At 51.8% G+C, this 56,812-nt stretch overlaps 4 protein-coding genes across 5 annotated transcripts; all 4 read left to right on the forward strand.

The window, feature by feature from the left end:
- The first annotated feature begins 6,239 nt into the window (after positions 1-6,239).
- Positions 6,240-8,028, forward strand: LOC100903926 (E3 ubiquitin-protein ligase LRSAM1). Of its 2 annotated transcripts, none has more exons than XM_018638216.1 (2): positions 6,240-6,447; positions 6,517-8,028. In XM_018638216.1, exon 2 carries the CDS (start codon positions 6,572-6,574, stop codon positions 7,559-7,561), a length of 990 nt encoding a protein of 329 aa, XP_018493732.1. In that variant the 5' UTR covers positions 6,240-6,447; positions 6,517-6,571; the 3' UTR covers positions 7,562-8,028. The 2 variants fall into 2 exon arrangements, with proteins under 2 accessions (XP_018493732.1, XP_018493733.1); XM_018638217.1 differs by having other exon boundaries at positions 6,373-6,386.
- A 2,982-nt stretch (positions 8,029-11,010) lies between these two features.
- gogo (thrombospondin-1 like protein golden goal) lies at positions 11,011-38,810 on the forward strand. Its single transcript, XM_003740094.2, has 10 exons — positions 11,011-11,173; positions 23,767-24,021; positions 32,692-32,953; positions 35,901-36,069; positions 36,209-36,338; positions 36,438-36,689; positions 36,916-37,115; positions 37,257-37,844; positions 37,991-38,312; positions 38,435-38,810. Exons 2-10 carry the CDS (start codon positions 23,796-23,798, stop codon positions 38,650-38,652), a joined length of 2,367 nt encoding a protein of 788 aa, XP_003740142.1. The 5' UTR covers positions 11,011-11,173; positions 23,767-23,795; the 3' UTR covers positions 38,653-38,810.
- A 7,993-nt stretch (positions 38,811-46,803) lies between these two features.
- On the forward strand, positions 46,804-49,329 carry LOC100904074 (uncharacterized). The gene is made up of 5 exons (XM_003740066.2): positions 46,804-47,074; positions 47,634-47,799; positions 47,904-48,000; positions 48,757-48,927; positions 49,078-49,329. Exons 1-5 carry the CDS (start codon positions 46,851-46,853, stop codon positions 49,128-49,130), a joined length of 711 nt encoding a protein of 236 aa, XP_003740114.1. The 5' UTR covers positions 46,804-46,850; the 3' UTR covers positions 49,131-49,329.
- Positions 49,330-49,995: 666 nt separating this feature from the next.
- On the forward strand, positions 49,996-53,340 carry LOC100908542 (carboxypeptidase B). Its single transcript, XM_003740095.1, has 9 exons — positions 49,996-50,135; positions 50,280-50,516; positions 50,787-50,886; positions 51,232-51,333; positions 51,445-51,657; positions 51,759-51,855; positions 51,933-52,078; positions 52,831-52,972; positions 53,114-53,340. The coding sequence occupies exons 1-9, from the start codon at positions 49,996-49,998 to the stop codon at positions 53,338-53,340; spliced, it is 1,404 nt and encodes a 467-aa protein (XP_003740143.1).
- The last annotated feature ends 3,472 nt before the right edge of the window (positions 53,341-56,812 follow it).

Here is a 56,812-nt window from a genome sequence, read left to right on the forward strand (position 1 = left end):
CAACTCGATGCCGCCTGGCCCGATGCCGGACAACTCGATGCCGACAACTCGATGCAAAAATAACCCGATGCCGAGAAAACTCGATGTCCGGACAACCCGATGTCAGAAAATTCTCTCGCGAGAAGATTCTCTCACTGAGAAAATTCGGTCCTATTATGGATTGAATGGAGTCGTTCGCAAGACGAAGCGGAAAAATGTGCGGCATTTGTGCATGTTCACCACGGATCGAACGAGTCCACGATGCGTCACACATTGCTGACGGACGATTAACTCGATTCGAGAGTGGCACACAAGACTTTTCGGTCGCGGTCCGAGTAAATTTGAAAGCAGTCATCTTTTCCGGATACCCCATCAAACCAGTATGGCGTCGACCTCAAACGAAATTGTTTCGCCGCGGGGTGGGCCCAAACTAGTCCACGACGGTTATGTATACGTCAGGGAGAAGACGAGCAAAGACGGGTCCACTCGGTTCTGGAGGTGTCAACAAGTGGGTGCTTGCAAAGCTCGTTTGCACAGCTGTATCGACAGTAATGAAGTCCTCAAAGTTATCGGAACCCACAGCGACGAACCTAACCCAGGAGCAATCGAGATGGCTAGCCGGAGATGATCCTTGAAGCGTCGGCGTCGTGCGGTAGAAAGCCAGAGAACAGCACTGCAGCTCATTGAAGATGCTTTCGAAGGATCTTCTCTAGCCGCCAAGTTAGTCGCTCCGAATCCTGAATCCTAGGCTCGGAGTGAATCGAGTCCGAAAAGCCGAGAGAAGACCTTCGGCGATCCCTACTAGTCGGGCGACTATTACCATTCCTTTTGAATACACTGTCTACCAAAGTATCCTAATCAACGCCTTCAGCGAAGCTTTCCCAGCCGCTGCGATTCACGGGTGCTTGTTCCACCTTGTAAAGGATTTGAAGAAAAAGCTCATGGAACTCAATCTGATGAGCCGCTATCGCACCGACGGAAACTTCTCGCTCTCGTCGAGCATGATCGCTGGTCTTGCCTTCGTTCCCCCGAGCTCCATGGACAACGTGAATGCCGAGGTGGCAGTCTTTCCACCCGAGGAGTCAATGCCAGACCTAAAATGTTTTGAAGACACCTATGTTGGTTCGTCACGGTATATGCTTCCGGACGGGAGCGTTGTACGTCAAGAACCATTGTTCCCCGTCCGCATGTGGTCGGCTTACGAACGCACGATCAACAACGACTCCCGGACGAACAACTATGCCGAGGCTGCGCATAAGAGGCTCCAACCCGAGTTTGGTGTAGACCACCCGTCGCTGTGGAGGTTAATCGATGGGTTGAAAAAGATACAGCACCATCGGGTTATTCTTCTCGCCCGATACGTCAGCGGCCTTCAACCGAGAGCAAAGCGCTAGAAATATCTCAAAATCGATGAAAGACTCCGCGAACTTGTGAACCTATTCGGCGCTCGTACAGCCGTGGAATTCCTACGAGGCGTTACCAACAATTTTCTTATGGAGATATGACCCTCATTGTGATCTGTCAAGTACCTATAGCCGCCAGGCTCACGGTCGAGCTGAATTAAAATGACATCGGAATATCATGGGACGTCTTTTCTCGTTTTCTTTCGATTCCTACTCCGAACCCTGATCACCGTGTTGTTAGTTCAGCATCAGAGCCATGTTTTTCAGCGTGCGTTTCGAGCATATATTATCTAACCACCATAGACTTGTGGCATGATCGCATGCACGGTCGGTGCACTCATCGAATTGACCGGCATCGAATCGTCTGGCATCGAATAATTCGGGCATCGAGTCGGTCGGCATCGAATAATTCAGGCATCGAGCCGTCCTGGGATCGAGTTGTCTCGGCATCGAGTTGATCGGCATCGGGCTGGTCGGCATCGACTTGTCATGTACCGCTCGGACGCTCATCGATGACAGCAGATAAGACTCGCGGAAAGAGTTTGGAATAAATTCCTGCCGCACGGTAGGCCCCACTTCCCAACTCCATCACCACCCCAAGATGAAGGATTCGCCTAGTCAAGACCTTTCCGCGACCTCGGAGTCTCGATTTCTCGACATCTTTATCCCCGAGGCCGACTTCCTTAGTTAGCTTGTCTACAGGCGCGGTTCTACGAATCCGCAAATCCCAGGTACCGGCTCTGTTTCCTGGAGCGTGTCGATACTGACCGGCAGCAGCAGCTCTCAGCAACTCTGGAAGACGACGACCAACAACAACTCTCCCGAATGTTGTTATTGTTCTATCAGCTGCTGGAATTCAAACCGCGATCCGAATCGAGGTACGCGTTACTTTCTCAGAGGAGCGACGCCAGGTCTCGAGACCTGATTCCGCAGAGACATTGACTGATGGGAGAGTTCGATGCTTGCCTGTGATATGCAACGATATGATCCGATCAAGAGGCTCACGAAATTGACGCTCGGTCGGGTACTACTATCGAAGCGAGAACGGGATCTCCTGTTCCGACAAGTCGAGTATAGTTTGTTTCAAGGACTCCCCCCGCTTCGATTACTAAAGGTATTTCAGGGTCGATCTTGAGTCTAATCGTCCTTCCGCCCGGGAGGAATGTCGCTCTAAGAGCGCAATTGGAGAACGGTTTGTCAAGCCAATCAGCGAGTACGGACCGACGTCTCCTCGGTGTGCTCTGACGTCAAGAATTCATCAAAGCCGTAGAGTCAGTGACTCGAGAACCGCAAGTTCTCGAGAGCTCCACCCCTCACCTTATTCCGCAGGAATTACTGTCAGACATGATGTTCTCAGGCTTGTCATATTGAACAGAGAGCTCGCGAGCGAATCTTCGATCCGTGTTCTCCCAGTGTTCTCCGGGAGCCGCGTCTCGGTGGGCGATTTCTCGTTCAAAGTCTCCTGACCAACGGATGCTCTCTGTACCACGAGTCCGTAACTCCAATCTCTGATCGGAGGCGCACTATATTTGGATCCCGTGTTGAGCTCTATGCTCCGAGCGTAGGGACGATGAGCGAGGTCGTTGATTCGAAAACCTTGGATGACATTGATGCAAGACATGAGCATCCCGGGATTCTCATCGGGGGCCAATGCTTGTTCCACGGAGCGGATTGATTCGCAAGCTTCGCTTAAAAACTCGTCATTTGAATGTCGTCACTCACGTGTCGTGAGTCTCGACACGTCCATCGCGATGGGTCGTCTATGACTCTTCTTCCCGGAATCCGCGCAATTATTAACGGTGCTCGAACCGATCCTCGATGCAGCTCCTAATACTAATCTGTTCTTACAGCGCAATAAAATGCTAAAATTCACCCTCTACTTCGGTCTGGGAGTATACACCGGAATCTACGCAGCCCAAGTGAGTTACCTTCCTATCGATGTCTCGATTTTCGGAGCTGATCAGTATTTTCTGTAAAAATTGCTCTTCTGACTGATGATAGAGAGAGTGTCTTCGCGAAATCGCATCGAGAGAAAACGGAGAGGCAGGGGCCTCGAATGTATATTGGATGAGAGTGCGTGTGGTCCCTCGCAGCAGCCGTGTGGCATATCTGCGGCATTCTCTCGAGGCCCCACCGAGCGCCTCGAGCCGGAGGACGGTTCATGGGCATATTATCTGTCCAGGATGGCCTGGAACATATGATGGCACAACCTCTCCGTCGATAACGATTATTATCAGTCAGGTTCCCTCAAGCTAGCCTTATTTATTGCCAGAACTACCACCTGCCACCAGTTGATGAGCCCGAGAAACTGTGGGAGAAATTGAAAGACTTCGCCGAGAAGTACAGGAAACAATAACGTCGTACTCATCGTACTCAGCGGCAGTGTATCCTAGTGAAAATCCTGTGATCAGAGAGCCAACCCTCGACAAGGTAGTGCTATGCTCTCAATATGAATAATATCGTCCTGTCTGATCTTCCCGAACCACCATGGCGATTAGGATGCTCCTAATCGAGACCTTCGTCGTCATTGTATTCTAGAACTGTAGGTCCCGGATTTAGTAGCTATGTTAGAAGCCTCTGATCGATCGACCGATCCAGCCCTCTGGAAATGACTTCTTTAGCTTACCAGCTCTTGATGCACCATTCCCCCCTATAATGTCTCAATAAACGTGAAGCCAATGGAAAAATCGAAACCGAGACCCCTCCTCTTGTTTTTGTACCGCCTCAAATCACTTTCTTCCTTGGGAGCAAATGTTCCCATCCCTGTTGGCAATCTGTCCGTAGATATCCGGAGAAGGAATGCTCAGGAATACAGGTCTTCGTTTCCCGCAGTCAGCCGACCGCCCATGTCTCGACTCAGACTACTCACGCCAAGAAGGAATCTCGGCTACGATTCTCTAAACAGGTTGGAAGGATTCATCTTCAACTCAGGAAGATTCGATCGTTCCCATCTCCGGGGAAGAACCCTCCGGAAGGATCCCGCGTCTAGTCCGATCTTATACGTTGCGGCTCGGTCTCTAATCACTCACTCGGCCCGCTAGGGATCCCTTACATATTTTTCTCATTCGTGCTTTTAGGGGAGAATCGTGATCGTGATATAGTGTGTTGATATGATGCTTCAATGAGCGATTTTCGTCCATGCGAACAAGACGACGATTTTCATCCGGAACGCTAGGAAAGCTCGATATCTATTCCATCCTTCTTCTTTGGAGGTTCCAGATACGCCGATACTGTTCTTCTCGACCTTATTCTGAGACTGTGCAAAAGACACTCGGTCCAGCGGTTTGAAAACGCATCGAGGAGGAACAGAGTTACAAACTTTTTGCTAGTTAGATCCGCAGCGTGGGAGCCGGAGGCAGCGACGATGTGGATGTCCGTAGGAGGAGTCCTCCTGGATTCTGGATGCTCGTCTGAGATCAGATATTTATGAAGTGAAGGGAATTTCGGTCGGTTTCTCCAGAGATAACGATGAGTCCTCGTCCTCGAAGAGTTCGATGAGATGAGTCGGCACCTTTAGGACGGATCTCAAATCTCAACAGACTAAAGAAGTAATACCAGTATAGGATATTACTCCTCAAGTGAGGTCAGTCTTTAATGAACGTGCTCACATACATGATTGGGGAGGGTCAGTACGGTCCTACACATCGGATAGTGTGAAAAGCAATCATCTATAGATAGAACGCGAGTAGAGCAAGTTATACGTGCAGCGCCACGTGCGAGTCGTAATTCACGGTCTCGCTCAACCACTCAATGATGTGAAGCACGCGATAGGAAAACACGAAAGATAGCCCGTAAATTGTAACTTCTATCATGAGGGAACTTTTGAAACTTCGCTTTCGAAACTTCCCCTCGCCGGGGACACTAGAAGTCCGAATCTTGCCCGGAATCGCTCGAGTGGAACTTTCATTTCTTCCGAATGCCTTTCATGCAACATTCGGATGTTCGATGTCCAAGTATGACTATACGGCTCCCATGTCCTCTCGAGTTTGATCTAGCGTGCCGCAGTCTGACAGAGCAAATCTCGCGGCGCCCCGAGCGTCGCTGAGATCCTGAGGGAGCCAGATTCATTACTGTCCTTAATCCGCAGAATATTTTCCAAAATGATTGAGGCTCTACTTCCGATTCGAACAGGACTTAATTGATATAAATCGAGCTGATGATCGCTGAAGTCATAATACTCAGGTGGAAAGTCGAACGAATTTATCCCTCATCTGGGTTCAAATCATCCCGATCGTCTGAACCTAACAATCCTTCCAGGGAAGGATTGGCACACCCCCCTAACTCTCGCAGGAACTCTTCCACGCCCGGAGTCACAATCCCCCTGAAGACGATTCGCGGAACCTTCACATGCCTCGAGCTCAGATCCGATCGTCCGCTCGGACGAATCCTCAACAGGCGCGCTGGGGGTGGCATCCTCGATGATAATATTTTCCGGCCCGTTCGGAGTCGGGGCCTGGATTTCCTCATTCGCATTTCCGTTGCGACGATAGAAGTTGTTGAGGTCTTCGGAGGATCTCGTCGGGGGAGCGAGGAAATCGGCTGCACATGGCGGATTCAAACCGTGGGCGTCTGAGGAATAAACGCCTTCTCTGTTCTCTCCGGAAAGATCGAGATAGGAACGCACATGCTGGCATCCCACCTGAACTTTGGCGATTCGCATTCGATTCTCACGACTCATGAGCCTCCATGCTCAATAAATGGAAGTCCGACGATTATCCAGAAGAGCTCCAACCGTCGGGACTAAAAACTGTCCCGGATTCCGTAGAGTTCGGGGTGAGTCGGACTCAGAGATCAAAGAGCCTCATAGGAACCGCCCGATTCGGTACTGTGAAACCGTCGGCGTCGGCACAGATCAGTGTCATCATTCATATCGATACGAGCCCAAGTATGAAGTCGAGAAACGCTAACTTTCGAGACTGTCGGTCGGCAAATGATCGAGGGCTTGCTGAATGAGGCTCGCCCTCTGCTCATTTTCTCGGAATCAGTGTCAGCATCGAGTCTGTGGTACTCCAGCTCCAGCGGGTTCGAAGGGGGAATTCTGGTTATGAAGACTTTGCTGAGGGATGTACGTAAGTTTCCTTCGCCGAAGTCGTATCTCATATTGATTTGCTCACATATCCGATCGCTCTTGCAGGCGAACCCTCCGGAGAAGTCTGCAGCAGACGAATATTCGATCCGTATCCGTGTAGATGTTTCCGTTCAAGAGCAACAAGGCAAACTCCGCGGCTATGTCGGCGTCGTCGACAAAAGATCAAGCCTTTCTTCAACGTCGATTGTATTTAGCTGAGAACACACCTGAGCCCATTTTCGATCTTTCCGAATGCGGTTTGGAGCAGTTGCCGCCGGGAGTTCTGGCGAAATGTCGTGTTTTCCGCAAGACTTCGTTGCTCCTCCAACACAATTCCTTAAAGTCCTTGCCGGATCTGAGGGATCTCACTCTGTTGACGGTGTTGAACGTGTCATCAAATCTGCTCAAGACGCTGCCGGATTCTATCGGTTGTTTAGTGAAGCTCGAAATCCTCGACCTGCATTCCAATCAGCTGACCAAACTCCCGTCGACGATGTCGAAGCTCAAGTCACTCCGAGTTCTCGATATTTCCAACAACGAGTTGAGTCGCCTACCGCCAGGCGTCCGTTCCTTGGGCTGTGAAATTAGAGCCGAAGGCTGTCCCCTTCTAGAACCATTGGACTACAAAGAGAAAAACAGAGATTCTCCCCCGGCGTCTCCAGAGCACCCTGGTGCGACAGCTGAAGCCGAGCCCGATCTCGGCAATGTGTGGGAGCGCCGAGAGAGAATGCTCAAGGAGCTCCGGCAAGAGATGCTCGATGTGGAAGAGCGCCTGTACGAGCTCACCGTTAATGAGTACGAAAAGCGTGATAAACGTCAAAACGACAATATGATGAACATTGCTCAGGAGCGTGTCGAACTGGCAGCGAACTTGAATGAGTTGATACTGAAGAAAGAGATCGAGCTGAGCGAATTCCGTTCGGCGGGAGTGTCCACGCATTTCGAAGATTCCGGAATAGCGGACAGAGACTGCGTTGTGTGTCTGGGTGATGGTCTGCAGCTGATAGTTCTGTTGCCCTGCGGCCACGTTTGTGTGTGTCGGTATTGCGCTGAGAAGCTCACCGTATGTCCTCTCTGTCGGCAAGAACTGCGCACTGAAATCGCAAATTGACACCGCTTACTGAACATACATACGTATAAATGCAGACGCCGCTTCGATGCGGAAGACCGAATCCGCCCGACGGCGAGTCAAGATAAACACTGTTAAACATCCACTCGCACAAAAAGACTTGCAGGTCCATATTTTGGAGACTCTCAGGAGCATCGGTTGCTGTCGTTGTCCGCTCTCCAGGATTTCCTGATTCCGAGGCTCATCAGCCTCCCAAGCTCTCCAATCCATCAGCATCATGGCGAATTCGATGGAGGAGCTGATTATCTCGAGTTTCCTTCAAGCTCGCCACAAATGAGAGAAAATATGCTTAAATTGTGCGTTTTGCTGCTGAATTTCTTGTTCGAGAACATTTCTTGTTCTTCGTTGGATTTCTCGTGAGTTTCCCCTACGGCGCTCTGAGACCCTGGAACGATTCCTCTCGGGACGGCAACTCATGTGACGAGAATCTCTCGGATAATCTTCTCGGACATGCCAAGCAATAAGTGATCGGAGCCTGTCCTAGGTAAAAGGTCTCGCAATTACTTTCCGTACAGACTGTCGAGGATTCCACATGTATTTTCAACTTCAGAAAAATTGATTCAAATAAACTTAACTTTCGGGATGAGTGTGCTTGTAGTTCTTGCGTCTCAGGAAATAAGGTTGCCGACTACTCGCGCATTGACCAAAATTTGCGCTCAGGAGGACTTTGGCACCGCGCGAAACTCGAGTATTGTCGAGGAGTTCGTGTCATGCCGAATGGGCTGGATCACTCGGGCTTCCGACCTGAACTCCGAAAGATCCGGGAATTCGGGGATAGATCCGGAGACAAGATCTCTTTCAGCCGGCCGGGAACGGATGAGATGATGAGAAGTATTCACGAGACATTTTCTCGAAAACTTTCCCAGAATGTAGTCGAGCTCACTCGGCTGCCTTGAATTACATTCTGAAGATGTGAGAGCATCAAGGCGAGTCGCTCCGTGGCCGATTTGCACAGTTCCCACGAAAACTCAACCCTCCTCAAATCAGGTAGGGAAGAGCATTGGAGAATAGCAAAGGCTGGAAATTTATCGTTACCAGGTCTGGAAAAGCGCGTAGAAAGCTTAGGAATATAAATGTTGATGTGATCTCTTCGCCAAAAGCCTCCCCGCTTAAACCTCGGGGCTCGAGACCCTCGAGCCTTCCGGAGAGTTGGCGCTCGCTCCTCAGGATTATGTTGTGTCTCGGAGCTTGGGATCTCCGCCCCAAGCAGGTTGCTGCATGGCAAGCGCTCATCATCGATTGAGGAGGCAGTCGTCAGTTCGAGCTTCTCTGATGGAAAAACTCAGATTGAAGCTTCAGCGGGACTCGCGCAACTGATCCATTCGGCTCGTGAGCCCTTGATGTTCAGCAGTTCGACCGACGGATGAGCTCAGGAGGGGAAGAAGCGAAATCCCGAGAAGCTCGCATCGAAATGGTCAGGCTGGGCTGTCAGTCTGCTTGATTGAGGTCTGCCGGCCATGGGGCTCGGGAGAGAAGTCAACCAAAAATACCCCGATCCAGTGAATACACTTTGAGCTCGCGACACGCGTCACGATTTCTCGACGTCGCTCACGTACTCGGCTCCATACTAGGAGTTGGAAGTGTCCAAGCCCCGCGTCGCAGCTGGAAACCTGCGATGGGCCGAGCATGCTTGCAGGGCCCAGGTCACGACCGAGTGGCCAGCAGTGGCCGTCCATCATACTCCGTGACTCCACTCCGCGGACGAGAGGCGACATCGTCTGATCAACTTCCGTGAGGAAGATTGAATCCTGGCTGTTCGCAAAACATGCAAGGCCTCGCCTCGATGAAGCTCTCCGGAGTCTCGGTGAGTCGGAGTCCTTAGCACTCGATGAGGCTGATGTGCTTCAGATTGAGGATTAATTTGTCATGAATAACATTCAGGATGAGCCGTGCGACATCCATCCCCGAAGAATCCGATGATTCCGGACAACCAGCCCCGAACGAGGGGTGGGGTTTCCAACCCAATCACCGAACGCTTCGGCTCAGACTGAAAACTGGCGGTATCAATGACTTCCACTCTCAGGACTTCATTCACGCCCATTGCCAACGTTTGCGGGTCACAGATGCAAACTACCTGGATGGATTCACTTCCTGAATGCATATCCGGAACAAAAAGCTCATTAGAGGGATCCCTGGATTTCGGCCGTGCGATCCCTCGCGGTAGATACTAAGGGAAACCGATATTCCTGAGCGCTCGACTTCCGGTCCGAATCAGATTCTCATGAAGCAGCGAATCAGGCTCATCGATTACAACCATAACGCGCTGTCGGCACCTGCGCGTGCTCAGGGCTCAAATTTGACGATTTGATGAGGGCATTGGGCACGACGCTGTCCCGGTAAACTCAGGAGGGCCTTGTCGGGAAACGCCATTCTCTGTTGTACAAGAACTCGCAAGTCCCGGATGATCGTCAGATGCCGGCATGAGATTCGATCCCAGCGCGTATGTCGAGAACTGAGTATGTTTCCGATGAATATCGGTCCAATCTTCCATCGAGCGTAGGTTATGCGGCCCATTCTATCCGGCGAGCGAGGGCAAGTTTGACCTTGGGAAGATCCGAAATCCGTTGTCAATGCGAGAATGGAGAAAAACGCCAACCCTTAATCGAGATCGACGGAGATCATTTAATACGTGTCCTGCAGAGAGACTGTTCTGGACTGCGCTATCCATTCTTACTCTGGAACGCAGAACCCCTGGTACCCTCGAAATCTCGAATCCCGATTAATATGACAGGGAATCGGAGGGTCACAAGTGCCGCCGTAGGGGGTGTTGTTCTCCCCGACAGACGAACGATAAGCTCCGTACTCCGTACCAGCGCACATTAATGCGGATTGGTGGCAATGAGATGGTTTTGAGGCCACGAGTTTCGACCATAATACTATGCGGAACTTAACGCAGCTGGGAATGTCGAGACGGGACGCGCCGTTCGAGAGCCTTCATATGATGAGGACGAGGTCAAACAATTGAACATAAGACGGAGTTCCGCATGAGACACAGATTTGCAGTTTGTGCTCGTTGGCGATGATTTTTCCCAGGGAGTCATTGATTTTCTCCGGAGAATATTCAGACTCCCCAAATGGCAACAGCAATTAGAGAGCAATCTAGCCGATCGCACTTGGGCAAGCCTTGCTAATCCCATGCGACGCCATTCGAAAGAGCTGTCGGTAAGTGTACCTTCAACTTCCCATGTCCCCGAGTCGTCGACCAATGCGATGCCTGCCGCTCCCCCCTCAGCTATCCCTGAAATCCTCCCCTATCGTCTCCCCTATTCCGACTGCGAGTCGCTTGCTTCTCTCCATGTCTGTTGGCTGGCTGGCTTGCTTTCATCCACCCCTGGGTCCAAGTGACTGTTTCTGCTGCGGTGTCCTCACCCACTGAGTCCCTCCCTCCTTGGAGAGAGACCCTGAGTCAGAGGGTACGCGGCGCGATCAAAGCGAGCAGAGTCCCCCATCGAGCGTTGTGCTAACGGTGGCGACTGGATAATATCGGAGAGCAACAACGGAACAAAAAGTTATGAACACTGTCAAAGTATTGTTTCACGATGAAGTTTCGACTCGAGGAGGCTCACCGGCCGGGAGACGCTACAGTATTTAACTGTGAGTACGATACATGATTAGCTCGATGAGCGGCTGATCACAATTAAGCTGTGTCGGTGATTCTGCTTGTTTGTTTGTTTCTCGGAGAACCGGCGCTTTCTGTGTTGTCCTTCTGATGGAACTTTTCGAGAACTGGCCTGTGCGGTCGGAGTAACGACCGACCGGTCAAGCTCTCGGTGTGTCTCTCCGATGGAGAAAGCATAAAAAGTTCACTTCGTTCGCCGCAATCGAAAAAAAGCAAAGTGGCTGATTGTCGAAGCAAGTTCGAGACCGTTTGCGAGCGCTTCAGACCGAATAGATATCATCGCAGCAGAACTTCGAACTCCAAGTAGGACCCCAGGCGAAAATGGAATTAAACGAATCAAATGACGAGCTCGATCATCCGGATAGTCGCACTCTACCCATGCAAGCGATAAATCGCAGCGTGACCAAAAGCACGACTGAGGTATTGCGCGTCAAGGCTGGATCAATGACACGGGATGAACACCCAGAACAGTCGGGCAGTCGCGTACGGTACGGCTCGCAGAATGATGAACCCTTGTTTGCGTAAATCCGTTCCGGGCCTTGCAAGGATCACAAGAGCGGAGCTTCGAACTTCGGCAGTCGTTCGCGGGTGCACGCGCACGTTTCATGCCATTTCGCGGGCTCCCCGGCACATCGTCGAGAGCTCCACGACGGGAGCCGTTCAAAGCTCTCGGCAAATATTTGGGGCCGACGTAGCTTCTATTTGGGGCTTCGACGCCGACGCTGCATCGAGAGGCGCAATACGGGATGTGGCTCGATTCGGGCTCATTGGTGACATTGGGGGCGCGTGCGTACTTCGAGCGCTTTTTTCTGGGCCGTCATGGTCGGAATCGATTGAGTTAAGGAATTCTGTGAGGACCAAGTTCTCGATCAGCTATACCTCTCGAGCAAGAATGTCAGGCGGCGGACGGCTCCTGAAAGTGGCAGACTACGAGATCAAGTGGCCGAGAAAAACTCTCGATCATGAGAGGGTGGAAGTTGGCTCTTGCTTGTAGGTAATTTCGTTCGATTCTCCTCGTCACCACGTACTCTCCGTCGAGTAGTTCCGCTTTCTGCGGTACTCTTGGGTGTTTCCATCCTAATTGACACTTCCGTTTCGACCATGTCTCCTCGACGGTCAGTCGCTCTGGCGGTCCAATGGCCCCGCTCCGGGAGTTTGCACCCCTTTTCTACTCGTTCCGAGGGTCCTGAATGCCTAAGCCTCAGAACGACTCGATGAGTTGTACATCCCACCTGTCCTCGGACCGATATGATTCGCTTTTCCGAGAGCTTCAGATCTATCAAGCCTGTCGACTGCTCCGACTCCGATTCGGACTCCTTTACGCATGCGGCATCGGTACAGTCTTCTCGGCTCTTTCTGGTCAAGTCTGATAGTCGCTATTCCGAATGAGAGCATTTTCGAGTTGGGTTTTTGAACGATGGACCAGGGGCTAGGGAGCTTAAGGAGGCAGCGTGGTGCTCGGCTCCCTGATCGACGAACCCCGACAACAGCCAAATACACCGCAGACAAAAGCTCCCGAGAATCCTTAGAGAAGCTCCACAAATGGTTTCTAGTGTGAGTCGCGCCCTGCATTGAACGGCTGTCCCATCGACGAAGGGACCGATCTCGGCGGCTTGAGCGAATACCGAAGTCATGCAGGCAGTGGAGTAAGTCGGGTCCTGATCTGAATCCGATATTCTCCGCGCGTATTTATGAAGAATGGGGAAGGGAGAACTCACCCCTTGGAATTCCCCCAACTAATGGAAAACTGCAATGCAATCTCACGCCGTGGTATGTATGTAGATCTCGGTCAGGGATCGCGTTCTGATGCATTCCGGCTGATCAGCGCTCCGCCAAACCCAGGATCTGAAGGAGTTGGAAGAAGGGAAATATTTCCGATGAGTTCCGTTCTCCTCCGACGGATAGGGGAGATCACGCGGTCCTCGTCCGACCTGCCCTTTCCGGTGGATCTGAGGAACTTGACGTCGCCGTTCACTCAATAGGCGCGGATCTCGGTGCCTGTCACTGATTCCTAGGGGCCATGATTTTGTCGAAGGAATGCCAGCGACCGTTTGCTCTTGGCAGAGATCATGTGTGGCTTGCCGTCAGTCAGGATAGAGTTCATTGCGCGGAAACTCTGGCTGAAGAACTCACGGACACCCCGACGGAAACCCTGGACAGAAACCCGGATGCGGGCTCGACAGCAATCCTTGCGGGGTCCTGGTGGAAACTTTGGGAGACCCTCGCGTAAAGACCATTTGCAGCTAGAGCGATTCCGTTCTCGAAGTGTCGAGCACGATATGGACACGGAGCGCTATGGATTCAAGCATCCCGTCGATCTTCCAGGGGCTGCTACGAAATGTGATGCGACCTGTTGGCGACGAGTCCTATCAAGGAGAGAATCCTCCAGCCCGGAACTCCGATATACATAGATCAAGACTCCAGCATGACTTGATGGAATAGTTGGTCTGGTCGAGGCGGCTCCAGGCGTCATTGCCATTCAATCGCCCCGATCCCTCGATATGGAGGAACTTGATATGGAAGATATGGCGGTAGATGCCAGTGGGCTGGGGGTTGACACTTGCCACGCCTTTCGCTGCCGACTCCAACAGAATAAGGACGGAGCGTACCTATAGCGGAAAATTCTGGGTTCTTGAGACCTGCTCTGCTCCCTTCCCATAATCATTCTTCTCATCAAGCTTTTGATTCAAGAATTTGAGAGTTGCGACTAAGCGTCGTTCTAATAAGTTGCGTGGGACCCACTTAGTGCCTTGCGTCTTGCTGTTTTGCGAGCATCGGCGTGGAAGATTTCCGGGGCGGGCGGGACGCTCTTCCCGCAGAGCTCCATCTCGATTTCCGTTAACGATGAGCTCGGCGCTCGAGATCAAAAAGCACTCGCGAAACCCGCGCTCGCGGCTAGTGGGTTCCTTGAGCGGAATCTCCAACCTAGAATCCTTACCCCAGGAGCCCCAAGCGTCGAGAATCCTTGATGCAAACGGAAATGGCGTCCCGAGAAGCGTTCTGAGACCGACGGAAACTGGAAAGAACGGCGTCGATCTCGCGAAAGTCATTAGGAGACCGTCGTCGCACGGGCGGTGATTTTCGAGGGAGTAGAGAGACGGGATTTTATTGTGTAAGTGATAAGAGTCTTCTCGCGGACGAATAGATGAATAAACCGTGTTCGGCTTTGAACCATCGATCAGCACGAGAATGAGTTGATGATGAAAGTCACGAGCGAATTACAGTATCGCCGAGTGGTAAGAGAAATTCAGAGAGCCCAGCAAATGCGCTGTCGCTCCGTTATCCCTCGTTTGGCTCGTCAGTTGCGGAGCGATTTTTTCCGGAAAATCGGAACAATGTCGAAAGATACCGTCGAGTCATTTTCGCGGAGAACTCCGCGCGAGGAAGGCCGTGGAATTTTTGCATGACCCGATCGACCTGTTGAGGTCGTAATCGATGGAGTCGGACGGCTCGTCTCTCTGCCCGGATACGCATCGGCTCCGATCGGAAATTTCCGTATCCATTCATCTGAGCTGACGGCTGAACGAATCGAGCTCGCAGGGAAAGGTTCTCGGGAATCATACTGCGCCTCATTATCTTGGAACAATCATAAAACTTCTGGTTGAGGGTCTGATGCTCTTTTGTGGACGATTTCATCGAAACGAAGTTATCCTCGGGGTCTGATCCGACACAGGGACGCCGTATAAGGAGCCATAGTGAAGAGAAGCATTTCAACCACGAGCGTATGTTCCGAAACATCTCTTCACCAGAACGGCCGTGAGGAGGATGACAGGGATCGTCTAGCGAGATGATTTTATGAGTTTTCTGCGTTGCGAAACGAAGGCGCAGTGTTGACTCCGTTGTCGGGCCTTAATTAACGTGGCTTGAGAAGCACTACTAATCGTTCCCGACCGGGGGGCTCCGAAGAGCAGCACAAGCGGAAAACGATCTTGAGCGATATCAGTCGCCTCCACGTTGAATGGGGCACGAGTGCTCACAGGGACCGTCACTCATTCGGACCTCCTCTCGGTTAGTATTCTGCTCGGAAGATAGTTTCCCCCATGAAATGGAACATTTTTGACGCCGAGCATAAGCGGATGATTTATGGGGCGCTGCAAGGCGTTTGCAGCAAGACCTGCGTTAGACAAAACCTGACAAGAAATAATGATTCCTACCCTGTCTGCGGAGTTTCTGAAAAAATCGACTATCGCAACTTTGGCAGGATTCGGGTAGGAAAGAGCGAAGACTGGATGGGATCTCGTACCAGAAGAAGTTCTCCGATATCGGGCCGAGAGTTCTCGAACAATCTACCATTTTGTTTTAGCAGGACTGGGACCGAGCGTACGCGCTATCCATCCCGAGATTTCGACTTGAACTATCCTCTACGTGTCCGGGAGACACGATGGACCTCGAGGAGGGAGACCGTCAGAGTCTGAGCACTAGTAGAGAATTTACTGTCTAAAGGAGCCCCGGACTTTCAACGGGGGAAAGTCACTCGATGAGTCGCTCTGGGACGTCACTCATGTCGGGCGCGAATGACGATTTGTTCTTCATAGAGCTCGTCCCGTTGAATTTTATCTAAAGAGTTCGCTGATCGGCCAGGGAAGCCTGTTTGAGTGAGGGTGCTCGGTGAATCCTCTACGGAGCCGGAGTGAGCGATTGAGACGTCGGCGTTGCCACTATTGGTCACGCGCGAACACAATCATTCAATTAGAAGCAATTACAGATGAGATGTATCAGCGTGTCTGAGAAGAGATCCACCAAAAGCGCCGTCATCATGCGGCCAATCGCGAACAGAGACCAGGCCGTCCCATAAATTATTATCGTCGTTGCAGCCTCCTCGATAGCATAGCCGCGAACCGCAAGAATGAGGTAGAGCAATCCATCGGTCTGTAGGTGGGTTGCTCGGTCCATCCGTCTATCCATAGGTCAACCCGCACTTGCGCTCAGTGAAGAACGTACGCCTTCCGTCCACATCCCAACGTGAATCGGCTCAGCGGCACCGAATCAAGGCTCAACTGGCTTGGATCGAAGGCGAACTCTCGCGGGACTTCATCACCGTCCGCTCGAGTGGGAACTCGCCCACTTACCACTGCAGCGGCTTTGCGGATCGTGTTTCCGGCTGGCCTTTTTTCAAGCTATTGTCTCCACGGAGCAGGGAACGGAAAGAAAATACAAATCTCAAGGTTGATCAATCGTTATCGATTCCCATGGAGCGAGTTTCGGCGCCAAATTCAACTCACGAGAGCGGTGTGATTCCTCCCTTCTGATTCTCCGATGCCGTCGAACTTGCTTGCGCAATGGGTTGGGACCTCCTCGTTCGTCGTCTCCGGCGAAACTTTTGCCGGGAGAAGCGTGCGATGATATGAAGGAACAGAGAGTCCCGAGAACTTGCGTTGACCCCTCACTCACTCAGAGGCATGTTTGTTGCTGGTTGAGCGGTTCCCGTTGCTGAAGGCAGAAATGTTCACACCCTCGCACGCCAGCCGACGATCGCTTACTTTCGAGACGGCTGAACGGCCGGCTGACTGGCCACCTTTTCGCATCGTTGAAGATAACGCGCGGGGAACCTGCGATTACTTGTCGTGGTCTCCGTCGTTACCGTAGGTGCTGTTGCTGTCTTATGCAACGAAGACATGTCCGGAGGGAGTGCAGCTCGCCATCCCTATTACGCAAGACGACGCACCGCTAGTAGAGGAAAGCGCAATGGTCACATATCCTAGGCCGTCAGAAATTGCTCGAGGAAGGTACATGGATCACTTCGCAGAAACTGCGGTGGTCTCGCTGTCTTGGAACCTGTCCATGATTCTCATCTTTCGGGCGAGGATAAAATCGAGGCAGGGGTGAACAGGCAGGGAACAATGAAAAGCCACGCGTCAGTGGAATACGTTAGTGTCGACAAAACAAAAGTCGAAACTTCTCTAGAGGGTCTGTGCTCCATGAGAACGTAGATCGACTGCATATGAGGTCAATGGACCGGTGAGCTCCAGAGCTGCGCTCAAAACAGCCAGATAATAGCTTTTTTTGTGACATTGACGCACAGATAAAATAGCCTCACTCCTCCCATCGCAAAGGAATTGTTCACTGCACAGTCCGGAGGCTCCTCGGTCGGCAATGGTTCGACGACGTCGGCGGCGGCGGGAGGAGGACCGCGGATCGGTCTGCCGGCAGCGCTTGAACTGAAATATGTAATAAGTGACCTTCAACTCTGGCCTCGAGTGTGCCCGATAAGCGATGACTGGTCCTCACGCTTCATGCGCGGAGGGTCGGTAGCCGCCACATTTGAAGTATGGAACTGGAGTTCCATATGTTTTCTAATAGGTAATGTACTGCTGTCTACACACGTAATGGCCTAGGCCAGCTACACAGCTGACAGGTTGATGGTGGATTCAGACACGTTCACGCGTAGGCCATAATCGCCGCAAGCGTCGTTGCTCGCAGAACCGGCCGCAGCTGTCCATCATGAAAAGCACGTCGTTCGGTATCGGTTCCGGGAGCAAAGTAGCCTCGCTCATCCTTCCTCCGCACGTCGGGAACGACGCTCCCCTTTCCCGTTTTCTTCTCTTCTCTTATCAGTTGGTTTATTTTTGTTGCCGGGCCGGGACACCGTTACAGGCTTCCGTAGGTCCGAGCAGAACAGTGTTGAAAAGTCAGCTCTTGTAACAGTAGCTGGTTGGTCTCGGCTCTGACTCGCTTGGAGGTCTGGACCTCAATACTTGGTAGAGAGCAGCGCTACCGATGCTGAACCGAGATCCGAGCCGAGGCTTTCCTGATTTCGCGGCCTCGACCGGGAATGGTCCGGCCCCTAGCTGACATCCAGATCATTCCGGTGACGATTCTTTGATGTAGCTTACTCATTTGAATTGTACATGTGCGTCAAACACGATGTTCCCTCTAGCGGGTCGACCTAGAGATGCTCTCATGTCGATATGCCCATTAGGTAGTCACTCAGTTTCTAGGAGAGATCCGGCAACGTTACCCCACCCCCCCTCCACCTCTCTTACAAGGGGGGTCAAAGTCATGGATTAGTACTCCATGCGAGAAAGTGGCTTTGCAGGTTTTACGGAGGTTTCAGCCCATTGATCCCCTTCTCTGCGAGCCTTTCCGCGACTCAAAAGCTTTTGAGCGAGGAATATAATTGGAAAATCTGCTCTGGTCCACGTCGTGCATAGCCAGCCTTCTCGGACTTTGCATAAACGCCGCCGCGCCGTTTTTCCCAACCGATATCTTCTCTCTCTCCTTTCGGCTTTGAAAACAGAAAGTACGAGGCCTTTGAAGTGTCGGACACAGTCAACTATGTTGCTCGCGAACCGTCTGTTGGATGGATCTGTGGCTCGAAAGCCCCATTCGGTACTCGATCAGTGTCGTGCTCAGAATGGAGGTCCGACGGTTTTCGTTGGATATTCATGCAGATGAAGCGACTGGAGCAGAGCGTATTAACGCTTGCCTTGCTGAATTCTCATCGCGAGGGAGCTAAACAGCCTGCACAGCACGCAGTGTTTGGTGCAATCGCCGCACGTCTGTCGGCGCTACGCGTCATCATGAGCCTCTCGGAATCTCAGACTAAGAATCATCATTGAGAACACTGGGGACAATTCTGTTGGGTCGTCATGGAAACGAGCTAAACAGAAGGATGTTTGGTCCGTGCATTCCGCTCGAAGCCTAACCCTCCATTAGTCAAGAATACTCCCGAGATATCAAACCTTCACGTCGACATCATTCCGACGAAACTTCGTCGAGATTTTTCGCATAATTAAGCGAGAATCGGCGTCTAGTTCCGAAGAAACTTGCCGAGGCAATCTAGCGGAACGCGGAGGGGACTCCCCCAAAAAGTTTGCGATGTTGCTTTCCATGGAACGGACCTGTACGCAGGTTCAGACGCACACTTCACCTATTCAGCAAGATCTCCAGCGAGGAACGCGCTGAGAACCGCAGCGGAACTCTGAAACTCTTGAATTCAGTGAGAAGTCGACACCGCATCCGAGCAAAAGCCCCCAGGATCGCGAGCAGAGCTCTCATAGTATGCTATGGGAGAGCTTGGTGAATACGATCGCACATAACTTCTATTCATCAGGAACGTAACTCAGAGAATTAGCGAGGGAATTTCGGGTGAATCCGCTCATACGCTCCTTCTCGTGATAGGTAAACCTACTAACAGCCCTCCAATGTCGAGCAGCGGCGCTGAAAACGAAGGTTCCTTATTCATCGCCATTTACGGTCTCCATGCATCAAATTCAATGAACCGGGACCCATGGGGTCCTACGATCCGATTTTCCAAGATCGGAGGTGACTCGCGAGGTCCGCAGATCCGCGAAATTTGGAAATCATAATCCAAAAAAATCAGCGCACAATCCATAAAAACTTCTGCCACGCTCACTTTTTTTTAGCCGAGCATCGGCAATGAGCCTCTCGAAGATCAGCTGTCCTGGGCGTGCTGGGAACATGAGAAGGACGGAAATCGAGAATGGCAAACAATGATGTCGAGGACTGTACATGAACGACCTCGCACGAAGCGGAACTCTTTTGTTCGTACGCTTTTGCTCGTCCTCTCAGATATACGATGATGGACCCTTATCGGTGATACGATCGAGCGGCACCGGAGGATGCAACATATCATACGAAGTGTTTCAAAATGATCCACCAGGGCTCGGAGAAGGTGGTGCCGATTGACACTAGGCGCCGCCATGAGTTGAAAGGGACGATGCCACCTCCTCCTACTCGTTTACATGCAGCTCTGCTAGCTCGCGTTCACATGTAAATTTATTCTCCTGCTGGATGTGTTAGTGTGACTGTATGTTTGTATTAGTCTGCATACCTTCGCGCGAGCTCGGGTGAAGACACCCGAATGAGTCGCCTCGAGACATGCAGCACGTCTACTTATCCGGCTCACAATTACGTGTCCGTGTATCCATTTCACGCATGCCTTCAGCGCGCGTATGTCTCAAGGGATAGCGGCACGGCCAGACTTCGGGTAGCTTGGGCTGCTTCTACTGTAGACGCAACTTGATTCCGCGGGAACCTTGTGCGTTGACGGAGCTCCTAATCCGATTGTTCACGAGGAGATTCATTTTTCTTCGAGAATCGATGAGCTCCGCTCCAGAGGCGCTGGCTTTCAGAGGCTCCGTCGCAGGTTCACTCATTACTCGATGTAGACGTGCGGAAGTTCCTCCGGGTGCAAGGAAATGACCGAGTGAGACGGAGCCGCCACGTCGACAGAATGAGCAAGCCAACGTGCACCTCACTCCCCAAATTTACGGCGTGATGTATCGGTCGCTGGAGATTCGCCACTTTGGAACTCTTCAACCTAATAGTTCCTCGTTTTTAAATTTATGCATCGAGATAGGCTACGGTGCGCGCTCCAACACAACGGAATACGGTGCCGAGGTAGATAATTGAGCTAACGTGCCCGCGTGACGCCACTATTACGTATTCTGTGACTGATAGTGCCGTACACGGTATCGGTTGGTTGGAAACAGATCGCCGTCAGAGTCAAGGTCGAGGTTGTCGAAAGTCATCGACCGAGTTGAAGGTTGTCACCGTACGCAAATGGCGAAACGATTGAATGTACGTAGGTACGTAGAAGCACTGCTGCCGAATTCCCTCGCCGCAGCAGTAGACGTAATTCGTTGATTTGTTTTAATTATGACGACCGCTCGAAAATTCCCGGATCGGACGCGCGTGAAGCAAATTCGTCTATCCATCCTACCCACTTAATAGCAGCAACAAAGAGGAGGCGTGACCTGAAACGAGAAACCGGGCGCCAGCGCGTGACATACTGGCTGTTCTTTTATTTAGCGAGAGCAGCAGAATGAGCCCCGCGCTCATATCTCGCATCGTTCGGATCCGATTTACGGATCCCTGGAACATGAATTCTCTGGATGACGAGACGGAAAAAAATCTAGCGGAGCGCTCGGCCCAGTTCCAGTCAGACTGTAAGGTACTCGATCCTCTCCGACGGACAATGCTTGATGATGGGTCACATTATTCTCGTTCTTGATTCGGAGGCGCCCGCAGGGCTTCGTGGAACCGCGGGCAAGGCTTCCGAGAAGCTGCTCAGGACATTACCGGAATTTCCGAGCGTCCTCTTGCCACACATTCATCCGGCGGTATCGGTCGATCGCTCACTCTCTCGCTGCGATGGCGGAAAAGCGGAGCGACACTCTCCTCCGTCTCGCTCTTACTTAGATTTTCCCCCAATTTCCTCCCGTACTCGAGAAGAGTTGACTCACTCGACGATGATAAACTGGAATCCAAGAGCGAGGGAGACAACGACCGAGGGAAAAGGCGCTTCAGATGTTCTTATGCGGGAAAGACAAGAAGGGCCAAGAATATTCGACGCGCATCGTTCTCCGCTCGCACGCACTGCGAATCCAAGCTCGAGATATGCGGACCTTGAAATGGAGTTCGTGACCTTCGACAATGTTGCTCAAGCCTGTTCATTACGAGCAAGAGCACCGAGAAGACAACCGAGGATGAAGCTCAGAGCCTTTGGCGACGCTTTGACGGGTCGCGTTCCCGAAAGCGTAACGCCGTGCGTGTCGGTTGCGGTTGCGGCAGCAGCCATAGCGGCGGCAGCTGTCATTGGTCTGGACTCAGGGGACGGACTCCCGTAAGGATTCTCGGAAGTCGAGCTCGCGCCCGTGGACCTTGGTCAGAATCGGTGGTCGCGGTCGGTTGACAATTAGTGGAAATGGTCCAACGAGGCTCAGGTCCCGAACTTAGTTTACTTCACTATTCGCCCCTGCCCAATACCTCCCCTTCTCCTGATGACCATCCATCCCGTCTCTTATCATCGTCTTTCTTGTACGCTTGCGAGCGGCATTGATCAGGCTGCGGAGAGATGGCGTGCCGGGAGCCATTTGCTCGAACGGGGACAAAAATGGGTCCTTCCTCGTAATCGCAACGAGCGCAAGTGGACGCGCTTCTTCTACACCACTTCTAAGCCACGCCAGCATCCGCGAGAGACGCCGCAGCGGTAAAAACCGAGCTCCATGAACTCTGTCCGCCAAACCTACTTATGTGTTTGTTCTCGCTCTGTTTTATACAGGGGTTCAGGTCGAATCCTTTCGCTTCGACGCTGTGGATTCCCGAAACTTGTTCCTCGATCCGAAACGGAGGCGAAATAGAAACTCCTGGTCCGGAAAACCAGGGATCCGAACGAGGTCTGAGCTCATGCTACTGGATGCGGAGGAGCGCGTTTCGCGGACGATGAGAAAACCAGTTTTCTGACCCTGTCACTGCGAACGAAACGCTTCGACTTATGCTTGTCGAGGGATTTTAAGCCAGAGCTTGCGTTTTCTCGTCCTCATCGGCCTGTTCCCTTCGTTGTTCCAACGCCAGAAGATGTTCACTGGCTGCGTGCTCCTTCGCCCACCTCCGGTCCGCTCGCGCGCCTGTTCGACTGCAAACTCGTCCGTCCGTCCGTCCGTCCGTCCGTCCGTCCGTCCGTCCGTCCGTCCGTCCGTCCGTCCGTCCGTCCGTCCGCCTGCTTGCCTGTCTGCCCATCCGTCGACATCGAGGAGCTTAACGGGAGGGTTTTGAGAGAAAACGGGGATTTTTTTCCCCAAAGATCCTTCGTGTAGGAGAGTGCCGGGACTTGCGAGTCGAGGGAGCGAACAACGAGCGAGCGATGATATATGATTTGTATGCGGAAAGAAAAAGCTGCTACCGCCCGTTTGAAATATGCTTTGCAATAGCGCCTCCCTACCTGCCGGCTCGCCAGCGGCCGGTCGTCGCACCGCTACGATGGAACGTAGCTGGGAGAAGCATAGAATTCCCCTGGATTGATTGGTCCGGGCTGATGTCCCAGTTGCGGTGTTGCGTGCCCTACATGCGGACGCTGGGGGCATTGATGGTCCCGGTCGTCGATGAGGACAGACGGTCTTCGGGCAATTAGAACATTCTCAATTAGACCGTCGCGTCGGTGCGCGATTTGAGATATGCCGGCTCCGGGTGCGGGCTGACATTTGGACGAACGAGAGAGCAGATGGAGAACATCGGCCATCATGAACACTGCAAATGATCGGAAGTTTTGGAGACCACCCCGAAACCCGCTGATTTTTCCACAATCCAATTCGTGCACCGTCTCGATGTATGTACGTACGTGTGCAGAAATCGACTCGATTGGAATTTGTGCGATGCGAAACTAACTCGAAGTGACTGTACCAGCTAACTCGCGAGCGAGCCAATTGATACTCCATCGCATACGGAGCCGAAACGTGATCCGTATACGCTTTCGAAGGATATTAATCATGCACGGAGAGACGGCACAATCGACTAACGATCGTTGATAACGAAACGCTTTCTCCGTCGACAGAGTTGTACTCAGTACAAAGAGGGAATCACTGAGCAGTCTCGATTCCCCACGACGATGTCCTGGGTGTGTACGCAATTGCTTAGCAGCTCCGCTATTCCAGCAGACGTTCATCAGCACGCGAAGCATTTTACCGAGAGCTTTATTTGCTGAGAGCTGGAAGCTTCCCCATGGATATCTCAATCGGGAAGGTGCTCCCAGCCGAGCAAACCAATCTCCCGGAAAAGAGGAGAAGCAGACGATCGTCATGTACTTAATTCACTTAATCCCTTCCAGATTCTCCCCGTTGACAACCTGACATCGACATGGACATCGGATTCAAGGTGCTACTGCTGTGCGGGGCTGTGAGCTGTTCTTTCCGGACGGCCCCTCCCGACATAAACCCCTCAGCACTAGCCGATGATGATTCCCTGGATTTCTACATAACTGGACCCGAACGATACGTGGCTTTATCTACTGACATGACCGTCTTCTTCACCGTTCCTCACAACAACACCGACGCACTATTGGCTCGGGTCGTGGACAAGAGTGGTAAGAGACTCCTTCGTTGCGACTCCGCATACTGCTTGAGAAGCATGCATGCATACCCGCATTCATATACGAGCACGTATACGGTCGATCTTGGAAGCATCCGTTCACGAACGCAACGTATTGCAACAGCTAGGTTCGCGGAATTATCCTGCTAGGACTGAATTATCATGGGAGTCGCGAATTCGCGGGACAGAAAGGGGATGTCCATTTTCTTCTAGCACAGAGTAAGCCTGAGGAGATACGAGACCCGGTCATTAACTCGCAAAAGAACAATGGCCCCGGCTTACAACACAAGCACAAACAACAATATCGCAGCAGAGACTGTGGATCGCGACGCCAGCTGGAGATCCGAATGCCTCGCTGGTCTGAAGTCTGAAACCGTACTTTCCGCGAGGATTGAGGGGCACTGCTCGGGCGGGAGGGTCATCGCTTCCCACCTTCCGCCACTCATCGGGAGCAGTGCAGATTCTCAAGCGCTCATTCAGTGGAAATTCCCGAGCAGGATCTTCGATTTTCGGAGTTTCAGACCCTCTGCCATCGTACTGATAATTCTGGGAATCCAGGATTCAAGGGTTCCGGGGACCGTGCACGCGAGCCATTCCAATCCATCCATTCAGGCGTCGGCGTCGGAATCACGATAGAGTCGGATATACTATGAATCGATATTGGCCTTGACTGCCAACCCGCCAGTGAGCTCGATTCTTTGAAGTCTAGGGGCTGCATGATGATGCTGTTACGTGGAACGGATGCCCTTTTCGCCGCGAACGCAGGTTCGACGTCGAGTGAGGTAGAGCAGAAGATTAGATTGGTAAACACGGAATCAGATAAGGGAGCTCTGTCGCTTCCTGCTGCGTATAGCGCCGGCGACGGCGGCGGAGCCGGGATCGGGAAACGCCGTGATAGCTTTTAGGGAACACGACAACGTCCGAACATGATTCCATATTAGACTCGCTCCGTGTGTTGTATGTTATAGATAGCAGTCACCCCAGTACTCGGATTGGAGTCTGCACTTTCGACGGCGACCGCTCTCGCCGACGGTGCATGAAGCTCGCGAATAGCTCCGCTGAGCAGCTCAAATGAACAATTTATCAAATATTCGTGAAACCTCGGATGCTATCGATATCGCAGGCATTGGATCGTGTATCCTGCCTGCTACCGACTTCGTGATTCGCACTTCGCGAATGTCAGCGGTCGAGATTGCGAACAATAAAATTCACACGAAATGCTTCTAAAGCTGGTTTACTCGTCCGCGAAGACAAAAAGAGAGCTGAAATGCGCTGTGGGCAACAGACTCGAGTGGGCGCCAGGCATTGTCAAACTCCGCAGCCGGAGGAGGCTAGTGTGCGGAGAGCGGTCGAGGTGGGGGGCTCCGAATAGAGAACCACCAGCGGCTGATGGCACGCGATCTGTGACTCATCAGCAAGCCAAACTGCTTTTTCATCTCACTCGATCGAAAGCCCTGTCCTCACTCGTTTAGTTCACTCATCCGGAGTTTTGCGGCTACGGCCCTCGAGGAAAGGCGCGGAAATGAACCGCGACGGCGCCGCTCGCGAGTAAACGAACGTTTTCGCCGTCTACACTTGACTCTTGCACGAGGATGTGGTGCGCTCCTGTAATCTCACGTATTTAACGTGCGAATTTCGCACAACGGCGGAGAGGGAACTCCCCAAGTTACCCACGAAAAAAGTTGTCGAGAGATTCCGTCGGCCGTCCAGGCCGTTTGCTCTCGGGGCAAACGCTCCAATTTAGAAGAGGGTCCCGGATCGGCCTCGTTGTTTTGAGCTTGAGGAAAATTTCCTTCGCCTTATGATGCCACGATCATCGCAGCCATCGGCTTCCTGGCGTCTCCGAATCAGAGCTCGCGAAACACATCGCCGCGCAACGAGCCAGGCCCGGACCGCGAGCTTCCTTGACTGATCCTCGACCCTCGGAACCGCCTGGTCTACATTCGGAGAATATTCCCGAAGAATGAAAGACAGCACTTCATCCTACAGCCCGCATTGGGAGAGGTTTCATGCTGGATATATCCGGTGTTCTTTCATCGTAGTCTATTCGTCGGTCTCCTTTCGGCGGACGTCTCGAGCGGGCGTCTCAAAGAGTCCGCTCTCCTGTTTGGGTGGTCATAGAGAAGGGATCTCGGTAGTTCGCCATAAAATGAGAGGTCAGTTCGGCTGTCGTGCGCGACTGCTATTCTCAACCCGTGCCCGTGTACTACATACATTCCGCTTACATCGCACCGGCGTTGTAGCTTATCTGGAGCAAAGGAAGGTCGGGGCTCTCTTTTAGCCACCATATCTTTGTCGAGTGAATGGGTGGCCGAGGGGTGGGTGGCTCAGACCGACAAACCGACCCGCTGGTCAACGCACGAAACACCCCGACGACGATCACCGGAGCAAAACTCAATTGCTAGATGGCGTCCACCGAGCCGGGCGTTATCTGGGGGTTTCGCATAGCAGACCGCAGTCGAATCGAGAGCATGCGATTGAGCCGCTCTCCGTTTTCGCTCAGTAAGATCTGACCCGAACCAAGTGCAGCGACAAGGTTTCCATCTCGACGATGTACGGCCACCGTCATAATGCGGTCACACTTTCCTCCTACTGTACCTACGATACTTGGGAAGTATTGCCATTCCGAGCGGCTATCAATGGTTTCCAGAGCTCAATGTTGCTGCTCAAAACCGGAGGTATTTTGTTTCAACATGCGACATGTCTATGGACCCAAATCGCAGGGTGAGCGAGCTGTCCAAGGGCTCATTCTGATACGTTCTCTTGTTCGCGGTCACACCGGTGCTTTCGATTTCCGTAATACGTTGATCGTGTAACATTCAACTCAGATGAGGGCAAGCGCGCTCCGATATGTATAAACGCAATCGGAAAGCGTACCAGGTGCTCGTTGGACTCGCCGCATTCGCATCAAAAACCCACTGGCGGATTGCTGTTGGTCAGGTGGGACCGTGAGGGGTTTCGGGTGAGGGTGAAACCCAGTCATGAACCACCCCACACTTGGGTTATCAGCCCGTGCGCTAGTCGTGAGCAGCGGCAGCAAATGAGGGGGAGCTCCATAAAGTCCCGATGTTTGTGCTGTGAGCAGCGGTCCGCTGACTCCGGTCGGCTCCCCCGTGGCCATAAACCCGGAGGAGCTTTCGTGACTAATCCGTGATCCTCTTGGTGTGCTGCTGCGAACTAGTACGGGTCTATTAATAGTTAGGGGAGTTTGCTCATACCTGATCGTGACCTCGCAGACAAAGCATTCACATGCGCTCTCTTGTTCGGAGGCGACGATGACCGAGCGGCTCTCGCGATCGAGAGATTCTTGAAGGGAACCTGGATCGTCTCCTTGGGAATTCCTTTCCCCTTCATGCACCTGCGAGCTTCCAGATGATGTGAAACCGCTTCTTGGGACAGGTCTCATGTGAACCCCCGATTAATCGTGCAAAGGGAGACATCCCCGGATTGTGATCCAGACAACAGGACAGACTACGCTCGACAGACGTTGAGAACTTCTCACCGACAGAATTAGTCCCTGCACATAACTCACGGAGTGATTCGCTCTCTTCGATCGATGAGAAATACTGCCGCTTCTGAAAAACTTCAAACTTTTATCACACGAGTGGTTCAATTTCATCTGCGGGAGGCGAGTTCTGATCTGGAACCCTCATGAAGGTTCTCCAGCGGAACGATAGCGGCGCTGGGGGCTCCGAAGCGGCCCGATTGCTCAACGTCTCCGAGCGGCGTACGTCGCCGCGCGGTACAGGCATTCATTAAGTTTATCGACTGATTGCGTTATCGACCTGCGAAGGTGGAAGTCCGGCGGAAGCTCGCCCATTGTTATGATTTGAATTACAAAACCCAGCCCGATCTCACTCAATCAGCGTGAGACATTCACTCCTCGATTCGACCGACTGGACCCAATTCCGGAGAGACGCTCCCGAGACACCGCTGTAAAATCTTCATTAACCAGAAGAGAACAAACTTGCTCCGTTCAAGCATGATTCGGAGTTATCTCGATGGCTATGTATATCGGTTTATGAAGGTAACTTGGTGATACGTTCTTCGAAGGGACGCGACCTTGCCTCGCTTAGGGAGGCCTTCCTGGACAGCGGTCAAAGACGGCGAGGACAGACGACAACGATGACGACTGAAACGTAGGAAACGTAGGTCAACGAACTTGATTGCCGCTCGGCAGATAGGGGTTCTGGAGAAGACACCCGCAGAGAACGTCAACAAAGTTTGAAAATGTCGACGCTCGGAAATTACGACTGTCTCAAGAGTTAGCAGCTCATTTCTTCCGCTTCTGCGGCTTTGAAGGCGCTCTCTGTCTGCTCCGTCGTCATGGTCGACGGCAAGGCGGCTGTTCGACAGAACGACTGTAGAGAGCTCGGGGACATTGACGACGGCAGAGGGGCTGAGGGGTTGTCCAGGGACCGCAAATGGGGATCAGCAAGGGATCTCCGGGGGGCAATCGACATCGTGTACGACAGCAAAAGAAAAGGAAATAGGAGAAAAAGAAAGGCCAGGGAGAAAGGACGGCCCGGTGGTTGGTTAGACTTGGTCGCAGCAAATATCCTTCTTGTATCTGCTTGTTGTATCGACATGGACTTCCGTTAGCGGCTAGATAATGACTCGTCGGCTATGGTCGGCTTACAACTGTACCGTAGTGATTGCGTAGGCATGCAGATTGTATTAACGTCGCTGCCCTGGAAACGCTGCTTTGTCTTCATTTTGACCAATCCGTCTGTCACTACCTCAACTAAGTGGGCCGTAATGTCGTCACGCAAGCTAGTCAATGAGATGTTGTCACTTCGTTTGCTCTCAATCCCGGAACGAACAGGGAGAACTTCTGAAGCCTAGAGCTTGTGAGCCCCTAATGTTATCCTGAGATAGTATAGAGGCACGATGAATACCCTCACACTCCTACCTCTGCGCTCGCTCTTTTGTTTCGCAAGGCGATGACATTCCCTTGAGTTCAATGATCTACCAATTTCTGAGAGCATCGCGGGTCCTGCATTTCCAAATGGAAAACGATCAGCCGACTCATTTCGCAGCGGCGTCTGCGGTGAATAGTTCCCGGAAACATCGGAAACCGTCACAACCGCTTCCTTAGCGCACCGCTGGTATTCGAGGGTCATGCAGGGAAGTTTGAAGTTAGGTTCGAGTCTCCGATGACCAAGCGACCGATTGTCGATGCTCAGCCGCGAATTACCTCGGAGATGTCAGCAGCGACGTGTATATTGCAGCGGAGCGCGTCGATGCTCACGCTAACTCCCTCTCGAGTGAGGCGGAATCCGCTTTAACGATGTCTACTCGCCGCGGAGGTCAGACCGTTCCCTGACAGAGCTCTTCGAGGTCGTCGTCTCGTCATCTCACTAGAACAGAGATGGCTCCCCCTCGGCGGAGCTAAAACACGGTCTCCGGCAACTCTCAATATCGACCCGCGAGCCCCCTGCCCCCTCTACCGATGATTCGAAGGGTTTCGCATAGACTTGTGGGTCCTCTCCCCAAACATAGAACCGATCGAGGCCTCGAGGAATACGAGTGAGAGTTTTCAGGATTTTTAAGGTTTCTCCTTTTCGGAGCTCCCGCGATGTCGGACTTGTTTTCTTCCATCCCTGTATGCTCCCCTCCGAGGCTGCTCGGTCACGATCTTTTTTTACGGTGGCGCTGTCGGAGCACTCCGGATCGGAAACCGAATATACTTCTCGCGATAGCCGCCGCAACGTTCGTAATACGATAGGTCAGGTTCGGAAGAAGTCGCTCGTGGCAGCAACAGACTTCATAATCCCGGATATAGTCGGAATATTCCGCAAAAAAGGTCCTACATGCAGACGCTAGCACTGTTGTTGTTGACGTCGGCGCTGTTGTCGCCGTTGTGTGGAGGTGTTCCCGAACAAAGGGATATTGGTGGCGACTGAATAAATATATGCAGTGAGCAATGAATTATTGAGTCGTGGGCTCCGTTTCGCTACAGAAAAGGCTCGATTACCATATCGCGCCGCTCTTCGAGAAAGCGTCCGCTGCTTTTGGTCCTCATCTTGTCGGTCGGGCATCCCGGTCTGCCCGCTCGGTTTGCGAGGTATTCATGAGTCGGCTCGGGGAACTTCGCTGCCGCCGAGGATCGCCCTCTCTTGGGTCGTATGCTCATCCGGCGAGCTTTCAATTTCATCAGCAGTTGAGTGGCAGGCCACATCAGTACCTCCATTGTTCCTCGCTTGGAGCCGGGGCCATCAAACTGAGCCTGGAAGCTAGAAGTTCCGACGTAGACAGATCGCTTCACGGAACCTTACCTCTCCGAAAGCGCGCATGAGTTAAATCTCAACAAGTTTGCTCAGGGGCACCGCTGTGCTGTCGTGTTGAGAACGAGAATCTACGAGGGAAGACCGAGAATCAAGTTCCACGACCTCGAATCCTGCACTAAGGTCGGCGATACTGCGCTTCTCTGATTCTGAGGGTGAAAGAGAGTCCTGGTAATGTCGAGCGTCACAACATCATCAGCGGTTCCCGAGAGCAGGAACGATAAATATTCGATCAAATGACGCATTCGAAGTAATTCCAATCTAAGGCAGTGATTAGCTACCACTCAGTGATGTAGCGAAGTCGTCGAATCCGCCCGGGGGATTTTTAGCAGGCTGCGTCTGACCGATCACAGCTCTTCGCAGTCCTCCCTCACCTTTGACTCAAGAATGACATTTCCGGACAAGGCTCGTTTGCTCCAAGTCAACGAGCCGTGTAGTGTACCTGCTAGTATTGGTGTCGAATGTATGATAGCAGAGCTCGCTGCTGTGCCGGAGACGAGAGGGCTGTACATAATACGAGGAGGTGCATAGTCGACGGCTCCGCGGCTGGGGGAAACGGACCGAGCGCTAATTGTTTCATTGAGAGTGAAATGACTCTCTATTGTGATCTGAGGAAAGGGTGACGAAATGGCAGCACTATATAGGAGTGACCTCTTCCTGTCTCTTCCTCGAAATGCGAGGATTCTTGATCGTCGGGGCTTTGAATTTAGCGTAGTTCGATATTCGATGTAGTTCACAGCTCTCGACCGAACCCTCGATGTACCTAGGGGAGCATTCCAACATTCATGCTGATAACGACCCGTACACACCTTGCTTTCCATGGAGTGAGAGATCGCCGTCGGAATTGAAGACGAGAGCTTTCTTCCTCCAAGGGAAGCAAGACGGGCCCCGAGAAAAACGGGACGTCAATCTTCAAGGAGAACTGTCGGACGTGCGCGTGTATCCGCTGGAGTCTCCATGGTCTATGTCAGCCTGCCAAGAGCTTTACTAAGTGATACAGCTGTACTGATAAAAAGAGGAGATATTTCTGATTCGAAGAGTCCGCCGCCTCCACGAGCGAGATCCCACGAACGTTGAAATGTAGGGGAGAAGTTTTGAGTGAAACAAAGGGATCATCACCGCCGCTCTGCGCGCTTGTCAGACTTCCAGAAGTCAGGTGTCTGACCTCAATTCTTGAGTGAATGCATGAATGTGGTGTGAGCTGAATGCGTGACCTTGCACCTCCGCCCGCCGTATCTCTCCATGATCCGGAGAGACGATGTCCATGTCCGCGTCCGAGGGCTCGGAATGTGAAGAGATAGTGCTCCGACGAAAGGAAAGACAGTGTGTCTTTTCTGCTCCGTCGACGACTGCTCGCTCTCTCTTTGTTTTTCACTCTCATGAAGCAAGGACGTCAGCAGCTACCGACGGCAGCTGCAGCATTCGCTCAAAAGGCTTGCCACGACTCATTGGCCCTCAATGACTCTAAAGAGTTTGGCCGAAAAACGAGACAGACCATGGATGATACAAACTTTTCTTTCCTCTCCCAGAGCCGTTCCACAAGAGAGAGCGAGCGATGAGTCGCTTGGCTGGTGGCTTGCTCGGTCGGTCGATTGTTCGGTTAGTCCGCCGAGCGGCTGGTGAGCTGATCAGACGCCAGAGCCCTCCGGAGACTCGTCGTCAGATCAGGAGAAATCTCCATATCGTTTTAGTATCCTCTCCGAGGCTTTTGTCTGCGTCATTCAGACGGACGAACCCACCGCGAGATTTCTCTGGAAAACTCCATCCGTCCTCGCAGTTGAGATCAGGGGAGTTCAAGTCATTATGAGGTAGCGGGAACCTCTGTCACTTATTATGATGCTAATCCTCCTTTGATCCCTTCGGAACACTTGTTCTGCAGCGGATAAAGCCGTTCCTCCGGAAAGGGGCCTTCTTTCTCCGAATTCTCTTTTTCCCTCCAGCACCACACTAGATCTCACTACATAACAAACGACCTGGGAACGAACCGACAGAATGGCGAAGCGTCAGCATCGAATGGAAAAAGGCTGTAAAAGACTCTGGTCCTCTCTCCCCTTATCTCCCTCTTTGTATTCCATCAGCTTCACCCTCAAAGTGGTCGGGAGAAGTTGCTGCAATGCATCGACAATGCTCATCGAAGTGGTCTCTGGTCCCGACTCCGACTCCGATGGTTAGGGCTCTGAGGAGGTTTTCCGGCAATCGTCCGCGGTGTCGCTGAGGTCGAAGTGCGCAAGAATGAATTCCGCCCTCGATTCCCCTAGGCCGTCCATCCCAGTATTAGATGATTCAACACACGATCATATGTAGTGTAAGGGAAAATCTCACAGCCCCGCGAAACGTCGTCTGCCGCAGCGCTCCCTCTCAAATCGATTCGATTTCAGGCAAGACATCAACAACGTCAATTCCGCCGTCCACGCCATCCGGGAGCGTCATCATACCGTGCGGCATGATCCACCGTGCCGGGAACTACACCCTCGAGCTGATTTCACGTTCGAACGAAACAGTTCTTGCTCGGTCGAGATACGACACGGTTGTAGAGTGGCCCTCGGTCGTAGTCCACGTTCCCCTTCTCATCGAGACTCATTCCTCGGATGCCGCGGTAACTTTCGAGCTTCCCGACAAGAAGTGCCCGCCCTTCCACAGGTGAGTGATAGCTCAAGCATTTCTCGCCCAGTTCAAGCGGGGAGAGAATCGTTCTCGGATGATTCAGACGGGGGGCTTCGAGCAACAACCCCCGATATCGGACCGGGGACGATCCTCTTTCTTCTCATGATCAGAAACCGATGCGATAGAATAGATCTGCATAAACGTGTGCATAAACCTCCAAATGGTTCTCTTGGTAAGAGGGTTCGGAATACGTGTAAGCCCCTACGCTAGTGAGAACAGAAATACATGAGATTGCGTCGAGAGGTTTCTCTGGCTGAAGTATATCGGCAAATCAAGAGAGAACGGTTGCAAAGTATTTTCAGGAGGATCTTCTCGATTTTTGAGGAACAACGGAGTTGTTTCCGATGACGAGTCTCACTCAGAACTGAACCCGATGCCCAGCGGGAGTCACCTTGTTCCAATGACCACTCTCCAATTGAATCGGCTCTGCCGACTAATCGCTCAAGTTGAGGTGTTTTCTCCTCCCCGTGGCGGTTGGCTCCGTCGAGCCACAATTCTTCGGCTGCCTAGCCTTCCTGCTGACATGGCTTCTACGTCCGATGGATTCGAATTGAAGTGCGAAAGGATCCCTGACTAAGCGTGAGTGCGGAACAAGCTGCGTCTTCAATTTGGCAACATCGATGATGGTTCCCGCTGTAGCCAGTCAACTCGGTTGAGAGCGATATTTGATTTGGAACACTTGTTCTCCACGCTTTCGGGACGAACCAATGCCGTGTCGGACGCAGCTCTTCCTCCCCAGTTTCTCCTCGCCGTTAGCTAAGAGCACTGGACGACCTCGTGGACCTGGACTGACCGTCCGTACGTACGTGCGTGCGTTCCAGCCTCCCTCAGACACAGGAATGGCCGTAAATCATGCAGTCTGCCACGACGCTGTATTTTGCCTTTGAGGATGCTCCGCCGGGAGAGGCATTTCCTCTTTTCGGCCCCGGATTCCAATACACACCATAAGAAACCTCATCGCGCTCTGCTGTTGAGAGGTCGTCTTAGGAAAATTGAGCGGGGACATCTCTTCCTGCAGAACAATTGACGACTCCATTCTCCGTGTCGGGTTCTGTATCCTAAGACGACAAAGACCGCAGAAAGAAAGGCGAACGGGAAAAGTCGGACAGCAGCCAGTTGAGACCTCAGAGCGATAGAATCGAGTTTTTCCGTCGTCCCATTAAGAAGCGCTGGCCAGTTCCACCTGGCTCTGCTCTTGACCGGCGGACGGACGTTTGGAGGGGGAAAAGCGGACGCTCGGATGGATCAGCCGTCGAGCGATGTCGGAATAGCGGCAAGCGATGACAGCGTCTCAGGACTCGAGAGACATTTGCGCTTTCGCTCCAATAGCTTCCTGAGAAACGAACGACGGAATGGGAATTTCTCGTTCCGTGTCTCTCGACTCCTTGCGTTCCATCCTCGTGAAATGTCTACAATCTCCTCGGGCTGCTCGACCCCTCCTCCCAGTCTCCCGTCGTCTTCTCGATTCCATTGCGCGACTCTCCTCGAAGCTCCCGGACTTTCCGCCGCTCGGAGTAGCACTGGACATAGCTACTGGTCTAAATTGCAGCCGTAACTTCCCGCCGGCTCTCTTGCCAAATTTGACATTCGCAACCAACTCTTTAACGCACGGTCAAGCAGGCAAGCGAGGAAACGAGACTGCTAGGCGACAGATATGTGCACTTGAGAGCGGAAGAAGGTTCGCTGTTGCTGATTCTCCTAAACGCGACGTCCCTCGAAATAATGATTCAGCCGCCGCGGCTCTCACCGACAAGAGCGGAAGCCATGGGAGGAATCTAATTACTAATTACATTCAGTAGACGTTGTTCCGCCCACAGCTCGAGAGCGCAGAGCGAGAGTTTATTTGGTCCGTGGTTGAATACGTCAGCACAATAAGCAGCTGTATCCTTCAATTCCTGCCTGTATCTAAGGTGGGACTCCCTTCCATCACCCAAAATTCGACCCCTCGAAGTAAACCGAGCGTTGGGGTCTCCGCGCCTAGCTCGCGAGCTATAGAACAACCGCAAGTGCTTTTCCGTTCTTGCGGTATAGCCGAATCATTTGAAACCAGAGCATCCTCTAGAACATAAGTCCTGGGATGGCTCCCATCCATCTCAGGAGAGTGGGGTCTAGCCATCTTTCTCGCAAGGTGTTCACATCTGCTTCTCGTTCATTTGGAATACCCTCATGTGTTTCCATGGTCGCGTTGAAATCAAGCGGAGAGCCAATGTGCTGTCATCGCAAGTGGATTCCCCAGAGGAATGACTCCCTATTCCGGGGAATTCTTTCCTCGCCGTTGGCTACCATCGTTAGAACTGATGGCGAGAGACCCTTCATTTTCGGTCAGGTTTCCCCAAGTCAGGCAGCAGAGGAGCGGGTCGATCGTTCGCTTAAAGGGTCGGTGGAACGGTCTCCTCCGCTCGACTACCCCACCCTCTTGTCCGATGGATATCCTTCCATTCATCCATTCATTATGCCCGTCGCAGCAGCATGCGCTCGAGACGGGAGTTTCGTTGGCGCCGTATAGACGCCCCGGGACACTTCAAGTTTCCACCCTGGAGCCGCATGCAAAGACGTAAGTTTTGGCTTTCGATGCTGAGACTCCATACGAACTTTGCCGTTGACGATGTTGTTCTTTCGGGAATGGTCGTCTAAGTCATCCGACAAACTCGAGGCGTTCACTTCCGTAGCGGGCATATCTCTCTTTGAGACGGCCTCCCTATGAAGATCACTTCGCCGATTCAAGCATTTCGGGGCACCCCAGGCTCAAGCTCTAGATGCCTTGCATTGAGCTTGAAGTTCTTCAGGAGTCGCAACTTCCGAATACATATGAGTCCATTATTCTATAATGACCTCCGATCCCAGACACATTCAGTCCCTCCGGGGAATCGAGGAATCAATGAGTAGCTCTCGGCGATCTCAAAGAAGTTTCTTCCTTCCCCAGAGAAACCTACACGTTCCAAGTCGATCTTCTCTACCTCGGAGACGGAGGCAACTCTAGTTGGCTACACGAGATCTATTTGGAGTCGAAACGAGTTTTCTCGTGGCGCGAAATCGAAGAACAAGAGGTTACATTCTCGTGCGAAAATTTCGACAGACCCGGGTTCTATCAGGTACTCCTTCGTCTTCTGCTCCCTCCTTTATATGTATGTTCCGCGCTTCCTCTCTACTGCGACCCCAAACCAATTGCCGCTACGTTGGAATATGTACCATGCTAATGGGTATGATTCTCCTCCGATTCCGCTCCTGAAGGTATCGCTCCGTTGCGAAGATTGTGAGCAAGGACTCGCGGCAATCGCCAAGAGTCAACCGATCCAAGCCGCGTGGAGCGGAAAGTACAGAATCAATGTCGCTCAACAATTCATCGGCACCTGCTTCCACGGTTCGTAATCTCAATTCGTGAGGGAATATAAAACAATCCTACTTTCGAGATAGGCTTCGTTTTTCTTCGTCCGTCCTCAATTCAATCATCTACGTACAGGAATCAACATTGCATATCACTTCCCACCGTGTACGGGGAACCAAGATCGACTCCGAGTCTACGGAATAAACGAAGAGAACCCTGAGGGGAAATACCTTCTGGAGAAACGTCTCTCCAGGGATCGGCACGCCATTGTTCTCAGTTGTCATCATTTCGATGGACCCTACGACAAGTTCTGCTTCCATTATGTCACATTTGCGAAAAACAGGGCCGTGAACTCCGTTGATGTGCATTGCCGGGCAGTGCGAGACGGTGAGTAAAACTCGATTTCCAACGACTAAGAAAAATATACGGCTCTTGCGTAGAGTTATAATTTTTTCCGCGCCGTCGACGGGGCAATGCAGGCACTGGCCGACTGCCTCTACCCTTCCTTTCCGAGACATCTCCTCAGTGGGAAGAATTCTCGCCGTGCGACTGGTCATTCTCGCGGTTGGGTAATCGTATCTAGTGCGATAAAGTTCGTCGGTCGCAATTCCAGACTCGTCTGAATTCGGAATGTGGGATGAGTGGTCGTCTTGGACTTTCTGCACTGGGAACTGTGGTCGCGGTACTCAAATGAGGCATCGCGATTGCTCCAGGAAGAAGTGCAAAGGCGAGCAGGTAGAGTCTAGGGAATGCGATCTGCCTGAGAAGTGTCCGAGTACAACTGCCATGCCACCTGATATCAATTTGAACCAGGTCAGTGGAAGACTCCCAAAAGCGGAGAGAAATCATCTCGGAGCCTTCTGTCGCCTTCTCGATAATAATCAGCTCGTGATAGTTCGATGGAGTCGCATCAGAGATCTCTGAGGACGATGAGACAAGGTTTCTGACTTGCAGGTGGCCACCTATTGCTCGTGTGGATGCGTCCTCGGGGTGTTCAAGAACACGACAGTGTATTTCAGAGCGAGCGAGTGCGCCCAAAGCGGGAGCCATACCTCATGGCTATTGAGACCTGTTTTCCACAACGCCTCGTCAATCATCGTTCGGTTGACCTCGGCAAGATTGGCTGACCGTGACAGCTTCTACATTGTTGTGAGGGACGGGATCGAACCCGATGGAACCATGTTGGCCATGATCACGGGAGGCGAAGAGCGAAAGTTGCCGTTGGAGCTACGTTCCATCTCCGGCCCTATCCGCGTTGACTTTATTCAGCGAACTGCTGAAGTTTCCCCAGACGTTGATTTTCTCATGAGTTTCTACGAAGAGCTACAACCGCGCAAAATCAGTGCACTGGCGCAGATAGGATTGTTGTACAAAATCAGCCGATTGCCTTATCTTCATCTAGTCGCACTCTTGGTAGTGGGATCGGTCCTCATTGTGACTGCAACGTTGTGTCTCGTGCACCGAGTGGCTCTAGGGAGAGCCATCTCGAAACAGAGAAGACCTTCAGTCTTCTCGATCCCCCCGACAAGTGCTGAGGGTCAAGTGAGTTTTTCTTAAAATCGTAAACTTAGAATTAAAAAATTATTGCACGAGTTAATAGGAGGAGAAGCATGCCTGGTGTGTTCGTAAATCAGGACTTTCCCACTGGAAGTTTCGCCGAATATTTCTTCTCATAATGGTTCTTGCAGGGACCAACGGATCTTCTCCTGTCGAGAGACTCATTGGAGACGGTCCTGTCGCCTAGTCCTTCGCCCTCACCCACTCCCACCGTGATTTCTGTTCCTTCGAGAGCAACGACGACACCGATAACCGCAAACGCCGACGCAATATACTCCTCGACAGGGTCACCGCTGAGAACTAATAAGAAGACTTCAGTTCTTGCATCGCTCGAAAGCCTCGCCGATGTGAACAATTTAGTTCGGAAGAAGCTACGTAAGAAAAATCCGTCGAAACTTCAAAGACACTCCGTCATGTGCACGAGCTCGGAGTTCGGCTCGACCAGCGGGACAGGTCCGTAGTCAGTTCCAAGTGCCATACTCTTCTTTATTCTAGAATCGTCAGCCCGTCTGGGAATGAGGGACTGTCGAAAGCCGCGCGAGGCTCCGGAGATAACCCACCACAATTCCTTTCAGATGGCTTCGAATTCGATGCCTATGATTACGGATGCGAAGACATTCCGAACTCATTTTTCAATTCTACGACTGTTGTCCTTCCCCCGTTTTTATCGGAGAAAGATCTCCGCATGTTCAGACTCCCACCTTCGACCGTTGAGAATATAGAAGTTCAAGATCTCACCGACTCGGCGGAAACGTTAGCGCCCCTGGACGAAGAAGAATCGGCTGCGACGTGAAGCTCGAGGTACCTAGCTTTCATCTGGCTCTATTCCGACGACAAGCATACAAACGGATCTCATTCTCCCTTCGTTCCTGAATCAAACCGGGCGATGTCAAGCAGGATTCCCCCCGTCGCACAAGAGGCCATTTCAAACAGCCCAATCAAAGCAAGGACAGATCCTCCAAAGGAATTTTCCCTCCCAGATCCTACTCCTACAAAATGTAGCTTTGTTCGTGAGGTTGAGAGCGACCATCATGTGTATTAAGTAGCTGTACATATCGAACGTGACAATAATTTTAATTTATTTGTAAATAAAAAGATGATTGCTGCCTCTTAATCTAACCGACTTCTTCGCGCCCCCTTGATTACGCCTGCCCCCGGGATTCCTCGGGAGCAATAAACAACCGCTAATCCAGAAATCGATGCCGATCTCTCACTCGGGGTCTCTCTACGTATCCTCGCTCTTCGAGGCAGACCGTCCAAGGGGGAGTTACGATTCGGTCCGCTCATCGGCGAGCTCTTAATGATCGGAAGCATTGCAATAGTCGGGACGTTGGTGAAGAGTATCCAGGAAGTACGTCATCGATGGCTAACATATGTATAATTTATTCAGTTGTTCGACACACTCGAGATAAGAAGACGAATACCGACTGCGATGGGGTTCCATTGTCACTCGGCTCGGACCTTCCTGTAGAGCCCGAGATCGTTGATGCTTTCATCCGGGAATGTTTCAGAAATTCACAGATTCATCCACAACCGCTTCACGAACTCTTGTAGAACCCAGTAGTTCCAGGAAAAATGGATTCACCATAGGTTGACGGATGGAATGCCAAGACCACATCGATTGCAGTCGGCACAGATTGCTCACCGTTCTATTCATTCCCCAACACATTTCAATTCACGTAGCCTCGGTGCCCAGGGCTGTACCTCATCCAATAAGCGAGCTCTTCTTCTTGAGAAGCCACCAAGGTAGAGGGGATCCGGGCACGAAAGTCTCCAAAAAATTTAATCGACGGAGGCTAGCCCTTCGAACATTTCGAGGCGCGACGCAAGCATAGCCAACTGGTTTCAACAAGTCCGATCTTGGAGCCATCGCGCATCAGAGACATTTGACGGAACTCAATGGTGATATCAACTTGTGCGTTGAGATCGTCCAAAACGAAGCGAAAATGAGCGCACACAATCCGAAAACGATATCCCCCGAAGACTGATAAAACCCGGAAGCTTGAACGATGAAACAGGCAATTGTGCCACAGGCGATCTATCAAGGTATATACCCGGTATCCTTCCGCACGGGAGCCGTGGCCCCGGAAAAGTGCCTCGAGTCCGAGGCGGATAATAATTGAAGGTTCAAGCAATCCAACACGCTACGTGCCTACGCTCAACATCTTGTGCTTGACTACACGCTGTGTGGACAATATCGCATTGATTCCCTGAATAGATTACAATCCGTGTATATTCCACAACCGAGACGGCAATCATATGAAATCGATAGTCCGCCAACAAATATGTATGGTATTTGATGCAATTCGATGGCTACATGTCATATGATTACATACATAGTCACTCGCGCAATCAACCAATACAAACCATTTCTCGAACATTTATGTAGGTACAAGCACTCCTCGTCTAGGATCTGCTGACCGGCGATCGCCGATGCTGATTTTCGAAGTACCTACATACATATCGATGAAGCCTCCGAATTGAAGTTTTCACAACCAACGCCGGGTCCTCAGAAGTATTCCGCGATTTTTCACGTAGCCTCTCCCGCTCTCGCTCATGCTCAGAATGTCCGGCCCCGTATCCTATATAAGACCAGCGCTGAGCATCGGACACGCATTTGTCGCTAATGAGGTCGATCGCATGATGAACGGACGAAAATATCAACACTTTCAAGCGCGATTGTTCACGGGAGCCGCATCTTGCGTCGCTCACGTTCGGATCAAAACTCTTCTTCGAATACAGCAACGACGCTATAAGTTTCACATCATCTTCACAACCTAGGTGTTTATCGCCATGTCTCACAAGCGTGGTCTCATCTCCGCTCTTGATTACGATCATTATTAAGCATGCTTCTGGTGTAAAAATCGTTAAGACGAGCGCCACACTTATGGCTTTCTCAGCGTAGAAATCCATAGAAGTGAGCTTGTCCATCCTAAATGCCTTGGATAGTGTCACTGAGCTTCATTAGGTAGCGAGCATTGTCAAAATCACAGAACCGCGCCGAAAATGCGCGGTGTCTTTCGCAAGCAGAAAACTTTTGATTCTCAATCATCTGCGCATAACACATTACAAACCACAAGTTTAACTCTCGTTACGGGATTTCACACCCTTCCAGCAAACTACAACGAAATTCATCCTGACATCCGAGGGAGTCGAGATCATCAGTGATTTCCGAGTTGGTGACCGAGTACCCACGGAGGAGAGTGTCCGGTCGGTCGAGGCCGTGGCTCACAAAGTACGTTTTACGCATCCGTGCATCATTAACACATGCACCCATGGCTCACCCATGATCAAATTCACTGCACCAAGTTGTTCCTTCTCCGGTGAAACTCAAGAGTTCTGTTTGAAGCAAGCGATGGGATCCTTGTTGCCTCGAAAGGAGGATTCTTGCATCGTAGCGTCCAGATCTGGTGCTAAATTCGGGCTTCCTGATGCGCAACGCATCGAGAATATATTCACCCCGCCGCGTGTCCCTAATCACGCAGGAACTACTCGCTCAGCTTCAAATCAGGCAGAATCTCACTCCGTCTCCTTGTCACCCAATCTCAAAGTGGCTCAAGTGACGATTATTCGATTATCAAGTTGAAATGTACTTGTCGTCGATTCCAGTGGTCGACAAATTCCCTTGAAGAGTTGGACCTGGAGAGACCCTCTTGGGGATCTGAAGGCATCGAGTCAATATTGCAGCTGATCCCGATTTCCACACCGAAGACGGGTTGCATAAATCTTATTGCTACGAGCGGGGCCATGTACGGAGGACTCGGTCCAGCCGGGAAGAATACCATCTGTAATTCGAACGCGGACCCGATAAATACGATGCTGACATGAGCTATATGGATACTCTCATTATTCAGCCCCGGAATCCACAGACCTTGAAGCCCTGACCCGGCGAATACGTGAAGTTACCCAGGTTTTTCTGATCTTGAAGAGTGTTGCCCGAACACTGCACCGGGACCACATCCGATCTTTTGCTAAGTGTCGGTTGGAAATTCGGATCAGCCGAAAATTGCAAAAATACACACGGGCTGCCTTTGTCGTATCCGTAGTTGGTCTCGCGACTGCATTCTCTGTCCGGAAAAAAATGCCTGAATAAGTTCCGCGAGAGCGGGAGCTGATCCTTCTAATCCTCCTCAGAATGCTGGAATGCTGAGTTACCTTTCAACCTGTCGAATGTCGAAGAGACAGGCTTTCGTCGGATCGCCGGAGGTCTCGGTCGAAGATTTCGAAGCTGAGAAGCAGTCGGTCAAATTGGGGTTGGCGAGCGCTGTTTCAAGATTGTAGAGCTCCAAAAGATCGTCTATTTCCTGGACTAGATGCCGCCAATCAAGAGGGTCTCCCACGCGAGCCCCGTGTCTGTAAGACGAGGATGGTCAGTCGCGACGGAGATTAGTCATCCATTACAACTGAGTGAATGTCTCATGAATTTATGAATCTCAGAATTCCAGAGCTTTTATCCGGGAAGCTTGGCCCTCGTAGCGCTCATTCCCGACATGCCGACCGATGGAGCGACCGGCTGAGCTGTCTACTGACGGAGAGTCCCTCCTCTCACACAGGAAATGAAGTGTCCCTCCTGTGTAATAGGAGGTGATGCTACGCCTCTACGAGCCATTTCGGGAAATTTATTCACAGACGCGAAACCCGCGGGAGAGTCGGGGATCGTCGCTCCCATCCCAGCTCAAAATCCTGGGTCCCCTGAGCTCATCGAACGGCAGTCGAGGATATCCGCGGAAGAACGGAGTAGACAGCTTGTTTCGATTCGGACCTTCCGAGTCCGGAGATTCCATCGATTTCTGACGAAGACAGCGTAGGAGCCCCGAGGATTCGCTAGTGAAATCGGCGATTCCGAAGGATTAGCTCGAGATGTTTCCATCTCCTCGACTGCTCCGAGGAATTCTTCCGTCGAAACGCACCTGAAGTGTATCCGAAGTTGGCTCCCTTTCGGAGACGGATAAACATTCAGCAAACGATCAATGCTCCTGTATTTGTGATATTCCAAAAGTTCTGCGCCTCCCAAGAAAAACCAGAACACAACGGCCAGCAAGCCAACGACTAAGATGCTCCCCACCGTGACCGATGCGCACGTCCGAACAGGGTGCGCACACAGCGTTCGCGGCGGCCGATCCGGCCACGCATCTAAGAGTTCGAGTCCTACGCACGGGGGAGTCACCTGCAAAGGGAGGGGGAAACTTCAGAAAGCCGGATATCGTGCGCCACAGCTACCCTCACGATTCCTTCAGAAAAAAATGATTCAGCGTCCACGGTTCCTGATCCTTTCACCTTAAAAGGGTCGTTGTCTCCTGAGGCATAGGGGTCAGAAGGAGTCTTGCCAATTTCTTCGATGATGTCAATTGAAGCTGCGAGTGAGTTGCTCCTCTGTCTGTTGTTCGCTCTTGCTTGCCAGAAACAAGGTGTTCCCGTATCCACGTCCCAGAATTGCCACCTGTCCCACGAGCCTGCTGGAGCGGGAGAGCGGATTTCAGTTCCGAAAGGAGAAAATAGAACGAGTCAGAGGCAAGGGACCGCGCTCACGCGAAGAAACGAACCTGTATTGTGCGTATTCGACGAGGACGGCAGGTGGCTCGAGGTGCGAAGCGACGAATGGTTGTGGTGTTGAGTTGTAGTAGATGAGCCGGAGTTCGATTTCGTTGGCCTATGGAACGGCGCCGGCGGCACCGTTCGACCTGCTTCATGATGAGAGAATGTTTGGAGCTCCACATCGGCTTCCCACCGGCTGGCCTCGCGTTGTCTCGATGAGTGCGGGGGCGCCCAGTCTCTATGGGACAACCCGTATCCGGCTGCCCCTCCTATAGGAACGAACGAGGATGAGCGAGCTTATAAAGGGGAGCAGCATCTTCAAAACGAGAGCCAGGAGCCAGAGCTTTCTCCCGCACTCCTTCAAGGAGTAAATCCTCGGACACGAGTCTTGCACCATTCCTCTAAGAGAGCGAAGTCGCGCTCACCGAGAGACACTCTTGGAAAGCGGAAACTTCTCCACGACTGACTCCGAGCGGCCCGCGCGTGAGCGCCGGTCAACAAGCCGCGGCTCTGTTGCTAGTTTTGGTCCGTCGAGGTCGTCCGAGGGGCGACAGATCAGGAACGTTTCAATATCATAGGGTATCCAGACAAGGTCCGATTCTCTAGGAATCCGGAGGGTTCTCCCGACCAGGAACGAGTTGGGATTCGAACGAAAAACCTTCCAAATACTCAGACGAGCTCAGAAGTCCGTGAAGCATCTCTCGTCATTGAGTCGGGATCCAGGTGATGCGCATCCGATTCCCCGCTCCGGGGACCTCGGCCCTGAATTTGTCTACACCGAAGAATCGGCGATTCGCGGCGGAGAGTATGGCGGCACAAATAAGTGCCGAACTTTAGTACTTCCCTTATCACGCTATCGAGACGGGATATTCATTCATCCCATGAAATCAAGAGCTTTTTCGGAAACTCGAAGCGGAGTCGCGCACGTACAGCTCGATTCCGCATTCCGAGAGCTTTCCTTGAGGTCCAAAGTCACGAACACGAAGGCGAAAAGGCGCGACGACTTCCAATAAGTTGATACGAAAGTTCGCATCCCCCGATCGACTTGGCCATCCTCAGCTCTGAGGTTATTGATAAATTCACGTGATCGCATGTCTGCTCGGTTTCTTGTCACCCTAATGCGAGAATTTCTGGATCTTTCTAATCGAAGAGATGAGCAGAGTCACAGCTCCCCAGGCAGCGATCCTCAACTCATTTCAGCGAAAATCGTCCTGGGTCTCTACGAATTTCGCTTGCCTGCACCGAAGCCTCGAACAGCCGCGGCCACAGTCACGATGTGACTTCGGTTGCGGGTCGCGTGTAGTGCTCCGAATCCTCTCTCATATTTCTCGACCCGCTGCTGTGTTCAATCTGCCTCCCTGAGATTCATCAACGTGGAATTAGCCGGAGCCGCGAAACCTACCTTCGATTGTAGCGGTTTAACAAAAATTTCCAGGCTCACTCAAACTATGGAAACCCTCCTGCCAGGATCACCGCCCTTCGGAGACGTCCTCAGAACATTTCCGATATCGGGGAGCTCCAAAGCCTTCTGCCGACTGTGATCAATAAGCCAGTGATGTTTCTACAAATATTTCGGTTTGGTGCACCTCTCAAAAACGATCGAGCACCTTACGCGCGCTCCGTTCATGGAGTGCTTGCATCGAGGGAACAGTGCGCCATTTTGAGACTCTATGACACAACCAACACAGGGATCTGCCTTCGGTCCGTGCCCCCGGGGTGTCTCTTCGCCTCCCACTCTCCGCTGCCACGGCCGCTGCTGCCACCCTCACGTAGTTCCCTTTCCCCGGATCTCCATCCGATTTACATTGTAGGTCCTGGTGCTTCGAGTGGCCGGAATAGATTCTGTTTTTTGTGGGTCAAATGATCCGCTCCGTCCACGTCGGCCCTCGTGAGCGAGCGATTACGGAAGCGTCGAACGTGGATTTGACACAATTGTGCGTGCGTCTGGTTCCCATCGGGCGGGAAGAATACATCGAGAATCGGGAGACTGTGGAATAAATTAGTTGGTCTGTGCTCGGGACCCCAAGGTTGGACCTTGGAGTTTCAGGGTTATCCCCGGCGCTTCCGCATTCGCGACGTCCGCCGACCATGTGCCTCTTTCTCGATGCGGTCCTAGGAACAGCTCCTTCTGATCGAGGCACACTCGAGCAAAAACCGTCCTGACTTCTTAGAACGCTTTGTGTTATCTAGATGAATTTTGAAGGATCTCGTCAGTCTCTCGATTCGGGGAAATAAGCAAAACTCGAGAGAGGAAGTGAAGACACTACCTCGAGTTCTATAGGACGAATATCTCCACACGGAGTACTTCTCCGCGAGTTATCCGATACATATATGAGCTTGCAGCCTCGATGGCCCCGTACAGAGCAAAGGTATCGCTAGGGCCTCATACGCCGACTCTGCCGGGCGAATGAACGGAAAGCCAGGTTCCTGATTCCTGATTCGATTCCTCCGCATCAAGCCTGAGACTGAGGGTGGGACGCGGATGGTGCCATCCGCGACCTTGAGCGATACGGATCCCTCTGCAGAATACCTTTCATATTCATTCTCGCGCGTCCCGAGCCACTTGCCGCCGGAAGCCTCCAGGGACTTTATAACCTGGACAACTCACGAGCCACGATTCGAGAAGTCGCTTACGGAGTCATGATGGTCTCGAGGAGCGCTCTAGCTCAATCCGATAACCGATTCAGGAGAATCCTTCCCTCATCAGCGGCAAGTTCCAACATGATGGGGTGACATTCGAGGCTTCCGAACCAACTTCACGGTCCTCCGGGCCTCCGCGAGATTTTCTCGGATTTCTTCGGACGTTCTGCCGCGCGATCTCGTTCCCTGATCATATTGGACCGAGAGCTGACATCCGTGCGTCGGAGGCCAGCTGTAGCCTGCGGCGGGCTGATCATGTGACGGATCTCTGCCAGCCCTCTAGTGACCTGCGCCGGCACTCACTCAAGGAGAATTGTGAGCTCGGGATCCTCGAAAGGAAAATAATCGAGAATTCTGGGAGTAAGATGACAGCTCCCGATTCCGAGAAAGGAGCTTTCCGCACAAGACCCCGACCACGGCGGCGCCGGCACTGCCATTCTTCACGCTCGAATCGATCCCCGTCGGTCGTCATATCGGAGAACCCCGGAGAAACATGCGCCAGAACTTGCGCGGCGGTTTCATTCCGCGCCCAACCCAATCGACGGGAATCCCCACGACGCCGACGTTGAGACTTGGAATGAGCCTCGTTCAAAATTATCCCCGTTGTATGCAGGTTTGTGAGAAACGGATGCGCGAATCTGAGTCTATCAGTTCAGGAGAGGATTTCGCTCGCAAAACCAAGCCCGCTCGATAAATATAGGGCTCAAGTCTAGCCTTGGGTGGAAAGCCCTCTCTCTTGAGAGCCGGGCCGCGACTCACCAGCGCTTTCGGTTGCATCAGTGGGTAGCGCCGAGAACCGGGCTAGCACGAGCAAATATGCTTCACAAATTCTCTATTTTGTTTATTTTTGCGGCATTCAGTGTTTGTGCATGTCAGGATTTGAGCATCAAGGAGGAAATAATTCAAGATGAAGAAGATTCTTGGGTGGATCCCACAGATATGTTCGAATGGCGACCCTCCAAAACCCGGGAAGACCCTGTTATTGAAAAGGTCGAGCGCCTGGGGAACGCGAACGGAGTTGTTCGGCCGCTGAGCACGAGGTGAGTCTTGACAATTGTCTGGATACTTTCGGTTCTGTCCAGCCTATCGCAGGATATGTCTCTCGTCTACTTTCTGACTCTGCAAGAAGGAAACTTGACCGATATTGGATCCGGAGTCCCTCAGACTATCCCTCATCGTCCTTTACTGAATATGTTTCGGTCAAACGATATCCTTTAGGTAGAAACATGGCTAAACGGCGTTCTTCAATTGTGAGCCTAGAATTCCGGGAGCCAGGCTTCGGTGTCTATTCACCTGCGCCTTGTGCCCCCTTCATGCCGGCGATGGCAGCCTGACAGAGTGCCTTCCCGGTCGTGGAACGAGCAGTCGACGCCTGTCCGAGCTTTGAGGAGCACGGACGCTTCACCCCCTACGGTGCCACGCAGAAATTCCTTCTTCTCTCCGGTGTCGGAAGAAATTCGGGTCCTTCCTGTGCGCCCGAACTCTATCTATGTAGCGCTGAAAGGCAGCTCGCCTTCGGACCGACAAAATCGTAGCTCTAACCTAAAATCATCGGTGAACCCACAGTATTGATCCGACTTAAAAAATCTCGCTTCACAGGGAGCGCAACGAGTGCCGGGAGCAACGCAGAGAACTCTCTGTTTGCCAAAGAAAACTGCGCGAGCTCCAGCTGCTCCGCCACTTAGTTGACGATGGCGGCGACGAGCCTTGCATGGATCGTGAATTTATTTACCTGAGACGATTGGCGCTGAATCTTGTTAGCAAGGTACCCCACCTGTGATCATGGAGCACATTTGCGCTGAAAATTCATACCGCTCAGAAATCTCATGGTGCTTGGGAAGCCTCGAGAGTCGACTTATTATTTTCCAGGCGAAGATCGGTCGGAGGGCTCCAGCTGGGAAGGCAGTCAAGCTCGAGATTTATATACCCACCAAAGAAATTTCAAAGCTGGACGATCTCGCGAGAGGTGAATTTAAAAATGCGTTCATGGATGTTTGTTCCGTTGACCCTGAGGGTCCTGTCTCTGGAACTCTCTGTCCATTCACTCTGTAGTGACTTGCGCCGCTATCCGCGTGCTCATGATAGCTATCAGGAACGGCGGGAACTCCCGCTCAGCGCTTGCGTGTGATTTGGTGTTTCACGTTCAGTGTAGAGGAAAGCTGTAGTACCAACGCATGTCTTGGTCCGAGGAAATCTGCTTGACCAGAACTGACTTTTCGCTCGCATTTGTCTTCATAGACTCTGAATGCGAGAGCTCGTCCGATATCGAGAAGGCTCTATCGAAGACACTGTCAACTGGCAAGGCTTCTATCGTGGACAAGGTGCCCTCCGCTTGGTTCTAAAGGTACGTGTGATGCTCTGTCTTATGTCCTCTTATGTTCCGTCGTCGTTGCTATCCGCTCCCGCGAATCTGCTCGTGTAGATGTAAGACGAGGGTCACACAGCCTCCAAGCAAAGCGAGCTCCCCTCCACTCAGCCGTCCAAAAGAAATGCCTCATTGTTCCTTAACTGCCTGACGGTTCTGCTCCGGAACGATTCTCTGTTCGGAAACGAGCTTCATTATATGTTGTTGCTATCACGAGTCAATTGCCGTTGAAATGCTCAAAATCTGTATTCCGCTTGATATCCACCCATAACATTCCACCACCTCTTTGAGCTTGATGTTTTTCCTGCTGATCATCCTTTTCCAGCATCAGGAGTGTTCGGAATATCTCAGTTTCAGATGAGTTGTGTACGTCCATTGGAGATCTGGAAGCTACGTTATCCCATGTACTGAATCGATTAGAAGATCCCATCAACGATCTGGATGAGAAAGCAACAGTTCTAAAGGAGGAAGACACTTTCTTCGGGAATGCAAATTCATTCTGGCTCATTCCTTTGCTTGCGATAGCTGGTGCGAACCCTTGGCAAGATTATGGCCATTATGCTGAATCATATGCTCGGGCCCACGATGAGCCGATGAAGCTCACATCGTGTGAGATCCCAGATGTTGAAGCGGCTACAACCGTGGGTAATTCTCCCTGCGGGTCTCCTCTTCTTCCAGGTACTTTCATTTTCAACAGTGTGTATAGCAATCGGCATTGCGATCGTCGCTAAGGGTTGGACATTTCTGCGCACCCCATCTCGGAGATAGACAGAAACAACTCCCACGTGATCGAAGCTTAATCTTTTCGACGGGCGCATTCGATCAAACAGACCGAAGTACAGAAGAAGCCAATGGATTCTTCGCTCCCTGACCCAAATAATACGATGGAATCTACAAGGATGAACAGTAAAATATTGTACAATAATTCCGCTGAAGCGCGTCTCTCTTTCCTCTGAGATTGTCGAGCATGTGTCATATTGACTCTGCCAATCCGTGCGCAGGCGAAAGACCTTCGCGGATGGAGCACGCTCTAGAACTCGTGTCCTCAAAATCAAATTTTTCCCACCCGCATCACATCGGAGGTGATCTCATGATCTTTGAGGTTCAGAAACTGTATACAGGACGCACGTCGTGCCTGATTTCTTCGCACAACGGCCATCAAACGGATCAACGTTTTTCTCGTGAATATTGAGGCTAGGGCTCCGAGCACATCAATCCATGGAGCTTGATGTTACGATGAAAACCGCCTCCGTCCTTCTGAATACGCCAACGGCCGATGTTTGGATGAGCCGGGCACCAGTCAGTGAAATGCAGAAAGGAAATTGGTGCCACTGTCGCTCCTCCGGCAACACGTTGTCACGTCGAGGTGGACGGAAGAAAAATGATTCAGAATGTCTCAGTCGACAGATCAATCAGGCGAGTGAGACCCGGTTCTGGCTGCACGAGCATCCAACCTCATTGGTTGACCGTCCCTCACCGGCTATGACTGCGCTTACCACATAGCGGTGTGCGAGGCGAACCGCGGGAGATTGATCCCGAGCGAACACCGATCGGTTGAACTTCGATCGGTCGGCGGTCGCTGTTATCATCCTGACGATGGCCCGCTTTCTGTTAATATTCGTGTTTCATGCTACCGTTTTCTCGGAACAAGTGTTTGTCGAAGAATCGGATGTGCTCCTCGATTCGACACCTGATGAGGTCGCTGACACAAATGAGGATATTGTGCGCTACGACGGGTATCTTTCATTTCGAAGATCTTTGATAGAGTTCTCCACCGGCCACGCGTCGGATAAGTGGTTTCTTCGGTGTCGGGGGCATGACTGTCGAATCGCATGATACCTTCAATGATCCGGAGGAAGAAATCGTTTATACGTTCCCAGCCACCACCTGCTGAGAGTTCGGATAACTTCTGAGAAACAGCTGGAGCTATTGAAGAGCCTCCTCCTACTTTCGGAAGCAGCCAACGACGGGGGAAATGAAGTGGATTTCTGGGACGAGCCCCTCGAGCGGAATCAGGAAATCCTCCTTCGAATCGCTCCGAGTAGAATCTCAGAATTGGAGGATGTTCTTCAGAGAGCCGATGTGCCCCACTCAACACTCACAAATAACTTACAAAAGTACGTTCGGATCGTGAGAAGTTTTTTCTTATTGTCAGAACGCGTCCATGTGACAACAATTCCGGAAATTCACTCGATGCTTAGGAGCGACCGATTTCTTCTCCTCCGTTTCGATGAAAGGACGGTTGTCTGTCTCAGAGCTCGAGTTGAGCACGATAGAGTCACGCCGAGGAGCTGTTCGGGAACAAACAGAATATCGGCCGCGTCGGGGCATTCTACTCCGGAGAAGGACTCATGTCACGATGAATGACCCATCTTCTATTTTCGAAGGTGGATTGATCGCGAGGCAAGAGAAAATGATGCTCATGAAGATGGACTGGGTTTGCGTGACGGCGACTTCAATCTTGGAATGTACCACACTCTGAAAGAAGTAAGCCTCATGAGCGGTCGTCGGGATTACTGGCTACATATGCACTTTTTGACTTCCGACGACCTCGATTAACCCTCTCCGGAAGCAGTCCAATCGCGAGGACGTCTGGGCATCTCTGAATGATAATTTAACCAAATCCTCGAACGCGCGAGCCGCTCTCTCTATAATAATCACGCTCGCGAATGCAACCTCTGCTTCTATACGGCCGCAAAAGATGCACCGCCAAGTTCCATGCATATTGATTCCGCGATCCTGATCATTATGATCGATATTGCTGAAATATTCCTGCTTCCTGGTGGATGTCGGAAAATACTAGGTTTTACTGACACTGAGTTTGCTCTGCAGATAAATGAATCTCTGATCACGTTACACCAAACACATCCGAACAACACGCGCCTCCTCGTCCTGGGCAAAACTTCAGAGGGTCGACAAATCACCGGCATCCGGGTAAGGATTCCGATCCGGGGGCCTTGTCGAAAGTTTTTACGCATGCGTGATCATGCATCATAGCTGAATAAAGTTTGGTGCCCACCTTGCGAAGTTTCCCCACGTCAACAGATCGGCACAGGTCAGCCAGACCGACCAGCAATTTTCATCGACGGAGGAATGCATGCCAGAGAATGGATTTCACCGGCGACAGTTATGTACCTTACCCACAGATTATTAGAAAACCAAGAAGAGAACCCCAGTACTTCGAATTTGACGAAGAAAGTGGATTGGTACATTTTCCCAGTCGTCAACCCCGACGGATATGAGTACAGCTGGGCCTCGGTAAGCCACTCCAGCGTTCTCAACGGAAAGCCGTATCCATTCCTTATACCTCCGATACATTTCTTTTTATGTTCCTGAAAAAAAAAACATATGCTCTCCAGAACCGTCTTTGGCGCAAAAACCGGCGACGCACGATCCGCTTCTCCCGCTTCTGTCGAGGAGTCGATCCTAATCGAAACTTCGGTGTTCATTTTGGCAGTAAGTTGGGTCTGGCAGATAAGATTGTTGTCTCGAAATCTTCACGGAATCGAACAGATTTTTTCCTTCCAAACAAGGACGAGGGTCGAGTGCGAACCCGTGTGCGGAGAACTTCGCCGGGCTCACGCCCTTCTCTGAAAAGGAGTCCCAGGCTATACGAACGGGGATCAACAGGTTGTCAGGCCGTCTTCTAGTCTATCTGAATGTGCACTCGTATTCCCAGGTGAGATAGTTTTCCGGGCCCATGGAGCGGTCCGGCCTCCAGAGAGGACACTAATTCTTGCTATATCTCAATCTGCACTGTCTATCCGAGCTGGATCAGCGCTACAGGGGAAACTTTCCAGCTGACCGACGAGGGTAACAAAGAAGCGTAGGCACTGAAAAACAAAAGAAAAGCTGGCCGAAGGCGCCGAGGAAGGCTGGGAGAGGCGCCATGGAGAGGCGAAACAGGCATCTCAGGAACCGAGGAAGTCGCATCCATTGAATAACTGTCCGCAATATTTCAATATTGGCAAGCAGTTTACGCCTTCGAAGAACACAGTAGAAACTTCGCTCTCATAGAGGGCGCCTGCATTGAGCTCTTCCCAAGCGACGCGCTTCCCTTCGGCACCTTGCTGTGAAGTTTCGAGGATAATCGCGACAAACCCCCCCCCTTCCCTCACCCATATGAGTCTGAAACTTCGATCGTTCACCGGTTCCCCCCGTTGGGATCTCCGAATCCGACGGTCCGGACGCCGAAATAGGCGATCACCTACTTTAGGTATCGAAACGACGTTCTACCCAAAGATGCTCGGGAAAGGCCTAAGAGCAGGCCAAGGATTTTCTTGTAAAATGCCTGAACTTTTTAAGTCTGCGTTGTTCACGATCTCCAAAACTAAGTTCGACTCCAGGATTTCCGAGAGGGGCATCCCAGTGGAGAGGAAGCTTCCTTATCCGTACTGTCCCAGGTCGATCTAATCTACCTTCCCTCTCAAGGTCGTCATGTCTCCCTACGGCTACACGACAACCAAGCCGGCGGCGCACGAGGATCAATTAGCGGCGATGAAAGTTTTTGTCGAAGGACTCGCGGACCAGTTCAACGTCACCTATAAGTACGGACCTGCGGCGGAGACCATGTGTGGGTATCGACTTCCATGAAACTTAAACTCGCTGATGATTGCTCGACGTAAGATGATCCGAGCAAATCGAAGAGAGTGACTCTGGAGTGAAACAGAGGAAACCAGAGATTCTGAGCGCAACGTTTCCCAACGTTTTGCAGACCACACATCCGGAGCTGCAATAGACTGGGCACACGACGAAGCCAAAGTGAAGTATCCGATGGTGATCGAACTTCGCGATAAAGGCAGATTCGGTTTCATTCTACCGAATGAATTCATTATCCCCTCCGGGATGGAGATGGTCGAAGGAATGAAACGGCTGGTCGACTATTTGGACGAAAAAGGCGAACTATCCGTTAACGACATCCAAGTCTCCGCTCAATGGTAACTTCTCCCGGAGGTGGCGAACCGCGAGGTCCTCAGACACCCTGGTTGAGAACTCGTCGGATTTCCGCCCCCGAAACGAACCCACATAATTTATTCAACTCGTTCGCCACAAGCTCATGAGAGGGGTACGGTCTCAAATCGCCGGACCGGATTGGATACATTGAGGTATAACGGAATGCGCACGATCTCCCTCCCCCCTGGGTGTACGGAGGAGAGGATTGCGTACCGGATGGAATAAATGGGAAAAACCTCCCGAATTTGGAGCGACTCTTCTGTCGAATTTTTGAGCAGTATGAGTCGGGATCCAACTCGAATGCAGTTTCCAGGCATCCTGGGAATCTGGGGAAAGAGAAATGAACGAGGAAGAACAATTTCACCTCCTGGCTGGCTTGCAGCGAGTGATCATCGTAGACGGTAACATCGGTGTAAGCCAGAGTGGAGATAAGACCTGCGGTAGGGGCTGCTTGATAGTAGATGACCCCTCCGTCGAGATGATCTCTACTTTTGAGATATTTAGGCTATCCCATTATTTCGTTCCTCCGTTCCCCATGTGGGGATCTGTTTCGGTGTGGCCGATCGGGGAACTCCATCGCCTCAGCCGTATCATCACTTTTCCCCGACGATCGGGGGAGGCTCTGCTGTAGTATACTTCCGCACTCTTATCTCTGTCTTACTGCTTGCTTTGGCTTCTCCATGCTTGTCGCAGTATTCTTCGATCGTCATCCACTTAAATGGGCATAGAATTCGAGGCTTCGAGGATTCCTGTGAGGGGCCAGCTCATGACACAGCAGTCGGAAGGGACCAAGTGCTCCGCTGATCGAAGCCTGGCTGAAGATTCGCAAGCCACGAACTGTGTCATCTAGAAAGAACGCAACTGACGGAGATTCATTCACAACGCACTCCGTCCTGAAACGGAGGCAGAATCATGACAAGTCATGTAGGTTTTCGTTCGTCCCTCGCCCCCAGATGCGACTGTTGATGGCTGAGAAATAATCGAATCCCGACACAGAATGACCGTGACCGCTCTGTCTCTTTGACGACGCGAATGCAGCTGTGCATCCACTCATCAAGAAGCTGCGTACATTGTCATGTGAAGTCCATACTTAGAGAAGGCGCGAACATTCATTTACCATTTCTCTAAGGGAAGTGACAAAGGTCAACCTCGTCATGCTCGCCCTTCTCAGAGTCGGATGAGTGATCTAGCCAGCTAGCGGAACGGGTGTATACGAGTTCCTGCACAGATCCCCCACACTGGATGACGATGCAGCTCGCTCATTCCAGCGGAATGCTCGGACAACCTCACAGCCACTCTCCTAAGAGTGGCCCGGTTTGTACTTCCCCGGCGAGCTTTGTAATCTGCTCGTGAGAGCTTGATGCTGATTATAGATCTGATACCGTTCGATCTTCTGCCCAGAGAGCTACTTTTCGCCTCAACCTGGAGGGAAGGGTGACAGGGTCGAGAGGGAGGCTCGTTGACAAACTCGGACCGCCAAGGATGTCATTCATGACGGCACTCCGCTTCCGTTGGATAGATGCACCAGAGACCTCAGTTCTCTCCGCCGGCTTTCTCTTTATCCAAGGCACAGTTTATTCATCTGTTAGCTTCATGGGGAGCTGGACCCGAATTTACGCTCAAAGACGTTTTGGGCACGTCAAAGTCGTGACCGGATGGGTCGTTGCGAAAAGACTCGCGTCTTTGGGAGGAGTGATCGTTTCTGAGTTGCCGCTCGGCTCTCATCAATGCAAGTTTCGTTTCTAGCTTCGGGAGGTGTCGAAACGGCTGTATGCTCCGAGGCTCAAAATCAGATTGCATTTCGTCTGAAAGGAACGCCGTTTTCCGAGCCGGTTCCGGTGTCAAAGGGCTTCTGCAGAAACTTCATGCCAGCCAAGTCCACCTCGGGAAAACGCTTTCTACTTTATCTTCTCGTCTCAGGGTCCGAGAAAGCCCACCTTATACCGGGAAGCGGCTCAAGTGCTTCGGTGCTCTTGGATTCCCGTTACATCTCAAACATAGAATTTTGGCTCCGGCTCTGGGTCTAGCTCCGGGCCGAAGATCGCTCGTTCGCGACGCGAAATCGAGAAAGGTCTCGAGAGCGTACGTGAACGGAATCACTATGATTTAGGGATAGGACAACTGAAATCAATGGGGGCTCATCATTTCGTCCACAGTTACTTCTCAGGAGTCAGCAGAGGCTTCCCCGCCGGCGACGCGATGCCGTACAAAACCTCTGACGCATTAGAGCTCTTCGCTCGACTTCGAGAATGCAACGGAAGACATATTCCCATGCATACCATCGGCTGGAAACGTCCACCACGGAGGCCGCTCGCATCTTCCGGAAGGCTGGGGGAATGCAGCACCGATCCTTAGTCGACTCGGAGGTTCAGTCCACGAGCAGCTGTCTCATCTCTAGGCATTATCCCTCAGATTATATAGTCGGAGGACTTCAGGCGAGAAAATTTCCAGGAGAGTCAGTTCTGCGCTTATCATGGAAGCCCACGCCGGCAGCCCTTTGCGAAACTCAATTAATCCTTGCATATCCCACCGAGGAGATCGAGTGCACCTCACGCTTATCGGTTGCCGGGGCTCTCGGCGAACCCGCGGAGAACGGAATCGAGAGAACATACTCAGAATCCGCATGTCAAAATATAGGATCCTAACCGACGAATCGCTGTCACTCCGGGGACCAGTATACGGAGCAGGGAATCATCTCGAGCCTTAGAAAACTTGAGCGGGTGGGAGAGGATGACGATTTTCATCCGGAAGCTCACGAGGGGGGGAGTGGCCATCGCTCAAGCCTCCCTACGCGGTGCGCTTCCTTCATCTATCCTAGACTCTCTTGCAAAGTCAGCTGCCCACACCTGTGTCCAGCTGGCTCCGAGAATCAATCTGACCGCTTAGTCCCTAAGTGGTTCCGGTGCTACACAATTTACGAGAGACAGTGAAGCCACCTCTCTGCGACGCAGATCGCGCGAATACGCGACCTGAGGAGCGGGTTATACGCTATTGACGAAAACCTCTCATGCTCTTGAGGATGTCTGAGAATGTCTTGCAATGAACCCTCTCACGGGACCCCTATCCTAACCCAGGGGAAATCCTCTTGGCCACTGGACACTGGAGTCCGTCAGGTTTCTCGCTGAGACGCCGGAGGGAGCGGGAGAAGGAATCAAAATCAAGATCCTCCTCAAAGCTCTGCGACCGAAATTGAGGACGCTCGCACACTTCCGGATATCGTCAGACGTCGATATGCGTATATATACAGTGGCGGTCAAAATAATAGAGCCACCTAAAAACTTCGTCTTCTTTTTTCGGAGGTCCGTAACTTTTCAAAAACTCCGCCGAATCGGACGTTTTTTTTGAAATTGAAGAGAATTGGATGAGCTTTCCAATGAACACGTCACTTCTGACATTTGAATGCGTTTTGGGGGACTTACAGCCATCTCAATATCGCTTATTTTCGAAATTTTCCATCTCA

The sequence above is a fragment of the Galendromus occidentalis genome, unplaced genomic scaffold (assembly GCF_000255335.2).
Source record: "Galendromus occidentalis unplaced genomic scaffold, Mocc_1.1 scf7180000076729, whole genome shotgun sequence".
Lineage (NCBI taxonomy): Eukaryota > Metazoa > Arthropoda > Arachnida > Mesostigmata > Phytoseiidae > Galendromus > Galendromus occidentalis.

Coding starts and splice junctions, on each gene's coding strand:
- LOC100903926 (XM_018638216.1), top strand. CDS start 6,572: ATGTTTCCGTTCAAGAGCAACAAGGCAAACTCCGCGGCTATGTCGGCG.
- gogo (XM_003740094.2), top strand. CDS start 23,796: ATGGACATCGGATTCAAGGTGCTACTGCTGTGCGGGGCTGTGAGCTGT. Junction 24,022..32,691: donor TCGGGTCGTGGACAAGAGTG/GTAAGAGACTCC, acceptor ATTCGATTTCAG/GCAAGACATCAACAACGTCA. Junction 32,954..35,900: donor AAGTGCCCGCCCTTCCACAG/GTGAGTGATAGC, acceptor TTCCTTCCCCAG/AGAAACCTACACGTTCCAAG.
- LOC100904074 (XM_003740066.2), top strand. CDS start 46,851: ATGCTTCACAAATTCTCTATTTTGTTTATTTTTGCGGCATTCAGTGTT. Junction 48,001..48,756: donor GCTGGACGATCTCGCGAGAG/GTGAATTTAAAA, acceptor TCTCAGTTTCAG/ATGAGTTGTGTACGTCCATT. Junction 48,928..49,077: donor TCCTTTGCTTGCGATAGCTG/GTGCGAACCCTT, acceptor CTCTTCTTCCAG/GTACTTTCATTTTCAACAGT.
- LOC100908542 (XM_003740095.1), top strand. CDS start 49,996: ATGGCCCGCTTTCTGTTAATATTCGTGTTTCATGCTACCGTTTTCTCG. Junction 50,136..50,279: donor GATATTGTGCGCTACGACGG/GTATCTTTCATT, acceptor ATACGTTCCCAG/CCACCACCTGCTGAGAGTTC. Junction 51,334..51,444: donor GACAAATCACCGGCATCCGG/GTAAGGATTCCG, acceptor CCACGTCAACAG/ATCGGCACAGGTCAGCCAGA.